Raw genomic sequence first — 71,767 nt, forward strand, 5'->3', positions numbered from 1 at the left:
CGAAAATAAATCGGTATTCCCTTCTTTTTCTTCACTGATTTGAAGCTCACTTCGATTCCTCTTCTTCTTGTCTCACAAAATCCCTCGTGATCGCACGTTGTGCTTGGATTGCGAAGGTATGAATTCAATGATGAAGATTCATGATGAATCTCTGAGAATTCATGTTAATTTGAACTGATTTTGCACAATGATTGCTGAATTACACCTTGTATTGTTGAAATTGCTATGAATCTTGATGAATTTTGAAGTTCTGGAATCGGTTAGGGTTTACGTGTTCTTCATGTTCTTGGAAATTTCTGGAGTTAGTTAGGATTTTGATTCTGGAGAGAAGAGAGAGAATAAGGGAAACGTGTTTATTGAGTTGGCACTTTGTGATTGCTTCTGTTACTGCATTGATGAATTGGCTCCTTTTATAGGCTGCCAAGTGGCCTCGGTGGCCAATGAAAACTTGCCACCTGTTCTGGACTTGTAACTAATTCGAACTGGACTGAAAATTTGCTTTAAGGACCTTTGTGCAATTTCTGGACTTTGAGGGACCATCCTGCAAAATTGTTAAGAAATCTGGACTAAAGTGTAATTGACCAAAAGATTTAAAAAGTTTGACTTAAAAAACGAATAAAGAAAAGGACCTAAAAAGAAAATAAGGTGACTTAAGGGATTGAAATGCAATATTGGACACTTTGGACTTAGAAAAAAAAAACTAAAAATAAAATTGAAAATAAAAAATGATAATTTGACTGAACGTAAAGTGGAACGATTAAAATTGACAAAACGGACTAAAACGAACCAATGGCTTAAATGAGGTACTTTAAAGTACCTCTCTGCCGAAATTTCGTGTGAAATGACCAAAATGCCCCTGGGGCTCAAAACGACTAAAAAAGACTCAGATGCAGTTAAAAAAATGGATTTTTGACAGAGATTGAATCACAGACTCATACAAGCAAAATTAAAAGACTCAGAGACAGTTTTTTTTTTTTTTTTTTTTTAGGATTTAAACAGTGACTTGACACTTGAAATGACTAAAATGCCCCTAGGGGCTAAACTGACTAAAAATGACTCAACTGATGTTTTCTGAAATGTATTTTGACATGAGGTTGAAACAAGGACTTATACAAACCAATTTAAAAGACTTAAACAATTTTCAAAGATTAAAATGAGTTGAATGCAGGAAATGACTAAAATACCCTTCTATGTGATTTTGCAAATAACATTGAAATAAAATGCAGAGAAAGATGCAATTGATCAAAGGCATATCAAATAAATTGATTAGTATTTTTAGGTCCAAAATTAGGGTATAACACACACTCTCACCGGACTCAAACTAACACAACGGAGTTCTGCATCTCCGACCATACAATGCTTCGAAAGGTGCCATTCCAATGCCAGAATGGTAACTGTTGTTGTACGTGAACTCTATCAGCGGTAGATGACTATCCCAAGTTCAACCTTGCTCAAGTACACAAACTCTCAATAAATCCTCCAGCGACTGAATTGTTCTTTCTGACTGCCCATCTGTTTGCGGATGGTATGTTGAACTCAACTTCTTTTCTCTCAATACTTGCAAGACAATCTTCAAATGCTCAGCATGTTCTTCTTCGGACTTTGAATATATCAAAATATCATCTATAAATACAACCACAAAACGATCCAAATAGTCATGAAAGATACGATTCATGTACTCCATGAACACTCCTAGTGCGTTAGAAACTCCGAAAGGCATTACGGAATATTCATAGTGTCCGTATCGTGTTCTAAAGGCCGTTTTCTGAATATCTTCGTCTTTCACTTTAATCTGGTGATAACCTGACCTCAGATCAATCTTGCTAAATACACGTGCACCTACTAGCTGATCCATCAAATCATCAATTCTTGGAAGGGGGTATCTATTCTTTATCGTTACTTTATTCAGCTGACGATAGTCAATGCACAATCTCATGCTCCCATCTTTCTTCTTAACTAGCAACACCGGCGCTCCCCAAGGTGACACACTTGGCCTTATAAACTTCTTATCAAGTAAATCTTTTAACTGTTTCTTTAACTCTGCTAACTCCGAAGCAGATATACGATAAGGCGTCATAGACACCGGCTTCGTTCCTGAAACAAGATCAATCGTAAATTCAACTTCTCTCTCTGGCGGCACGTCAGGAATTTCATCAGGAAATACTTCTGGAAATTCACATACAACTTGCAACTTATCAATCTTCGCCTGGTTCTCAATGGACAAGGATGCCATCAAGGAAAACAATTGACTTCCGTCATGCATCAGCTCCTTCAACTGCTTAGTAGTCACGAATTCGGTCTCTGCTTCTTCTTCTGGAGAAGAAAACCGCACCGTCTTGTTGAAACAATTTATGTGGGCGTAAGTGTACTCCAACCAGTTCATGCCAAGAATCACGTCCATTCCTCTCAACGGCAAACAAATTAGATCTACCGCAAAATCTCTACCATACATAGACAGAGGACAACTCAAACACACTCGAGAGGTAGTTACCGAACCATTAGATGGGGTTTCGACAACCATCTCTCCATTCATTGGTGACACATCAAGACTCAATCTCAAGGCACAATCAGCAGCAATAAAACAATGTGTAGCACCAGTATCTATGATAGCAATTAAAGGAATACTATTAATGAAACAAGTACCTCTGATCAAACGGTCCTCACTAGCAGTCTGAGTACCAGCTAAAGCAAAAACCTTACCCCTAGTCGGGGCCTTTTTTGGTTCTGTACACTGAGCAATAACATGTCCCTTTCCACCGCAATTAAAACAAATAATGTCGTCATGCTTGCATTCTGAAATTGTATGCCCTTTGACGCCACAACAGAAACACCGCTTTACTTCATTCTTGCCACAAGCATTACTCTTGTGACCTTTTTCTCCACATTTGAAGCAAACAATCTCAGCAGGAGTCTCATTCTTCTTAGGCCTTCTCTCATCATTCACCCTTCGCTTGCCCTTATCAGCCGGAGCACTATAAGGTTTCCCACAATTTTGTTGTTGCTTGCTTCTCTTCTCATTCATAATCTTATAGTGAGCCTTTGAATCATCTTCATAGATCCTACAGCTACTCACCAATGTAGAAAAATTACGGATCCTCTGATAACCAATAGCCTTCTTGATCTCGGGGCGCAGACCATTCTCAAACTTGATGCATTTAGAAAACTCAGCATTCTCAGCAGTGTAGTGTGGATAGAATTTAGTTAACTCCACGAACTTGGCAGCATACTCAGTCACAGACATATCACCCTGCTTCAGCTCTAAAAACTCAATCTCTTTCTTCCCGCGAACATCTTCCGGAAAGTATCTGTTTAGGAACTCTCTCTTAAAAATAGCCCATGTAACCACAACACCATCTTGCTCCAAATCAGGTAGGAGACTCACCCACCAATCATCAGCTTCCTCTTCCAGCATATGCGTACCAAAACGCACCTTCTGATCCTCCGTACACTCCATAACACGGAAAACTCTCTCAATCTCCTTGAGCCACGTCTGAGCTCCGTCAGGGTCGTACCTTCCTTTGAAAGTCGGGGGATGATTCCTCAAGAATGTCTCTAACATCCTCACTCCCGCATTAGCACCAGCATTCTGATTAGGCTGTTGCCCCACAGCTTGCAAAGCAGCAACAATCACAACATCATTTCTTCCAGCCATTCTAGTCCTCTTATAACAGATGAAATTATTAGCTTCCAGGTCTCCTCTTCTTCTCTGCACAACACATAACAATTAGAACAACAAAATGATGATATTCCAACTGTTAAACGACACAACTCGACTCAACTAATTGGCCGGACGAACCGACCTGCTCTGATACCAATTGTAACACCCCGTTTTCCTAACTTAAAAATTTCATAAAAATTATCAGAGTTTATCATCGTGAACGGAGCATCACATTCAACAATACAACATTTCCAAACAATCATAGTAATAGAAAATACTATTTATTTAAGCAACCTGTCTTTATAAAATTCAATAATCAAATGCAGCGAATTTAGTTTACATCATCTCATAAAATCCTTGGCACTAAAAGGCCACAACTTAACATCTTAAAATAGTCTTCATAAATTAGTCCAACATTATTAAAAGAAATACGTAACAAGGAAAACAAAGCATCAGACAATCCCCATCCTGTTACGTATCAGAGCATCCTAGACGACACAACGGAGATCACTCACAACTGCACTACTCTTGGTTACCTGCAAGTTACCCATACGAAGAGCAACATTTTCAAGCAGAAGGGGTGAGATTTCACAATCATTAATAGCAAATAATAATTCATAAAGAATAATCAACAACACATAATTACATTAATATCTTCACTTAACATCATTTAATAAAGCTAAAGCGACCAACAACATCATAAACATCAACAACATATTTATATTCATCATTTACTTCATTTATTAATGTCAGGACAGCAATAGCATTAACAAAACAGCAACAACATCTCAGCAATCATCATTTATATTATATTATGACGACTCTACAATGCAACAATGACTCTTCTTCTTAACAACAACATCTTAGACAACTTCAACATGCATGTGGTACCACCAGGGCATTAAGCCCCCATCTTTAAGGTCATATTTGGACCTGTCGGGCATTAAGCCCCCGTCTCTAAGGTCATAAAGGACCTGTCAGGCATTAAGCCCCCATCTCTGACTATGCAACGACACAACCCTAATGCAACAACTTCATCTTCAATGTTAATTCATTAACAATTATTCACAAGGACTCATTACATCAAAACAGCATTACTGGAACATCATATTTAACAGCATCATCATTAATATAAACATCAGGAACTAACTCATCAAGGAAACAGGAGAAAGGACAACATTTCGCAAACAGCAGGTCTATACTGCACTAACTCGCAGTGGCGAGCTATACTACTCGCAATGGCGAGCTCGGGGGTTTACTCGCAATGGCGAGCAAGGTCACTCGCAGTGGCGAGTTCAGGGACTACTCACAATGGCGAGCAAGGTCACTCGCAGTGGCGAGCGGGGAGTTCACTCGCAGTGGCAAGCAAGATCACTCGAAGTTGCGAGCGATGACAAAACAGGGTTCTGTCGCAGCTCTGCTCTCTCACTCAGCACCTAAAATTCTACTACTCAAGCTCCTAAATCATCAGGAATCAACATCTAAACGTTTTCTATGATTAATTAACATCTTCCTACATCAAATTACACAACGTTCACTTAAAATCTTCCAATTTTAATGATTTTAACCCTAATTCCCAAATCCCTAAAACTACCTCAATTGATTAAACTTCATGAATCAAAACTTGATAATAATGAGAGTTAGTCTCACCCTTACCTTAATTTGTTTTTCTGAAATCCAACAGCCGCGTTCTTCGTTCCTAGGGTTCTCTCTGAGTTCTCCTCTTTTCTCTTCTTTTCTCCAAAAACGCGTTATGTTATTCTTTCCCTCTTACTGACTTTTAACTCTTTCCCTAATTGCTCTTCTCCTTAAAAACTACTCTCCTCCCTAATTAGTATTTATTTCTAATAATAATATTCCTCCCCCACTTAATAATAATAATTCATATAATATCAACTAAATATATATAAAAAAATCATATAATATTCCACTAAAATGCAATAAATCAATTAATTAATAGATAATAAAAAGTGGGCGTTACACTAGCCACCCATAACTCACAACTGGGATGCCATGCACCTGACCTTGCACTTACATGTGCCTGGTGCATGGTACTAAGCGGCTAGCGCATGTGCCTTGCGGCCAAATGTGCTATTTTGTGACTTTTTGTGGAAGAAAGCCCTCGTTTTTAGCCCAAAATCAGGTGGAAACTTTCCCTATAAGTACCGCTTTCCTCATTCATTATTTCTAGTTCAGAACGAAGCAGTTCAAAAGGAAGTCGGGCACTATGAGCTTCTAGGAGGAGTTTCTCTCTTATCTCTCCAAGTTTTTCTAGAGTATGTTTTAGTTCTTTTGTAGTTTATTTTTAGTTACCAAGGGTAATTAAATCTTTTTAGGCTAGGGTTCTAAGATGAACCTCTATTTTATTTTATTTGCTGGATAATTATTTAATTTAAATTTGTTTATTTAGTTATTTTCTGTTCTCAATTTTGTTTTACTATAACGCGTAAGATTTGTCTCCCCTGGAGCGCAACCCTGATTTAGGCACTTAGGTAGTGACAGAGCCTAATATTGATATTTATATGTGTCTAACCAGTAAGTAATTAATTAGTAACTAGCAAAAGAAACTGAAAGTGAGTGGACCCTCATAGTAAGTACTTAGGAGGTAACATAATTAATATTGAGTAAAATTTGCTGAAACCAGGATGTAACTAGTTAGTAATTAAGGAAACAAGTGACTTCAAGACTTAAATCAACCCAGTAACTTCACTCTCCTCACACCTTGGTAAGGTATATGCCGACAGGGCTTCCCGTTTGTAGAACTATCGAGAGGGAGAGTGTGCTATGTACACCTAAGATTCGTAGAAGGGAAAACCTTTAGGACACTGTCCACCATACCTTTGGAAATTTAGGAACGCCAACTTAAGTCTACGCTTCAATTACCCCTTAGGAAGTAAGACCCCACACGTAAGGATCACTGTGTGACCAGCAAATGCAACTCAACAAGCGGAGGGATAGACCAAAATCAACCGAGATAGTAAGACCCTGCATGTAAGGATCACCGTATGACCAGCAGGTCAACTTGACAAACTGATTAGCTTACCATGTCCCGGCGAATGCATCACTTAATAGTCTACTTAAAATAACTGAACATGACTTGACTGATAATTAATTCCAATAAATGAATAAGGGGATTCAAATAATCCTAACCGCTACTAATATTCTGCAACCAAACAAGGAACTTTGTTCTGTTGCAAACAGATTAACTTTGCAAACTCTAAACCCATATCTCTTTTCTTATTATTAGTTTCCAAATAAGTAACGCGAATTTTTTGGATGAAACAATAATCCATGTGGATATGATACTATACTTATCACTTTATTACTTGGTAAACGATTTGATACACTTGCCTATTCCGACCATCAATACCTAATTTAAATTCATAGTATTTGTTAAATTTCTTCTTTATAAAATTTTCAAATTTTACTTCATTATCATTGTCATAATCTTCAGGTGAGTGCTACCCAATTCCTCACTCAAACATCATTCCTCCAACCCCTTCCCAAGTCCACTAACTTCACTTATGTCAACCACCAGTCAAAGGTTCAATGCTAATCAGAACGAGGTTAGTTGAGGGGATGTCAGCGCTATTATTTCCTTCAAAGTATTCCATTCAATCAACTATAGATACATGTGTTCGAAAAGTCCACGAGAATCAAAATTTTGATATTCTAACAAAAACGGGGTCTATTACAATGATACAAAAAAAAAAACTCCACGAAAGTATAAAAAATCATATACGAGTAAGTTCTTTTATCTATTTTTTCCTATTATACTACACAACATCAATATTTTAGATTGAAGGCATGCTCGATGTCTAACGCACATCAATGAACAACTTCGACGTGACTCCGATGTACCATCAATATATTTCAGATTGAAAGTGTGCTCTATCGTGTCAGAGTTAGACATTGATGGACAGAATTGGCAAGTGCAACAAATCGCAACAAGTAGTAAAGTAGTAAGTTGTATCGTTCTCCACATGGATTTTTGTTTAACTCAATAATTAGCAAAACTTATTTTAAAACGGAAAATAATAAAAGATGATTCGAAGATAGGTTTAGTTCTCCACTTGAACAAATATTAACATATCTAATTGAACTTTTAATACCTTGTTATCATCAAAAACCTAAGAGGCATTGTTAAACTCATTTTGTTCCAACACCTTAATCAATAGGTTTAGTTGCTCATGGCAACAAACATTATAACAAAACAAAAGAAAAACATACCCTAGCAAGAATAAGAGGAGGAGAAATTCCGTCTTGAATCTCCGATGCTCGACCCTTGCTATGAACCGTCAATGTTTCTGAATGAATAAAACAATGTGCAAGGGCATCTATTTATAACATTAGGTTACTTAGGGGTTAAGATAATAAAATTGGGTTTTATCCGCCGATCCAACTTGAAAATCAAGTAAAAAGTGGGTTTTTACCTGGTACTTGGCGCATGGCCCATGGCGGGGGCGCGGGGCCCATGGCAGGGGGCGCATGGTGCCTTGGGCAGCAATGAATTGCTTCCCCAGGCTTTCTTAGGCGCATGGTGCAGGGCGTCTGAGGCAACTCCTCAGGTGCGATTTCATGCGTTTTCTTCTCGTTTTCGATCGTTCTTTCGTTTGAAAACTCCTAGGAACTTGAAATGAATTTTCTTCACTTTGTATTGTCTTCAACAATCTTCTAAGAACCTTTGATCTTCAATTCTTCATCTTGATCCTTCACATGGTGTCTTGATTTGATGATTTACGCGATTCCTCGCTACAAAAATCTCAAAACACTTATGGAGTTGCATGATCTAGGATAAAACTGAATTACAACAACTCGTGTGAAAACAATACCATATGTTCTCAAACCATTAACAACTCCTCTATCTCTCATCTTATTTGTCTTCAAATGCAAAGAAAAAGTAATAAAAACATATCCAAAATGTCATATGATGCTCTAGTATCAGGCATTAATGCGTGTCAGACACTTGACACACCTTCAATCTCAAATGTCGACTATGTAGTGCAAGAAAGAAAACTTAGCCAAAGAGCTTACGCGAATCTGATTTATGGTTCTTTCTTAAAGTTTTCTTAGTATCGTTATTGCTAACGCATACCTTGTTATAATATCACAATTGTAATTATTCAATGGATGTTTTGAACCCATAAATGTTAAATTGAATACCTATATCTCTATGGTTGGCTGGATGACACCCTTTGAAGAAAGAAAACCAATGACATCTCCCTAGTTAACTTCTTTCTCAATGACAATTCTTTCTAAATGTATATTCCTTTGACGTAGTCTTAACTCCATACCATTTTTCATTTATTATTATTTGATGCCTTCCATAGGTAAAACGCCAATAGCAAAGTCATATTATAAAACCCTTAGCTACATATTCTTCACTGTCATCAAAACAAACTTCATTTATCAAGTCATCACTGATATCAACTCTTTCTTCACCATTAACATCAACACCAAGACCTATATCAATAAATGCGTAGATATTCATTTTCTTAAATATACGAGCAACATTTTGTCTGTCATATACATGATCAATATGTAAACAACATCACACCCCATCTCTCCACAACATAAGTGTAGCAGAAAGGGAACAAACCTCAATTTTTGTCCCCACAAAATCTCTAAAAAACTTTTGCATGATGCAAACTATTCTAACTATACACTATACGTGTTTAACATCGAAGTCGAAGATAAAATTTCATTTTGATATCCGACTATATGTACATTTTGTATCATGTTGGATATCCGAGAATCACACTGATCTAAATATACATCGTGAGTCAGCGTGATTCTACCGTATCCACCGTAATATTAATTAAGGAGATACATATCAAAATCAAAATATTAACAAATGTTGTGGTCTTATTTAGATAAAATGGAAAATGGAGGTGACTTAATAGCTATAAATTTGGTGAAATTGGGGGTTTTGTTTTTTGTTTGACTGAAAAGCAGAGAAGGGGAAGAACAACTCAAATCTCAATTCCTTCAAAGTTTTCAACTTTCAATCAATTTCTCCAATCTCATTCTCTCACAATGCCTCTTCTTCCTTCTTTCCACAAGCTCATTCTTCCAACAACCCTTCAATCTAAGCAATTGGTAACAAAACTCTCTCTCTCTCTCTCTCTCTCTCTCTCTCTCTCTCTCTCTCTCTCTCTTCTTCCATGTTTTTTGTTTCTGTTTTCAATTAATTGTGTTTTGATTCGATTTTTCTGATCTTATGACCCTAATTCCCCTTTTCATAAAGTTTGGATTTTTGTTGGTTTTTCTGTAAACCCATGATTTTGATCATCAAGTTTGGATTTTTTGTTAAGATTCTCGATAAAGTGTAGTGTTTTTATCTTTGTTGTAAACCCATGATTTTTTTATTCTGTTTATTTTTTATTTCTATGCTTAAATTCACTGAAAATTGTTGAAATTTGATTCAGTGTTGCTTAGGTTTTATGATTTTTCAGAAGTTGTATTTGGTTTGCTGAGTTGATTTATTAGCCCTAGAATTTGACTCTTTTGATCATAACATAACTCATGGCATTGAAATTGAATTTGCTATCATATTGATTTCACTCATTGAAGTTTATTTTTTGTTTGGAATTGATTGTGTTTTTTATTGAATTTTGATGTTGCTGAGTTGATTATTAGCCCTAAAATTGAAATTGAAAAGGTTTTTATGATTATCCACAAGTTGTATCTGAATTGCTGAGTTGATTATTAGCCATAAAATTGAAGAGTTCAGGTATGCTCCATTTAACCAATGCTCCATTTAGTCCATTTAGGTCATGGATGCGAGACATGTGGCAAAAAAACATTAAGGGCTGAGATTAAAAACAAATATTTTATTTAATAAAAAAATAATAATGACCATCGTCCTCATGTTTCCCTCTTCCTCCTCTGTTCCGACTCATGACCTCCCCACTCATCATCATCTTGCCGCCGCCGTAAGATACCAATCCATCGCTGTTGCTACTGTATTATGTCTTTTGAAAAATTGTGTGCTGTTTTAAAAAAAAAGGAGAGGTTTGTGTGATGTTTCTTTCATAAGCATCTTGATTTTGCAAATCTGCACAAAAGTGATATGAATTAAAATATAGGATTGGTTATAAGAATAACTATGATTCCAATTGAGATTTTATTATATTAAATTTTAGGTTTTGGATATGGCTGATTGCATACAGAATAAGAAAAGGAAATTGAAATTAGGATATTAATACCTTGACACATAACAGTAGCAGCCACCATGAATGGTTAGTGACAGAGGTGCAAGATCGTGATTAGCAAGAGGGGCAGCCGTTGGAACAGAGGAGGAAGAGGGAACGTGAGGAAGATGATGATTTTTGTTTTTTATTAAATAAAATATTATTTGTTTTTAATGTTAAATCCCAGCCCTTGGATGATTTTTTGCCACATGTCTTGCATCCATGACCTAAATGGACTAAATGGAGCATTGGCTAAATGGAGCATACCTGAACTCAAAATTGAACTGGGTTGGTTAGTTTATGTCTTTATTTTCATGGTATATTCGTACATTAGATATAACTGTTGCAATTTTTCTTGGCTCTATCTTTACTATTTGAACAAGCTAAGCTTATCTAAAATTGAATTTGCTATCATATTGATTTCTTGATAGAATTTATTGTCTTGGGTGTTTTGCTGTAAAATCATTAATATATGACACAGTGAACGGATTTTTATGCTGCCTATGAAATTCTACTTGGATTTTATTTCATGTATTTGCTATGAACACTTGAAGGCATAGATTAACTTATTTAGTGTAGTTATAGATTCTTGCACTGATTAAGTATGATGAATTTTAGATTGCAGTTGCTTGTAGTGTTCTGGAAATTCATTTTTTAAACGAATCTCCATATTCATAACGGTAGTTAATATCACATCACATATCACTAATTGAAATCGAACAATTTAAAGAAGTTCTGTGATTCAGATCTCACACCTAGTTTATTTTTAGCCAAATGAGATGGTATTTGACTTTGAAAATCGCAAAAAGTGTGTGCTTGTGTGTTAATTTCGGGCCGAGTACATGGCCCGATTAAAGTTAACGCACCTGGGGTAAGAGGAGCCGCAAATCCTCAAATTCCTACATCTGCAAATGAAAAAGCTCTTCTCACTGGAAAACCTTTGAACGTGTAACAGAGAACCCTTTCTGCCTGCCCTGTGATCGGATCCTTTCTTCCCATGACTGGATCCTTCTGCCTTGCTCTAGGAACTTACCTGTGTTGTGCGCTGTTCTTATGCTTGTTGCCTTGCGGCCAGAAATCCTTGGCCGTAATGTTGTGCACAATTCTGCTGCTGTTATGCTTCAGTTTGTTTCAATATAATATCTATTTGTCTGAAACCCCCTATTTGGGTGCACATGGTTTATTTGTGATTTAGCGTGTGTTGTGCAATTCTTTGCTTTTTGGGAGTGAACAATTGGGGACCATACTTAGGCCAAACCAATTATTTATTTAATAGAGATACTTTCTTATCCTTATTAATTTAAGTTTAAATAAGCATTGTAAGTTTGATTTAAATGATCTCTTTATGAGTTATGTAAATCTTATGTTCGTGTTACGACTCTAAGCTTATGTTTATTTTTTTTTTTTCCTCTTTTTGATTCTGGCTCATTCATATCTCAATTTTAAAATCTTTTATTATGAGCATTTACTAACATTTGGATGCTCAATATTATTTTCAATTGCAGAGGATTCCGGATAATTTTCTGAGGAAACACGGGGACCAACTTTCGACTGTCGCAACTGTCACTATTCCTGGCGGCACCGTCTGGCGTCTAGGATTGAAAAAGGTTGGCAACCGTATTTGTTTTGTGGATGGCTGGCAAGATTTTATTCAACGCTACTCAATTGGCATTGGATACTTACTACTATTCACATACGAAGGAAGGTCAAATTTCATCGTTTATATCTTCCGTACTACTGAGTTAAACTATGATTCAACAATGAGAAGCCGGACTGAAGAGCCTTTCTATGAAGACTATAATTATGTTTTTGAAGGCATTGAAGATATCGACTCCTTTGATTTCCTGGATTCGGCACCTTCAAACCCTACTGGTGCATTGCAAAGCAAGGATTCTGCTGGATGTATGGATCAACTGATACCAGCGGAGAATCATAGCCAACAAAGACAAGAAAATAAGGATACCAAGAAAACTTCAAGAAAGAAGCGGAAATCGCGGAAATCAGATCTGAGTAAGCTTTTTCAGCAAAGTTTTCTTTTTACTATACTATGTAGCATTGGCATTTCAGATTGAAGGCATGCCCGGTGTCTGACACACATCAATGTCCAACTCAGACGCGACACTGACACGTGTGGTTATATTCAAATATTTCACGTTTTCAAATTACGGCTGGTACCAACGTCTCAGTGTCGTGTCTGTCTGTCTGTCTGTCAGTGCTTCATAGCTATTGTCTAGTAATCTAAAAAATTAATTGTCATCAATATAATTTGTGGAACTGCAGGTGCACAGGAAGCCTCCACTGAAAATGATGAGGAGGCAGAGCGCAATAGAGATACCAAGAAAACTTCAAGAAAGAAGCGGAAATCAGATCCGAGTAAGCTTTTTCAGCGAAGTTTTCTTTTTACTATACTATGTAGCATTGGCATTTCAGATTGAAGGCATGCCCGGTGTCTGACACACATCAATGTCCAACTCAGATGCGACACTAACACGTGTGGTTATATTCAAATATTTCACGTTTTCAAACTACGGCTGGTACCAATGTCTCAGTGTCGTGTCTGTCTGTCTGTTAGTGCTTCATAGCTATTGTTTAGTAATCTAAAAAATTAGAGCAGTGCTAGCGTCAGGCGCTACAACACTCTCCAATAACCACTCTCTCTTTGAGTGGACCAAGTCATCCACATTTTAAACTATTTTTTTTGGCTACCGGTTATTTACTTACACAGTGATATATCTTATTTAATTTTTTATTTCTTTATTCTTTCTTTCACGTTCTCTTTCTCTCTCTTTGGCACCTCCTCTGTCATTTGAAAGGTCTTCTTCCCCATCTAACCACAACCAACAACTTTCTTAATTATACAGAGAAAGAATGGAGCCTTTAATTTTCCAAAAGCCTCCATTAAGCTTCAACATCACAAACTTGTCAAATGGGTTGTTCAAAGAACCTGCGTTAATTGGGATTCATCTGGAATCGACCAAATCAAATAAATAGAGCACACAAAGTATCCATTTTTCAGTAATCAAATTTGGATTTGGACTTTGAAAATTGCTGAAAATTAAAAGCAAACTTGCTGTGATATAGGTTTTTTATGGCAGATGAGATAATTAAAGATGGAGAGAAATAATTCATAAAATTAAAGAACCAATTTTTTTATCAGAAGCAATGTGTTTGTTTTGTTGAGATTCGATTGTGGTGTTTGAGATTAATGTTCTTTTGGCCTCATTAGTTTCATCATGAGAGATGGCGTGTTTTTTTTTTGTTTTTTTTGTTTTCTTTTTGAAGTTTGAATAAAAATATGGTTAGTGTTGGTAAACCAGTATAGCCGGTTATCAGGTTTTTAGTTTTAAAAAAGTGATGATGTGGACCAATAATTGAAAGAGTGTTTGAGAGAGAGTGATAGAGAGGTTGTTGATAGCATTGCTCAAAAAATTAATTGTCATCAATATAATTTGTGGAACTGCAGGTGCACAGGAAGCCTCCACTGAAAATGATGAGGAGGCAGAGCGCAATCTAGTTACCAAGAAAACTTCAAGAAAGAAGGGAAAATCGCGGAAATCAGATCTGAGTAAGCTTTTTTAGCAAAGTTTTCTTTTTACTATACTATGTAGCATTGACATTTCAGATTGAAGGCATGCCCGGTGTCTGACACACATCAATGTTCATCTCAGACGCGACACTAACACGTGCGGTTATATTCAAATATTTCACGTTTTCAAATTATGGCTGGTATCAATGTCTCAGTGCGGTGTCTGTCTGTCAGTGCTTCATAGCTATTGTCTAGTAATCTAAAAAATTAATTGTCATCAGAATAATTTGTGGAACTGCAGGTGCACAGCGCAATCGATCTTATGAAAGTGCGTCTGCAAGAGTAAGAAGCAACATGTCAAATGTAGCCTATGAACGTGCGTCTGCAAGAGTAAGACACAATGTGTCAGATGAAGAAAGAGAAAGGGCAATGAATGAGGCAAAAGCATTTGTACCAACTAATCCTTACTGTCTTGTTAGTCTGCGAGCCTCCTATTTATATAGGGGATGCATAATGGTGAGATATTGAATTCAATTTTTTGATATTTTTCTTTGGTCTTCTTTGACATGTTGTGTTGCGTACTAAGCTCGTGTTTCTGTTTACCAGTATTTGCCTACCAGATTTGGAGCAAATTTGAAGGGTGTTTCAGGTTTTATTCCGCTTCAGACATCCGATGGTGAGAAACAGTGGCGTGTTCGCTGCCTTGATGACAAAGGCCGGAAAAAGTTAAGCCAAGGATGGTACGAATTTACACAAGAGAACGGTTTAGGGGAAGGGGATATCTGTGTTTTTGAGCTGCTTAATACCAGAGATGTAGTGTTGCAAGTTACTTTGTTTCGTCTAAAAGAGGATGAACCCTCACTTGCAGCACCGCGTTAGCTCAACCTAAAAATTAGCTGGGAGAGTTAACTCCTGATAGACAATTACAAAACTGTGTTGATTAGTTCTTACTTCTGAGTGATCCTGGTATTCTCTAGTTTATTCAGTTTGGAACTTTGATACTTTCTATGGCCATACCGGGTACGCGTACGGTACTCGTGGTACTCCATTTTTGCTATTTATTCTATGGTGAGTGAAAATTGTAGCTTTCTCTTATATGTTCATATGATAATGTAGTATTATATGTGCATGAGTTTTTTGTTGTTATAACCAACTTTAATTTTCAACTTTTTAAACTTTTATCGTGATGTTTTTGATGTAAATAGAAGAATTTAGCCCTATCATGTTATATTATATAACAAAACTCGTGATTGATTTTATTGACGTACCCGTATCTTAATTTTTAAAAAATTGCCGTAATCTCGTACCTGTACCCATACCTATGCAACATAGCTTGGATTGTAAATAGACTGTGCTATCTACTCAATCATAAACTGAGTTGAAACGCATGTCCTAGTGCCGTATCTTGGGATTAACTCTTTTTTTTTTTTTTTGGTTTTGAAGTTTTTAGCTTCATCCGCATGAATATAGTGATTCAGTTATTGTGTGTTGTTTATGTGACTGCTGATGATGAGTTTTTATACGTTTTCCTTTGACTTTTATCTATTTTTGATGTTGTTTGGATTTATGGTATGATGTGGATACAAAGCAACATTGATGATATCTTTTATTCATTGTTTTTCATATATCATATCTATAATACCATTCTTAAAAAAAGGTCCAGTTTATGTGATATTGTAGTCACAGACAAGAAACTTTTCATTTTGGGATCCAAGTGCAGGATTTAAAAAAATAATGTACATCTGGATTTCATTGGACTTCTTTGTATGATTGATGTTGTGACAAGTATGCATCTGGATTGTACAGATTTGTAGTTTTTCTCGGACTCATATTCAGACTGATGTTGGGTTATGAGCGCGTCTTAAGTTTTTTGAATGTGCATGTGAAGTTTGTTATCTTCATGAAGGTTGTCTATTATAAGCTGTGCAACTTCCATGAAATTTGTGTGCAAGAGTTTTAGTTTCGAGCAGTTGTACTTTATTCTAGTGTTAATAAATTGTTGTGAATGTCATATATATATATATATATATATATATATATATATATATATATATATATATATATATATATATATATATATATATGATTAAGTTGAATATGTACTGGATGAATTGGCTGGTACTAGATAGATGAAAATCAAATAAAATATAGGTAAGTTGCTCTTTTGTCTGAATTACATATGTTATACTGTTATGCTGTCTGGATATTCTGGCAGTTACATATATATGAAATGAAGAATGGTTTAATGTGGAAATGTAAACACGTTAAATTGTATTAGGTTCATTAATTGAATAAAAAATGTAAGTAGTTAAGGGCAAATGACACAAGTTGCATATATATATATATATATATATATATATATATAGGAAATGAATGTCAATATCTTGTGCAAGTTTTTTTTTTGACAAAAGTTTCTTGTGCATGTTGGTTGTCTGATCATTGTGATTTAATGTTTTTAGTTTCACTACCTAAATTAGGTTGTAGTAGCTAACCAAAAGATACTTCTTGTTATTTATATTTATCTTGTAAAGACACACGAAATTATAAGGGTTTGGTCTAGTGGTGATAAATCACACTTTAGATCTGGAGGTTCCTAGTTTGGGATGTGCCGGTGCTTAAATTAGTTTGTGAGTGCTCTTTGAGCTCTCATGTTTTTTCACTCCAAAGTTTTTTCATAAAAAAATCTAACAGAAGGACTAAATATTATTTAGTCATGTGTAACTATCATTTTAGGTGTTGTCTAGCCTACTCCAGTGGTTACATATGACCATTCAGGGGTTATCTCAAAAACCGGCTATAGTGACTTTCTCTTGGTTTTGTATACACAAGAGAAAAAGAAAATACATTTGAGTCTAAATAAAATATTAGTTAAATATATTACTTTTTTTTTTATTTTACTGTTTGTAAAACTATTTCTTAAATCCTTACAAATATCTCACTTTCTTTTTAGTCATTGGATTTAGACTTAGTACAATTTGTTTAGGTCGAAATTTGTTCCCTACAATATATAGAGTATTTCATTTTAGGGTGCTCCATTCTTGACATGATACAAATTATGAAAACTAAAACCTTGATGGTGAATTGATTTCCAGTTGTCTTTTGTAACTTACATGGAATTTGTTACTTTTGGGATAAATGGATTTGATTGAGCAAAATATCAATTATCAAATTCAAGTGTTATGATGCTATTTTTTTATTTTTATTTTTTAATTTACAAAGTGTAGAAGTTGCTAATGCTAGTTCATTTTTGTGTTCATGCAGAAGACACATCTTTTGGATATCGAAACAGATATTGACTATATACTCCTGAGTGAGATTCATTGGCTTCGGAGAGAGGAAACCATCACACAAGGATTTTGGTGGAAGATTTAAGGGTTAAGCCTAATTTTCACCGGAATATTGTTTGCCAACTCAGATTGATTTTTTCATCCAAATTAGGAATATGAGACACTATGTTTAACTGGATGCAACGTCGACCAGTTTTTACACACTATTCTTGATGAAATTAATTAATATAGGTATCATATTTGTACTGTAGTGTTCATAAATTTTCTGTGTTACTAAATGGTTATTGACTTCTGTTGCTTTAAACTGCATTTGATTAGTATTTTGTCATTATGTTATCTTCTATATTTTTATGAATCAGCCAAAATTACTGGTTAACTTTTAATCAGCTTCCCACTATTTGTTTCACATGAAATAACTACCTGCTTATTTGGCTTGTAACTAGGTATTATTTTCATTTTTGGCTTGAGCTCTTAAATGCTTGAATGTTATGATTCTGGCTTGTTTTTTCAAAATACTTTTTTCCCTAATAAAATCTTGCATTAAAATTTCATTACCTGTTCTATTTATCTTCTTTGTTTTTTATTGCATCCAAAAAAGACGAGATTGCATTTTTCTGTTTTGTCACAAGTTGCAGTTGATGGGAGTAAAGTCAAGCTCAAAATGTCTTTACATGAATTAAAAATTACGTCTTTAGTCATGTGGATGTACCCTCACAGACAAAGTAGAAAACCAAAATAATTGACAATGGCTTATCCTAATGCTTCATATTGTCTACTTGTGCTTGCAGATCCTCTGGATTGGTGGCACTTTTAAGAGTCAAGACTCCTTGGGTGTTTATTGGTGGCGGTGTAATTGATCATAAGCCTTAAAGAGTTCAGACTCCTCGGGTGTTTATTGGTGGCGGTGTAATTGATCACAAGCCTTTACAAACCGTAGGTAAATCTGATGGAACAAGTAGGAGCTCGCGGAGCAAGTGATGCGAAGAATCTACTCTTTGGTCAGTTATAATTTTTTGTATAGTTTGTATTGGATCATTTGACCTGGATTATTGGATATCCATGCACTTTTGGAATTTAAGATTTCAATTTTCAATCTTAGAATTTGGACTGAATGTTATAGCCCATGCACTGACTGTTGTTCCCACTTATAATTATTCAATGTGGGATTCAACATTCCCACTCATGCCTAGAATTAGATTTCTGTATATTCGGTTTGCAGGACTCGACATCTGTATATAGCACAACGGCTCTTGGGTAGGCTCGGATACCATCTTTGAACTGGGCTTACGGTCTAACTCACCCCACTAAATCAGCTTGTTAGACAATGACTGGTTTATAAGGACTACCTAGGTCATGTCCCTAGCTGATGCGAGTCTCTTAAGTGTGGACTGGTGCAGGTGGAATAACAAGGATATAAACATCCCCTCACTTCCAGGACTAGACATATGGAGCGTAGACAAATGCAAGTAAAATAACAAAGATCTTGGTACATAAACAGATCTTAGTTAGGCTTAAATAACATTTTAGGTTTTGGGTCAAGATTTGGTGCCAATCTATTTTTTTGGTTTCTCATTTCAGTCCATTGATCAAAAATCCTCCGCTTATACTCCTTTTGCCTCCCTAGTGACCCATCTCTTATAAGGTTTAATATAAGGGTTCATTGTTATGGTGGGATGTGAGTTATTGGAAGGTGATTAATGTCCGGGAGTGCTCCACCTGTTTGCCGACGATTCCGTAAACTCGTCAAGACTTCTTCCTGAGTGAGACTTAGAAATGTGGAGGAGACCCACACTTGAGGGGGGAAACTGTTGTATAAATAAGTGTGAATTAGTTGTTGAAGTTCCGCATTGTTTGCCAATGGGTTAAATGAAGACAGTTTTTGATCAAGATCTGGTGTCAGCCCATTTTTGTGCTCTCTCACTTCAGCCCATTAATTAGAGTTCATCTTGCTCTTTCAGCCACCCATCTCTTAAAAGGATTTGAGCATAAATTAACCCCATTAGTTAGCTCTTGGGGTTGGGTTGCACCCACTTATAACCACTGTTCAAGCCATATCATTGTTTAATGTGTGACTCTCAACATTCTATTTCTTGATCTTTCTTCTAAGACGAATGCTTACACCCCGTTTATCTTTGACCCATTTGCCAAGACACCGTTTTTTTAGTGGGTAAAACCAAGGTTTCACCCGTGCAACTGTTGGGACTAATCTCTTGAGGTGATTGAGACCCATTTTAAGTGGTTGACCTCTGCTAACATATGTTTTTCCACACGCACTGACCAAATATCAAACACCTAACAAATGGTTATGAGAATCAAGCTTCTCCATTGTGCCACACCATGTTGGGTAGACGCATCAAGGTTTTGGTAATTATGCAATCTAGTTTTTTTTTTTTTGAAACGGCAAATTTTATTCTTCGTCGAGAGGTGAAAGAAACACCACACTCGTGGAACTGAAACATATAAAAAACAAAATCCCACAAAGGGTACAATTACAGCCCCTAAAAATCATGAGGCCGAGGTATACAACCAAGGCACACCAAGGTAGCGCCAACAAAAGAATACCCCTGCCTCACAATCGGAAATTATGCAATCTAGTTAATAGGGATAAAATGAATAAGACCCTATTATCCTATAAACTTCAATGCTTGATGTGCAAATTTAATAGCACCGAACTTTTTTTGTAGTACAGAACTCACTAGAGGCTTAGGAAGACCGAGAAAAACCAAGAGAAACTATTAAGAACTTGAGACTAATGTGTTGATTATTATCTATTTTATTAGCATTGATATAGTTTTCTCATTTATCTATTTTTCCTTTATCAAGATATTCTCTTTTGCATATAAACTTGCTCAAAGCTCCTTGTGAAATATAAGATGATTATTCTAAACTATTCAACTTAATGAATTGTATAGAAATATGGTATAGGATAGAGCATTATGGCGTCGTTTAGTCATTTAATTTTTTTTTCCGCAAGATTTAGTCTTTTTATATTATCAAATGTTAGCGTTGATGACCTTTTTTTTTTTTTTCCAGATTCTGTCACCCTTCATTAAAAAGAAGACTATGTGGCTGTTATGTTGCATGTGTCCATTATATTGACATATTTTTGGCAAGATTAAACATTTTATTTTTTATTTTTAATCAATATTGAATTTTTTTCGACAATATTTAACTTTATTTTTTATCAAAACTTGATTGACATTTTTTTTGGCAATATTAAACCTTTTTTTTATCAGAACTTAAAAGAAAGTTAAACAAGATCAAACTGATTCTTCTTCAACTGCGGTTGTTCTTAATTTATCCTTTATCTCACTATTCACTATCCATACTCATTCATCTTCATCATGCATTTGGTATTCTTCCTAAACAACCATACTTGAATAAAAAGGATCTCATTTTCTAACAACAGAATCAATCAGTTTTCAAAATCCAAACAGCCCAAGTTGAGTGTTGGACTCGTGAGCTTTAATTTAGGTCAAGTTGAGTGTTTTGTTTGACTCAAGCTGCTTTCATGTTTTTTTTTTCTCTCACTCATTGAAGTTTGTTTTTCTGGTTGTGTTTAATGTTTTTGATTGGATTTTGTTGATGTTTTGATGGTTGCATGAAAAGGGTTTTGCTAATTTTATTATATTTTTTCACTCTCGCTTATAAAACCTGACGCCTCTTTTCATAAAGTTTGGATTTTTTTTTTTGTATGATTTTGATCACAGTTTGAATTTTCCGTTAAGATTCTTGATAAAGGGTATTTTTTTTTTTTTTTTTAAGTTACTTGATAAAGGGTAGTGTGTTTTTACTCAGTTTAGTTCTGATTTTATACCTGAATTCCTAGAAAATGTTGAAATTTGATTCAGTGTTGTTTAGGTTTTACGTTTCTTTGAAAGTTGTATCTGGGTTGCTGAGTTGATTATTAGCGCTTGAGTTGAATTGGGTTGGTTTGTTTATGTTCATTTTTCTAGTTGAAGCATAACATGCTCTATATTAGACTCTGGATCATAACAAAACTTGTGGCATTGAAATTGAATTTGCTATCATATTGATTTCTTGATAGAATTTATGCTCGAGTGTTTTGGTCTCTGTCAATTGATGAACTAATTGGTATTTTACATTAGAATTGATATGTCTCTTGTCACTTGTTTTAATTGAAGGAAAAGGCACAGTGAACGGGTTTTTATGCTTCCTATCTGTCCAAATTTGTTTTGATACTATACCTATGAATTGATATTTCTTGTATTTTTTACTAAGAAGACGTGAGGGCGTTGAATAAATTATTTTATGTGAACCAAAGCTATTTACTTGAAACAATCATATTATGAATTTCTGTAAGTGTATAATATTCTTTAGTGTAGTTACATACTCTTTAGATTGAAATTGGTGGTAGCAATCTGGAAATTAGTCAGTTTTGAACAAATCTCGATTTTCAGCTTGGTAGTTAATATCACATCACATATCAGTCATAATTGAACAATTTAAAGATTTTTTCTCTTTTCTGAGCTCTGTAATTCAGATCTCACACCTAATCACTTTTTTGGTCAAATCAGATGGTTTTTGCCTTTGAAAATCACAAAAAGTGAGTGCTCATGTGTTAATTTTGGGCCGAGTACATGGCCCGATTGAAGATAACGCACCTGGGGTTTAAAAGGAGCCGCAACTCCTCGAACTTCCTAGATCTGCAAATGAAAACCTCTTCTGAACTGGTGACCGAGATCCCTTTTTGCCTTGTGACTGGATCCTTCTGCCTTGCACCAGGATCCTGCCTGTGCTGTGCGCTGTACTCTGCTCGTTGGCTTGCAACCAGAAGTCCAGAACCCTAATGTTATGCGCAGTTGTGCTGCTATTATTCTTCACTTTGTTTCTATAGAATATCTATTTGTGATTTAGTGCGTTTTTGCATTTCTTTACTCGTTGGGAGTGCACCATTGGGACCCACGCTAGGTCAAACCAATTTTTTTTCGTCGAGGGAAAGGTCGAACCAATTTATTTTTTTGAAAGTAATAATTAAGTAAAAAAATGGATGTAATACTGTCTTATGCTTATGATTTTAGGTATAAATAAGCATTTTAAGTGTGATTTAAATGCTATCTTTATGAATTATGTTGAATCTTGCATTCCTGTTACGATTCCATGCTTGTGATTTTATTTCTCTTTTCAATTCTGACTCAAATCTCAATTTTAAAATCTCCAGTCTTTCATTTCAAGCATTTACTTATATTTTGATGCTCAATAGTATTTTCAATTGCAGAGGATACCAGATGATTTTCTGAGGAAATATGGGGCCCAGCTTTCGACTATCACAACCCTCACTGTTCCTGATGGCACCGTTTGGCGTCTAAGATTGAAAAAGGTGGACAACCGAATTTGTTTTGTTGATGGCTGGCAAGATTTTGTTCAACATTACTCCATTGGCATTGGATAATTTCTAGTATTCACATATGAAGGAAAGGGAATTTAAATTTCATTGTTCATATCTTTAATATGAGTTAAACTATCAATCAGCCATGAGAAGCCGTACCGAAGGACCTTGCCATTGAAGATATCCACTTCTTTAATTACTGGATTTATCACCTTCAGTTTTTTTTTGAAAGGCGTTACCTTCAAATCTTACTCCTGGTGCATTGCAAGACCAGGTTTTTACTGGATCTATGGATCAACTGACACCAGTGAAGAATCATATCCAACTCAGACGCGAAAACTTCAAGAAAGAAGTGAAAATCATCTCAGAGTAAGCTCTTTTAGCTAAGTTTTCTTTCTATAGTACTATGATGCGCCAACATATCAGATTGATAGCCTGCCTAGTGGCTGTCTGACACACATCAATGTCCAATATTGGAGATATAGATTAGTGCCATATTAGTTCTAGTAGATAGTAGTATTTTTTTTTTTTTTTTGAGTGAGTTCTAGTAGATAGTAGTATAAAGAGCTTGTAACCACCCCCATTAGTGGGTAACTATCTCATTTGTAATAATATTTATTCTCGTCAATACAATAGTTTAATAGCTTATCTCTCATTCCTTCCATGGATGCCATGTCTCATAACATCAAACTCAGATGCTATCAAATATTTCTCCTTTTCAAATTATGACCGGTATCAACATCTCAGTGTCGTGTCTGTGTGGGTCAGTGCTTCATAGCTGTTGTCTAGTAATCTAAAAAATTAGTTTTGTCATCAATATAATTTATGGAACTGTGAGCACAGGAAGCCTCTGCTGAAAATGACGAGGCAGAGTGCAATCGATTCTATGAAAGTGCGTCTGCAAGAAAAAGAAAAGTGACAAGTGAAGAAAGAGAAAGGGCAATGAATGAGGCAAAATCATTTGAACCAACGAATCCTTTCTGTCTAGTTGTCCTCCTACCCTCCTATTTTTTGATATTTTTCCTTAGTCTTCTTCGACATGTTGTGTACTTAGCTCGTGTTTATGTTTTCCAGTATTTGCCTTCTAGCTTAGCAGAAGCAAATTTGAATGGTGTTTCCATTCTACTTGATTTGATGATAAGTTTATTGAGTGGATGGTTCCGTGAACATAAATGACTAGACTGTAGAGTGCATGATTGGAAACTTGAAGAGAGTATTGGTGTATTGAGGAGGAACTATTTTTTTGAACAAAATGTTGTTTCTTTTTCAGTTTGATGCCTTTTGTGTTGATCCCTTTTCTTTTGTTATAATTTCTTTCCCTATCAAAGTTTGTGAGTTGGTCTTGATTATGAGCAGATTTATATTCCAATCTAAGCGATGTTTTATCTTTTTTTTCAATTTCCAGAAGTTAGATGTGGCATTTATCATCCAGAAGTTAGATGTGGCATTTATCATTTTAATTATTTAATACTTATAGGGATTGAAATGACAGTAAGTATATTGAGAGATTGATATGACAGTATTAGCGGAACATTTCAATGTGAGAGATTATTTAGATTAACGGAATGCATAGTCGTGGACTATTTTGAAATTTCGATACAATCCAGAATTATTGTAACTAATCGTTAGATATTCAAGAACCAAAATGACTGTTACCCCTTTTTTGCACTCTTGAGTAAAGTACTCGTATTTGCTGGGTGATATGCACTTCGAACATATTTTTCAAGGTTCCACAAAACTTGTAAAATTGTTTGAGATACAAAATGTGCCAAACCACAAAAAATGTTACTCATGGTGTTTTCTTTGTGGTGTGTTTTATATATTCCCATTGGCATGTGAAATCTTTTCCAATAGTGATATCAGAGGTATGCAAAGATCATATCTAAGTTTGAGATTTCATTATTTAATTGTAAAATAAATTTTGCAAATTTGACAAAAATACTATTTGAGACCTCTTGCTGCAATCTAGTCTTTGGAGAAGATGTAGGTAAAATGAATACAAGTGATTGGACTTGGATCTAAAGAAAGGCTTAGGAGCACTATTCTATTAGATATTGCTTCCAGGATGAAGCACAATGTCACAACACTAAGGGTATGTTTGGATGGAGGATTTGAGAGGGAGGACTTAATTGAATTAAAATGTTTTTGAAATGTTATATGATCATTTATCATATTGTTCATTCAGTTTTTTGAAATATCAAAATATTAGGACTGAGCACGGTTCGGGTTCGGTCGGATTCGGTTCTTAATTCGACCATCCAAAGAAAACCGTAGAGTGTATTCTCAAGCCCATCTCCGACCGTGTGTGCCAACGGATTGGTCGGAAGACGAGTTCGGCGGGTCGGTTAACTCGGTTATTGCTGTCAACTTCACAGACGGAGATGGAGAGTAGAAAGGATGCAATTATGGATGAGATGGGGTTCAATATGGTAACTTTTCAAAAGGCGGTGCTGGAAAAAGATGCAGAACACTGTTTGGACTTTTGGAGGAAGAAGAAACAATTGAAAGAGAGAGAAGAGAACTAATGTTACCTTATTTTATATTTTATATATGTATGTTTAATTGTTTTTTCTTTATTAAAATTCATTGATGGGACGAGATAACATTGAAAGAAGGAGAAAGTACATAAAAAAGTGGGATAAGGTATCTTGCAGCAAAGCACATGCACTTGTCAGATACTAACTTTAACTAAAATATATTTTCATGCCTAGCCTTGTAACTGTATCGGGCGGGTGCGGCCAATGTTGGGTTTGATTTTGATGAACCGAGCCCGACCGTACTAACCCAATGCTAACTGAATTTTATCATTTTTGAACCCGAGACCCGTTCCAATCCGACCCGTGAATCCGCGGGTGACTCGCCCATTGCGGGTGGTGGGCGGGTTTGGATTCATTGCTCACCCCTACAAAATATAGACTTAGCATTCCAAATTTCTTCCTTTAAATTCTCCATCCAAACATACCTTAGTGGTATGTTTGGTTCGCGAGAATGAGGAAGGAAAGATTGGTTGTGGATGGAAAGCATGGAAACCAACAATCTTTCCACAGTTTGGTTCAAGGGAACAATAAGCAAGGAAAGAAAGTAAGGTGGGACCCACGCCGAAAATCCTTTCCACACTAACCAGGACGGAAAGATTGGAAAACAACACATATTTGTTTGAAAAGTCTAAAATGCCCCCAACTCATATTGTTTTTTATATACTTTTTACTATTCATTTTTTTAGATATAGCTATTACTCCTTTGTTGTCTCTCTATTTTTATTTTTTTCAACTTACTGTTTCATTTTTACTCACACCTAGCCACGGTTTCTTTTTTGGTAGTGTTAGTTTCTTTTTCCTTTGAAAGAGTAGACACATGTTTATGCTAGGGGTATTTATGTCTAGGGGTATTTATGTCAATTAATAAATATATATCTTTCTTTCCTTCAACTTTCTATTCCACTTTCTTTTATACTAAACAACCAAAACAACCCTCTCACATTCTATTCTTTTTCTTTCCACATATAATCTTTCCTTACTCTTTCTTTCCTTTCACTTTCTTTAATCATCCAAACAGACCCTAATAGATAAAGTACATGTGCTCCCATTTTTTATATTCAGCGTGTGTGATTTTCCTCAATATCAGTACCATTTTTTTCATTTGATAATGTGTTACTGTTTATCCAACCTTCATAATATGTGGAAGGGAAAATATCATGATGCAATGTAACCAATTAAATGTAATTATGTTGCATTATTCAAGTTTTATTATATGCTAAAGAGATGTTTTCATGTGATCTTTATTGCATTTGCTGAAAGAATATGTTATGGTACTTTCATGTCGTTTGTGTGGTCGTTATTACCCAGTGAAAGTTAAGGTTTCTTAGCTATGATTTTCCAAAGTTTCTTAGCTATGTGGAGAGCACCGTATTGGATGTTGTTAAGGAGAAAATAGTGAAGGCATGGACATACCGTGTTTTGCATCTTGGCTGCAGAACCACCAATAGAGTTGAAGGGGCTCACGGTAGAGTAAAAAAAATATTTAAACAATAGTTTGGGTGATTTGGGTACTTGTTGGGAGAAAATACATGATATGTTGGTGATCCAGTTAACTGTGATACAAACATCATTTGAGATGAGTTGTATTATATTGGAAAATAGATACAAAAACGTCATTTTATACTATGGGTTGAGGGGTTGTGTGTCTAGAGCTGCTTTGAGCTTTATTTTTGTGGAAGAAAAACGTTCCAAGGAAACGTTGTGCATGTACAACGAAAGTTATGGTTGTGTGATAAGGACATCTTATGGACTACCTTGTGCATGCATCATTGCTATAAAAAGTTATCACAACAAGTCTATTCGATTGGATGAGATACACCATCATTGACAAAGGTTATGTATGGGTGAAGAAAGTAATGAAGATGATCTTTCTGTTGTGGAGATGTGGAATGGTATCCAGACACATCTCAAGAAAGTCCCTTATCAAATGAAACTGGAAATCAAAGACTTTTTGCGTCAGTTGGCATTTCCAGAAGCCACAATGTTGTCTCCACCTCCAAGAAAGGTATCAACCAAGGGAGCCAAGAAAAAAATTGGAAAAAATTAGGTCTAAAGCAAATGAGGCATCGACTAATCGAATCCCTTCTTCGTGAGAATGTGTTGATTCCCAATTTCCGGATAGTTCGATCGTCACCAACAATGTCATCATTTCCTAAAAGAAAGGGTGCTCGTATTGGCAAAACATCATGTTCCCCACTTCCAACCCCTACTCGGTTTCCAAAGCTTATTCTGCTTCCAAAGCCAAATCCGGTTCCAAAGCCTATTCCAGTTCCAACGTCTAATAATGTTTTGAGCCCTATTGATTATATTCCAAAATTCATGGTTCCATTTATTGAAAAGATCATGGATGTTAAAGGCGAGAGAATTGTGGTTTTTAGGCTATAGCTGAGTTCTTGGTTTTGACCGAAGAAAGTCATATCATGGTTCGTAGACATCTTATTCAAGAAGTGAAATATCATAGAAATGATTATGTGCGGGTATTTGAGAGTCAGGATCGTTTTAACTGCATCTTAAATAACTTGCATCCCCCCAAAAATAGTGGTTGTATTGCACTTGTAGATAAGTGGTTGACGTTTTTGGACATGAGTCACATCATTGCAACTTATTACAATATACTTGAAGTGGAGTTGACAAATCACAAAATCGGAACTTCAGAATCTTTTTTCCCACTTAGAGGGGTGCCGCAACTTAAGCAAAAACCCTCCATCATGTGCCTTGGCTTAATTCCCAATCATTTTGTTCTTGTTTTTTTGAAAGATGGTTGTCCACTAACTTCATCATCTACGAAGTGGAACATACACAAGAGTGAAGAAGCATCAACTTGGAAATTTGAGTATTTGAATCAACAAACTAGGTTTCGAGACCTCATAACATTGAAAAAGGAGAGAAACCGCCCCCATAAAAAAAGGAGTCAAATGAATCCAATCCAATTTTATGTAACACTCCAGAAAAAACAAAGGAAGAATTTCAAGTTGTTGCGGAAGATGAAAATGATTCAATTTCACGTAATGCGACATGACTGGTTTTTTGTTGGTGCTCATCCTTTTTTTTTGGTGGATATTACACCGACATATTTTTTGTGTTCGATATTGTAACGTCAATTTTTTGTGGTCAATATATAACTAACATTATATAAATTATATAAATATATGACTTTTATGTGGTGGAACTAGTGCAATACTTTTTTGATTGATTATTAGTTTTTTCGGCTTGCTTTGTGTGAGTGAAATCATACAGGGTTTGAGTTTCTATTTATATAAAAAGGATAATAAATTGATTTTCTACATTTGAGACGAATTTGAGTATGCGTTCAGGATAAGTACTTTTATCCCTATTACTGGTCCCGTACCCTCAAATTATAAAATATCGTTGATAATCTATATGCATTAACGTAATAATAAAAGCGAAAAGAAAAATATTTGAGTATCTGTGTTTCCGCTAGTTAAAATAAAGAATTTAATTAACATATTTGGTGTACAATTATTTCACAGATACATTTAATGATATTTGTTACAAATATAAAAATTTAAGTTGATATATTTATTAAGGGTTAAATATGTTTTTGTTCCCTATAAATATACAAACTTTTCGTTTTAGTCCCTCTAAAATTTTCTTTCAACTTTTAGTCCCTATAAATTTTTCAATCACCACTTTTGGTCCCTATTTTTAAGTTTATTTTTGTATTTTCTAATAAAATTGTGCAGAAATGTATAGAATATTGTACAAATCTTTCAAAAAAATAAAATTAGAATTTTTTAACAAAACTTAAATTAAATATGAATTTTTAACCGTCAAAATATAAAAATTTATATTAAATTCATATTTTGTTAAAAAATTCTAATTTTTTTGGGAGATATTTTAAAAATATTATTAATTTTTTTACAAAATTTTATTCAAAAATATGAATTCTACATATGAGTTTACTTTAAAAAAGGGATCAAAAGTAAAGATGGAGTCCCCGTGAGCATAGCTCAGTTGGCAGGGACATGCATAATTATATGCAGGGGCTGGGGTTCGAACCTTAGACACCCCACTTATTCACCTTAAAAAAAAAGTGAATTCTAGCCAATTCACCTTAAAAAAAAAAAGTGAATTCTAGCCACTAAGCTATTTGACCAAAAAAAAAAGTAAAGATGGAAAAAATTTTAGGAACTAAAAGTTGAAGAAATTTTTTAGAGAGACTAAGTCGAAAAGTTGACATATTTATAGGGACAAAAAACATATTTAACCCATTTATTAATTAACGTGAATAAAATAATTAGATATCAACAAATAATATTAATAGCTTCACTTAAAATAAAATAAAATATGGTTTTGTACAAAAATAAAAAATAAAAAAATATGGTGGACCCCACAAAAAAATATGGTGGACCCATCAAAATAAAAATATGGTGGACTCGAGGTGACTCAACCGAGTGATAGACTCATGAACTTAAAATTAGGTCAAGTTGAGATTGTGTTTTTTTTTTTGTTTGTTTAATTTAAGGTTTAAGTTTTTTTGTTTGACTAAAAAGCTGAATAGGGTTTGAGGAGAAGGTGAAGAAGAACCCAACAATTTAGATCTGAGTAATTCTTCCAAAGTTTTCAACTTTCAATCAAAGCCTTCCAAGATTATGCTTTGAATCTCTTCAATTTCTCTCACAATGCCTCCTCGTCCTTCTTTTCACAAGCTCATTCTCCCTTCATCCCTTCAAACTAGACAATTGGTAACGAGTTTTCTCTTTTTACTCATTCATTTTTTTTTTTGAATTGGGTTTTTGTTTCATGTTTTTGATTGGATTTTATTGATGTTATGATTGTTGTAAGAAAAGGGTTTTTAGGGTTTTGGTTGATTTTTTAGGGTATGTGGCACTTCAACTTATAAACCCTGATACCCCTTTTTTATAAAGTTTGGATTTTTTTAGGTTTTGTTTTAAACCCATGATTTTGATCACTGAGTTTGGATTTTCTGTTATGATTCTTGATGAAGGGTAGTGTTTTTTGTTTGATCAGTCATTGAAAAGTGTTGAAATTTGTTTGATTCAGTGTTGTTTAGGTTTTGTGATTTTTCTGGAAAGTGTTGAAATTTTGATAACCCTGGTTGCTGAGTTGATTTTAGCCCTAAAATTGAATTGGTTGGTTAGTTTGTTTGTGTCTTGTGCATTCTTTGAACGAGAAGTTCTTGTGGTGTTGAAATTGAATTTGCTATCATATCGATTACTTGATAAAATTTATGCTCCTCGATGTTTTCCTTAAAATCATTAATATATGTGGTTCAGTGTATTAGAAAGAATTGATCTTATTTTATTTTTTATTGAGAACTAGAAGTGTCACTTGTTTTAAGTGAAAGAGAAGAACATATAACAGAGTGAAAAGATTTTTATGCTTCATATTTCTCCAAATGTATTTTAATTGAGACTATCATATTGGAAATTTATCTATGTGTAGAAATTCTTTAGTGTAGTTACAAATTCTTGCACTTATTAAGTATGACCTTTGGATTGTTATTGCCAGTAGCAATTTGGAAATGTGTCATTTTTTAATGAATCTCCATTTTCAGCATGGTAGTTAATATCACATATTGAATTATTGAAATCATACAATTTTAAAATGTTTTGTGATCACTGCGATTCAGATCTCAAACCTAATCGCAGATGGTTTTTGCCTGTGTGGTCGTGTGTGTTAATTTCAGGCCGAGTATACGACCCGGTTAAAAACAACGCACCTTTGAATGAGTGACTGAAAATCCTCGAACTTCCTACATCTGCAAATGTAAAACCTCTTCTCACCAGAAAAGGAGCACCAAATCCTTGAACTTCTTTTGATCTTTTTAATTTTGATAAAAAAGGAGCTGCAAATCCTCAAATTTCCTAGATATGCAAATGAAAAACCTCTTCTATTAAGTATGGAAAGTTGGATTGCTATTGCTGGTAGCCGTTTGGAAATGAGTAGTTTTTTTTTTTTTTAATGAATCTCCGTTTTTAGCATGGTAGTTAATATCACACATTGAATCATTTAATTCATACAGTTTTAAGATGTTTTGTGATCTCTGCGAGATATCGCACCTAATCACTGATGGTTTTTGCCGAGTACATGACCTGTTAAAAAAAACGCACCTTTGAACGTGTGACCGAGAATCCTCAAACTTCCTTGGTCTTTGCTCGTTGGTAGTGCACCATTGGGCCCATACTTAGGTCGAACCAATTTATTTAATAGTAATAATCAAATAAAAATGCAAAAACGATCCAACAAAAATACTTTTATGCTTATGAATTTAAGTTTACATAAGGATTTTATGTGTTATTTAAATGCTCTCTTTGTGAATTATGTACTATCTGTGTTATGATTCCATGTTTATGATTTCATTGTCTTTTTGATTCCGAGTCAAATCTCGAGTTTAAAATCTTCAGTCATTTATTATGAGCATTACTAATATTTGGATGATCAATGTTATTTTCAATTGCAGAGGATTCCAGATAATTTTCTTAGGAAATATGGGGCCCAGCTTTCGACTATTGCAACCCTCACTGTTCCTGATGGCACTGTCTGGCGTCTAGGATTGAAAAAGGTTGACAACCGAATTTGGTTTGTCGATGGCTGGCAAGATTTTGTTCAACGTTACTCCATTGGCATTGGATACTTTCTAGTATTCACTTATGAAGGAAATTCAAATTTCATTGTTCATATCTTTAATATGAGTACTGCTGAGTTAAACTATCAATCAGCCATGAGAAGCCGTACTGAAGGGCCTTGCTATGCAAATTATCATCCTATTTTTGAAGACATTGAAGATATCGACTCCTTTGAATTCCTGGATTCATCACCTTCAAACCTTACTCCTGGTGCATTGCAAGACAAGGTTTTTAGTGGATCTTTGGATCAACTAACACCAGCGAAGAATCATACTCCATCATTGCAGAATTTGTTTAATGGGGGGTCTAAACTCAACCACGTTAACTGGGGAGATATCGGTGGTACTCTTTCTTCAAAGAGTGCCATTCAGTCAACCAGAGATATAGGTGTTCAGTTCAATGCTAATGAGTTTAAAAAGTCCACTGAAGGATTGAAATTGCGCTATCCTAATGAGGAAGGGGTTAATAATACTGATACGAAGAAAACTTCAAGAAAGAAGCGGAAATCAGATCCAAGTAAGCTCTTTTAGATAAGTTTTTTTTCTCTTTCTATTGTACTACGTAGCACTGACATTTTAGATCAAAGGCGTGCCCAAGTGTCTGACATACATGATTGTCCAACTCCGCCGCTACACTGACATGTCACCTTTTGAAATTATGACCGGTGTTGTCATCTCTGTGTCGTGTCTTCCTGTGTCAGTGTTTCATGGCTATTATCTAGTAACATAAAAAATTAATTTTGTCATCAATTTAATCTGTGTAACTGTAGGTGCACAGGAAGCCACTGCTGAAAATGATGAGGAGGCAGAGCGCTATCGATTCTATGAAAGTGCGTCAGCAAGAAAAAGAACTGTAACAGCAGAAGAAAGAGAAAGGGCAATTAATGAGTCAAAGACTTTTGAACCAACCAATCCATTCTGTCGAGTTGTCCTGCGGCCCTCTTATTTATATAGGGGATGTATAATGGTGAGATATTGAATTCAATTTTTTTGATATTTATCTTTAGTCTTCTTCGACATTTCGTGTTGCGTACTCAGCTCGTGTTTCTGTTTTCCAGTATTTGCCTTCCTGCTTTGCAGAAAAGAATTTGAACGGTGTTTCAGGATTCATTAAGCTTCAGATCTCCGATGGGAGACAGTGGCCTGTTCGGTGCCTTTATAAAGGAGGCCGGGCAAAGTTAAGCCAAGGATGGTATGAGTTTACATTAGAGAACAATTTAGGGGAAGGCGATATCTGTGTTTTCGAGCTGCTTAGAACCAGAGAGGTAGTACTGCAAGTTACTTTGTTTCGTGTAAAAGAGGACGAGTCAGGGTTATTCAACCCTTCTTCACAGCCAAGCCAAAATGTGAGCCATGCAAAAATGTTGAACCCTCACTTGCAGCACCGTGTCAGCTCAACCAAATCAGCTAAAAATTAGCAGGGAGAGATAACTCCAGATAGACAAATTACAAAACTGTGTTAGCTCTTACTTCTGAGTGATCCTGGTACTCTGGTTTATTCAGTTTGGAACTTTGATACTTTCTATGTCCATAGGCGTTTGAACTTAGTTATGGTAGTTTTGAATCTTTTAATATGGATATTTTGTTTTGACTTGGATTGTATATAGACTGTGCAATCTATTCAATCATAAACTGAGTCAAAACGCTTGTCCTAGTGCCGTATCTTGGGATTAACTTCTTGTTTTTTGTTTTGGTTTTGGTTTTGGTTTTGAAGTTTGCAGCTTCGTCTGCATGAATATAATGACTCAGTTACGGTGTGTTTTTTATGTGATTGCTGATGACGAGTTTTTATACATTTTCCTTTGAAATATATCCATTTATGACACTGTTTGTTTGATATTGCGCTATGATATGGATATAATAGATGATCATTGGTTTCATATATCCTATCTGTAATACAATTCTTGAAAAAGGTTCAATATGTGATATCTTCTTGTCACAGACAAGAAACTTCATTTTGGGATCCAAGTGCAGGATGATGGGGGTTTTCACACTGCAAGAATGTTTTTGGAAATGGAACATTCTCTTCTGATACAAAAAGTTGTCGCAATTTACGTTTTCCGAATAAAACTTATTTTATATTATAATGCAAATATAGGGAATACAAGAAAAGTTTCGTGACTTGTATTTTTTGGCATGAAATATTTTATTATAAATAACGATGTTCTTCTGGATTTCAATGCACTTGTTTGTATGATTGATAGTTTGTGCTGTAACAAATATGATAAAGGTTGTATGCTTGTAACCTTCATGAAGGTTGTCTATTACAAGCTGAGCAGTTTCTATGGAATTTGTGTGGAAGGTTGTCTATTACAAGCTGAGCAGTTTCTATGGAATTTGTGTGGAAGAGTTTCAGCTTCGAGCAGTTGTACTTTTTATTCTAACACTCTACATATGAACAGTCGAATAAAATTGTTATGAATGTCAAACTCTTGTCCATGTTGGTGGCCTGATTATTGAGGTTTAATTTTAGTTAAACTACTTAGTTAGCCAAAAGATGGATGTAATTTATATTTAGGTTTAAATATGTCATTGGTCCCTGCACTTTCACCAAATTTTGGCATTGGTCCCTCGACACTTTTTTTCGTTTGACATTAGTCCCTGCATGTGGACCAATCATTCCATGCCATGTGGCACACTGAAAGACAATAAAATATTCCAACTTTTTAATTATTATTTCTTTTATTATTTTTTGACCCAAGTCCATGTACTTACAACATTTTTTGATATTAGTCCCTGCACTTTAGTATCGTTGAGTATTCATCAACAAAATCACTTTGATGAATTCTTCATCAACAACATTGATTTCGGTTAGATCGTATTCATTACTTAGACTGATGATAGTGGAATTAGGTGGCTTTAGAGAGATCGACCTTTTCTATTTTTGCACCCATGATATCACGAAGTTTCTTTGAGATTCAAAGTGCATGAACCAAAATGTAGTAGAAGCTTAGTGGTGAACTGCAGGTACGTGAGTTGAACGATTTTTGAGGCGATTGAGCGGTGTGGATCAAAGAGTTTAGATTGGAGGCAATGGAGGAGGGATTGAAGAGACGAGAGAGCGGATTAGAGGGTTGAGAGAGTGTGATCAGTGTGGTGAAGAGAGGGGAAACATCAAAGGGAGAGGGAGTGGGTGAGTGGTGGTGAAACGGAATGAGATGGAGAGGGAGAGGGGATGGAGATAGGAAGTAGAGGTCATTTTTGTCATTTCACAATTGTTTGGGCTCATTAAGGATAAAATGGTCCGTTCAAGTCTTTTTTGTTGAGTCATCACTGTGATTACATGGTCACTTTGTGCCACACTAGTGCCACATCACCAATCATAGACTACATTAGTAAGCAAACGAGTTTAGGACTAAAACTCAAATGATTAGTAATTGCAGGGCAATCTTGGAAGGATTGACAGGTACAAAGACGAAAACTCAAGTGAACCCTATTTGCATAGGCTAAACATATATTTATGCCAAAAAAATATCTTAATGTGAATTATATTTGAAGCTACCCCTAACCATATTCAAGTGGTTAAGTTGTTCCTTTAACTCTAATAATGTCTTCGATGGCTCTAAATACATTTCAAACGGCTTCTGTATATATTAAAATTTAACAATGGTGCATACAAGAGTATACACGATGTACATGAGAGATAACGAGATGAGAGAAATTGTAAGAATATATGAAAATTTGTGAGCGAACGGGGAACCAATCACATCTATTTATGATGGATGCTCTAATTTTTAATTCATTTGAACAAAAAAATTTGAAAACGAAAAATAAATAAAATAAAGGATCTACCTCGCAACTCAGTCTTTACAAGAATCATTTACATATTCTTTTTAGTGTTAACCGTATGGTTCTCAAGGATAATTTGGTGTTCGGTCAAGAGATAAGTAAAGTCCGACCAATAATTGTTCTGCATAGGAATAAAACTCAGGTTCTTTTTAAACATTTTATTTTTGCTATAACTCTTTAACCACTTAAACCTAAAATCACTTACATACGTAAGCATGATAAAAAAAATTAAAGAGTAAATACACATTTTGGTTCCTCGCGATATCTTCATACTTAATTAAGCCCCTAATAAAAAATAATATCAAATTAATCCCGAATACTTTTATACGAGGACAAACTAATCCCTATATTATAATAAGTCAACATTAAAAAATTGGCTAATTCTTCTGCATAAAAATGTCAAAGATTGATTTAATTAATTATTTTTGTCAAAAACTAAATTGATTGAAACAAAATTATGAATGGTCAAACTAAGTCTTTAGTTAAAACTAAAAAGGTCGACCCAAATAAAAATTTGTGGAAAAATTTAACGTGGGGAATAGAAGAAGAATGAAATTTTTTAAGGCACGTTGTTTGTCCATCCTATTTAATTTGTCGTGCGTCTTATGCGGTTTAGATTATAGAATTCGAACGTAAAAAAACTCTCATAAAACCCTCCAAAACACGATATACATTTCAAATTTTTTTAATTTCAACATTGTGTGCAAGATATTCGGGTGAGAAAAATAATTGTCTAATTTGAATTTGAACTACTTGGGCTTGAACGAGAAAGAATACAAGAAACGAATTTGGTGGTCCTCACGACAATATCCTATGTAACCGAAACGCGTAAAATCACAATTGGTTCTCTGCCATGAACTACACTTAGGTGCAGCAAAGCCAGTTGTAATTAACTGCAGCTGGAGCCAGCAATAGTTAGCCTGGGAAAAATGTATTTTCAATATGTTTTTAGGAAAAAAACACGTGTGTGAAAAGCAATTCTCAAAAAATAATTGTCTATTTTGAATTTGAACTAGTTGGGCTTGGGTTTGGTGGTCCTCACATATCCTATGTAACCCTAGATGCTCTCTATAAATACAACCTCATATACCATTCACAATGGTTATCACCGTGTGCTTGTCTCTCACTTTTGATTGTTGTCTTTCATTTGTTTTTACCTTTGTTGATAGCTTTTGAACCCATTGAATGTTTTGAGCCATGAAGTGGACGGACGAGAGAATTTGTTTGAGATAGATCTATGCCACTTCTTTATTCTTCTCGACTGTGTATTTGTGGTTCAAGAAATTCACTGGTTCATAATTTTTTCTTACAGTAGCTATGATGATAAATGTGTATCCCAGCTCATTATGAGACTTTTTTGTAAGGTCCGGGAATTGAAATTTTTCCACACATAAATCTGAGCTTTTCTTCACTTTTGAGTTGTTTTAAACTTTGATTTGTAACCTCTTTTTTTTTTTTTCTACTTATCATGAGTTTTTTTTTTGTTATTGAGACAAATATAAAAAATAGAGATCCAATTTTGGATTTCGAATGAAACTGATTTTGTTGATAGGGATTGAGATTTTTTTTTTTGTTCCAGATCTGGATTATTAGGAAGAATGATGAAGATGAGTATAAATAGTTAACCGTGAAAGATGAGAATGAGTTTGAAGATGATAAAAATCTGTTTTTTTTTTTTTTTAATCAAAAGTGTGTATTTTTTTTTTGGGATAAAAAAGGACCTCATCCGGCAGCACCTCATCCTTCTTATTTTTCTTCCCTTTCTCACTTTATTCTCTGGAGATGAAAATAAATGGACTTGGGATAGAAGTGGTTGTCGAACTATGGGTTGGATGATATACAAATTAAACATTCTTTAGAGAAAATGTCTAGTGTTTACGTTAATTGGAGTGAATCCATGAAAAATTATTTCCCCATTAAATCCAAGAAAAATTTGCAACTACATGACACAGAGAGAGAGAGAGAGAGAGAGAGAGAGAACAGTCAAAGGAAGAAGGAAACCGGAAACGTGTAACTACAAACAAGAGTATCACGTGCAAGTTTTGATGAATGATCTAATCTCAACCTTTAATTTAATCCAACGGCTGATATTAATCTCTCATTTTAAAAGTCCTCTCACACACACACACACAGAGATATATATATATATATATATATATATATATATATATATATATATATATATATATATATATATATATATATATATATATATATATGCTATAACACACCCACTAGTTTTTATGTGGGAGTGTTTTAGCAAACTACACCTTAAGGTGTATTTAACTACTTTTTAGTTATAACTTGCTAAAACACATATTCTAAAAAATAAGTGGGTGTATCCTAGCAAATGCCTATAAGAGTTGCTAACATACACCCACTTATTTTTTAGAATGTGTGTTTTAGCAACATTCACCTTAAGGTGTATTTAACAACTTTTTAGTTATATTTGCTAAAACACACCTTAATAAAAACTAGTGGGTGTATCCTAACAAACCCCTATATATATATATATATATATATATATATATGAGTGTGTGTGAGTTTTTTTTTTTTTTTTCTTTTTTAAAGTGGAAGAATATTTTGAGTATACTCTCAATTTTAATAGTTGAATTTAATTGGATTTTGTCTCTCTTATATGCACAAAAATATCCTAGTTAAAACAGCGCTGGGTCGAAAAATTAAATTTTAGTACCCAAGTTTCTAATTTGTTATTTTTGTATTCAGCACAAATTTGTGCTTGAGAGATTTTAATTTATTTTAATATATACTTTTTGAAAGAATTGAAAGGTCAAAATATCTATAAAAAAGTGTTTTAAAAAAAGTTAGCATTTTAATTATTTGATTTGAGTCGACGAGTTGAACCTAACGAGTCGAGCCGAGTTGTTCGTGAACTTTAAACGAGCCAAACTCAAACTTAACAAAAAGCTTGTATCGAACTCGAGTCGAGTTTCGAGCCGAACCAATTCTTATCGAGTCGAGTCGAGCTTAAACAGGTTCGACTCGACTCATATGTCCTTTATCCTGATTTATCCAAAAAAAAAAAAAAACTAGACTCTAAAAAAAAAATTAGAGATATATATTACTATGCTATAAAACCACGGCATAAAAACAACAAAACCAATATAAGTTATTAGCTTTATTTTCTTACCAATTCAATTACATTCATGTTAAAAGAACAACTAAAATTAGCAAATTGAAAATAGTAAACATGTTTCAATATTCAAAGTGAGAAAACAAAATAATGTTTTTTTTAGGGAAAAACAAAATAATGTTTTAATCTAGTTTAGTATAATAAAAAATCAAATAAATAACTTAAGTAATATAATATAAGAGAAACAAAGAGGCTGACAAAATTACACTAAAAAGTGAAGTTTCTAATTATCATCTAAATCACTCAAACTATCAACAATTTTAAAGATGCAACTTTAATATCGTAACACACGTAATAATCATACACCAAGAAACTAATCATAACCACAAGGGCTGTTAAATATATAAAAAGGAAAAGGAACTGCTATGTGGTAATCGAAAGAAGAAGAAAAATGAAAAGTAATAATAATAATAATAATAATAATAATAATAATAATAATAATAATAACTCCCATCAATAAATGAACCACTCATAATGAAAAGAAATTGCAATTAGAAAAGGAATCGCTAGGGCGCTTAGGGCTTTTAAAAAAAATGCTATGCTTTAGTATTGTATACAAATTTTGGAAGCAACATTTTTTAAACATAAACGGAATCGATGTTGTTGATGAAGTGAGTATCCATCGAAGTCTCACATCATGCAGTGAGAAAAATAAAGAGGTAGAGAGGATGTTGTTGATGAAGTGAGTATCCATTGAAGTCTCACATCATGCAGTGAGAAAAATAAAGAGGTAGGGAGTTATTATATATATATAGTAATATAGAGTTAGTATGATTTTTCTTCAAAACAACATCTCTATATTTCAAGGAGTTGTGGTGGTGTAGGAAAATCAACCATTGAGGTAGTCCTGTGTCATGATAGGGTTTGCAATTTTTCTATGCAAAGTTATAATTGTGAGTTTTTCAATTTTGTCTTTGTAAAAATTGCAATTTGAAATTGTTGAGAGTTGAGAGGATTTACAATTTTGTCCTTGCAAAAATTGTATGAGAAAGTTTGTAATTTTCTCCTTGTAAAAATTGCAAATAGAGTTATAAAATACTTTGTTGAGAATTTAGATGTAGCTATGAAGTGTCGAACCACAATCAGTTTGTGAGTTATATTTGTTCCCATGTTTGTGGCTGTATTTTCTTTTGTGGATTTTCCAACAAGCTAATAGATGCAGATGTGGCTGGTGATCCTAATTGAAGAAAATCTACTTCTTGTTACAATATTGTGTTGCTTTATCAACTACTGAGGTTGAGTATATTTCAACCACTGAAGCATATAAAGAAAGCTTGTGGATGAAGAAATAAAGTTGTGGCTGAAGAAATTCTTACTAGAGTTGGGTGTTAAGCGACAGAAGTTTGTGGTGTTTGGCGACAATAAAAGTGCAATCAATCTCGACTAGAATCTAACATTTCATTCTTGGTCAAAGCACATTGAAGTGTGGTGTCATTGGATACGTGATCTATAAGAGAAGAAATTGTTTTCTCTTGAGAAGATCCATACTGATGAGAAAGGTTCATATATGATCAGTGGCGTTGCCAGGACCCTGGAGCAGGGGTTCAGACTTTTAAATTTTAATTAATAATTATAATAATATATATTAAAAAAATATTGCATTCAAAAGTTTACATACATACTTTACAATTGTCCTTTATACGATTTTATTTTTTGAAATCGTTGTATAATTGGTTTAGTATCAATGTTGTCGAACACATCTCTCTAAATATAAGTCACGAGACAATTGTTTAGCTATTATCAAATAGTATATAAGCTAATTTTTTTTTTTGAATTATTAAGCTATAAATATATTAATTGTGCAAGTAACTTACATGATCATCACTTTATCTCAGTGGTAAGATTTCACAACTTCCCCAATGACTTCATTTTTGGGATCATATGAATACTTTTGAATATTTTCAAATTATAATGAGTAAAATATTAATAATAATTAATTTAAATATCAAAGAAACTAAGTGTGTGTTTGGTTGTGCGGTGGAAAGAATTAAATTTGATAGAATTAATTTTGGTCAAAAGTAATTCTAACTAGAAGTGATTTGTGTTTGTATATATTTATGTAAAAGTAAGTTGAACTATAAATTTGTGTGTGAAAATCAATTCTAAAATCATAAGCTACAAATCATAGTTTCAAGTAGAATCAATTTTTGAGACATAATTAATTCTATTCGACAACAACCAAACATAAAAGTCAATTCTACATCTTCAAAATCAATTATAATCCCTCCAAAGTGGAACCAAATGTACATTAAAATAACACTTATCCAAAAAAAAAAAAGTGCACATGAAATAATTTTAAATTAAAGGAAATGACAAAAGATAAAGGAAATTACATAAAGTAGACTTTAAGAAATTGAAAAAGGTAAATGTAGGGTTAGAAGATGTGGTTGTAGGCTTGTAAATAGCACTGCACATACAGTGTGGTTGTAGCAGTAGCGCTACACAGAGTCAAAAGATACAAAGTTTAGCGCTGACAGTGTTTGATTGGATGCAGAGTGCAACATTATATAATCAGGGGGTTCATGATGCAGTTTTTAATGATGACGAACACTTTGCTTGTGACAAAGATGATCAACTATGGAAAGAAGGCCGACATGGTCCGTTAAGGGTGGCACTTTGGTGATATTAATGTCACTGTGCTATTGCATCTGGACCACACATTACCATTGTCATTGTATCTGGACCACACAACACATCTAATGTCACTCAATGTGTGGCCCAGATTTAATGTCACCGTGACATTAATGTCACACAAGTATTTCCCGTTAAGCAGCTCCTTCCTACTAGAGTCGTAAGAGGGAGATTTGTTGGATAAGTCAATTCTAAGTGAGTCCACACCAATTATAAGTGGGAGATTTGTTGGCCCATGTCAACGTGCGTGTGGCAAAGAAATTTTAAATCCCTAATTGAAAGACAACACAATATGTACCAAAAAAAAAAAAAAAGACAACACAATAGCAGTAAGGGTCTGTTTGAATTAACTTATTTTTGAGATTATGCAAAATAATCATCGTGAGCTTAATTCAGTTGGTAGGGATATTGCATATTATATGCAGGGGTCGGGGTTCGAACCTCGGACACTCCACTAAACTACTTGACAGAAAAAAAAGACTATTATAACAATATCTCACATTTAAGTTTGTTTTGGTAAATATTTTCGTATCAAAAACAATATATTTCAAAACTTAGTTTAGGCCATGACCCACAAAACCCACAAGATGGATCCGTCTCTAGCTGTGCCCGTTTGGTTCAGCTTTGAATATAATTGATTATGAGAGAATTGATTCTGATAGAATTGATTCTGACAGAATTGATTCTGAGAGAATTGATTTATGTTTGGATACAATTATGTAGAATTGATTAAACAAAATGATTTATGTTTGGATGCAATTATGTAGAATTGCTTTTGAATGTATAATTACTAAAATAGACATAGCTAAAGGAGAATTGATAAAGAATGAGAATTGATAAAGGGCAATAAAGTAAAATAACATGTTGTAATAATAAAATATACAAACCTATACACGTTGTTCAAGGAGAATTGATTCTAGAAAAGCTAGAAGCTAGGATTTGTAGCTTCATGGAGAATTGCTTTTGGAGGATAAAAGCAATTCTGAAAAGCTGAACCAAACACGTTGTTTTTGGCTAGAATTGCTTTTGGCACTGTAGAGAATTGATTTTGGGCTAGAATTGCTTCTCAGAAGCCAAACCAAACAGGCTAGTCTCTCTCTAGCTTTTGTGGAGTGAATAGTCAATATTACTCTTTTGAATTTATAACTTTCGTCAAAACTTTTTTTTGAATTTTGCGAAATTTCAAAAACTCTCTAAAATTGTCAAATGTTAGTCAATTATCCTATCCGTCTGTTTTGGCCGTTAAACCATATGACATGACAGTTAACTGCACACGTGATACCTTCACATGGACGGAGGTTATGTCACGTCACGGGAGACACGTGATACCTTCACATGGACGGAGGTTATGTCACGTCACGGGAGATAATTGACTATTTTTTTGTTTTTTTGTTTTTTTTTCTTGTTTAAAATTTGTGATTATAAAAATAGGCAAATACCCCCTCAATTTTAACATTTATGTGCAAATATCCCCTCAAATTTAAAACTTACGCATCAAATATCCCCTCAAATTTAAAACTTATGTGTCAAATACCCCTCATTTTTTCTCTCTACTACTACTACTAATTCTCTACTTCCCATCATTTCATATAACTGGACAAATAATAGATACAAGGATACAACTTTGCCAAATAATATCAAAAGTGAAGTCCATGCATCACAACTTTGTAGGTGTTGTGGTGTACATGTGTCGGACACCAGACACACATTTAATTATAAGTGTACGGTACTACATAAATACTCACTAATGTATTAAGGGTAAATGTTCGTACCCTCTTTGATGTTTGGTAGTTAGCTATGAAATAATTGATTTATTATATTACAAATTCTACCTAAGGACTTGCAATTCTTGCCCTTAGTTAAACCGTATTTGGAACGTATAGAGCAAAGAAAAGCATACAAAAAATTACTAACATAATTAAGCTTAGGAGGCTGTATTCCCTGCAATATATTGCTAGACGTCCATGTTTATTTTTCGTTTTCGATGCTCCTGGCTTGCATGGATTCTTGCAACCTCATTGCTCTTCTGATTTCAACAAATTTTTAAGCTAGAGCAAGATTGAAATTAAGTGTATATTGTGTTAAGTAGACTTTGTAAGGTGGAAGAGTCATGAAATATCTCAATGTTTATATGTAAGCAGCATACTACCTGAGGTGGAGGTTGTGCAGATAATGGCTACTCGTGCCTCTGGAAAGAGAATATAATCAGTAATTGTAGGAGTATGAGTAGTGAAAAAAATTTGAGGGGTATTTGACACATAAGTTTTAAATTTAAGGGATGTATTTGCTATATAAGTTTTAAATTTGAGGGGGATATTTACACACATAAGATTTTGTCTGCGAGTTTGGAAGGGAAGAGAGGGGAGATGTTTGAAAAAAAAATGAAGGAGCAAGTGAGAGAGGAATGTTTTGGGAGGTTCATTTTTCTTCATAATGCAAAATCCTCCTCATTTGAGGGAACTCAAAAATTGTATTGGAGGAGGGTTTTGAGGGGTTTACATGAATTCTTCAAATTTAATCTATTTAGTTATAATATTCTTAAAATTAAAAATATATTAATCATAAACATTAATTTATCATTTTTTTTAAAATTACTCTTTCAAAAAATGTGAAAGATGTTACCATTTCCTCCTATATTTCCAACCCTTCAAAACCTTTCATTTCTCTACCTCCATACTCCCAAACAAAGCCTAAGTGTTAAAATTGAGGGGAGTATTTGTCTATTTTTATAATCACACAGATTTTAAACTAAAAAAAAAAGTCATTTACCCCTGTGACATGGCATAACCTTCCGTCTATGTGGAGGTGCCATGTGTATAGTTAACTGTCACGTCATAGGTAATTGATCAACGTTTGACAATTTCAATAGGTTTTTGAAATTTAGCAAAATTCAGGAAATTTTTAACGAATATTATCATTTCAGAGGGATAATTGACTAACTCAAATGTTATTCTATTGATTGTTTTTCACAATCTGATGGTTGTTGTTCCCTAGTATTTACCAGGAAGACTACTGTGTACCCATTATTTTACATTACATAGTAGAAAGTTTAACCGGACTAAATTCTATGATTTTCAAATGAGTTAAAATTGTGTGTATGTTTATTTTTTGTTATTGCTAATTGTGCTGTGAAATCGGATTTGATCCGGTTGTTTATTAAATTGCACATGTGTGTGTGAGAAAAATATTCCGTATTAAAGAGGTGCACATGATGTTCCACACAGAGAAACCAATCCTTGAATGAATGATGCAAATGATATAGATACCAATAATAACTCTACCACACCAAAACTTGTACGTTGGGAGTCCAGTTATTTAATACTGATAACAAACTCGTGTTATCCGTGAGCCAATTATGCCCTAGTATTTTGTTGGTTTGATTCTAGAATTCACTTTGAAGAATATTTTCTTATATATATATATATATATATATATATATATATATATATATATATATATATATATATATATATATATATATATATATATATATATATATATATATATATATATGAGTCAGGATCCGTTGACACCAGGTGTCAACGGATTCGTTAACACCAAATCATATCCGTCCTTTTTTTTAATCCAACGGCTGACAACAGATCACACCATAACTAGAATGGGGCGTCTCCTACACTCTCCTCGTGTTTGAGGTTTTGATTTTTGGTTGATAGTATCAATTCTCTGTACTTTCTCGCGGCCATTCAAAACATCAGTCTTATAACTTCCATTGCAACAAAATCTTAAAACTTTGTAGGAATAATAATCCATATTTTTCCTCCATTATAATATTCATTTGTCGTAATATGCTTGATTCTAAACATTAAGATTAGAAAGGGGAAGTTGATCATATAAAATAAAATTAGGGAAGCAATCAATAGAGAATATTGATAATAACAAGGAAAATTGACAATCATGTTAACTAAAAATTGAAGTTTGGTAAAGCTTTAAAATTGTGAGAAACATAATTACAAGTTAATTCCTTTTAATACACAGGCGTGAGTTCAGGAAGAAGAAAATGATGTGATTTCATTTATCCCCTAAAGAGTGTGCACGTGAAGAACTAAAGCAAATAAATATGAGCCATTAAGATGAAAAAAAGGACGGATAGGATTTGGTGTCAACGGATCTCGACTATATATATATATATATATATATGGGTTTTGTTACAAGCCACCCTTTGGTGGTGTCTTTTAACAAGTCATACCTTAAGGTGTGATTTTCACTTTTTAGTTATAACTTTGCTAAAAGACACCTTCATAAAAGTAAGTTGGTGTCTTTTCGCAAATGCTCATAGAGTAACTTGATAAAAGACACCTTCATAAAAGGTGTCTTCTATCATAACCCTATATATATATATATATATATCCTTGTCTTTGTTTGTAGCACATGCGGTTTCAATTATTAAAAAGAAAATTTAATGGTGGAGATGACATTGTACCTCATTCGGTGGAAACATAACGAGAGAGGATCTAATCTATGTCCGAAACGTGTCATGGATGATAGTCCCACCGATCTAGATCTAGGGTTATAAAGATGAGTTTAAAACATTCTATTTGAGCACAAGCGAACAAAAAAATAATAATTGTGCATTGATGAGTTTAGATGGTTAATGAACTTACTAATGAGAATCGTTCGGAAGAATCTAATTTTGACTTTTGGTTAAAATAATTCTTGGTCAGTGTATACTTACCTTTCGGTTGAATTTCAAAATACTAGGATTCCTTTATCTTTGAAACCGAATGATTAACACAAAAAAAAAATACTAGTACATTAATGAGTTCAATTAGTTAATGAACTTTTCTAAGACGAATTGTTGGTAAGACTTTACTACCCAAATACTAGGATCACTTTCTCCTTAGAACCAAAAGATAAACAAAAAAAAAATGATATATATTTTTGTGTGTTCAAACTGTATGATATATATTTTTGCAACATAATCAAATAAGCTGCAAGAATGAATGACGAGCTTGCGATCCTCCAGAAGAATGAATAAACTGAACAAGATGATCCAGTAAGGAATCATGATCAACTGATGATATACCAATCCAAGACCTAACCATGCTCCACAAAGGGGCGAAAACGGGGCAAGAAAGGAACAAGTGATGCGCGGTTTCCAATCCACCACAACCAGTCACACAAAATTGAGAGTCATGAGAAATAATGTTACACGAGACCAAATTGTCCTTAGTCAGTAACCTGTTACGAATAAGCCTCCAAGCCAAAACAGAGACCTTCAAGGGAACCAGTTTATGCAAAATGAAGTCTGAAGTAGCTTCCACACCATGAGAGTCCTGACTAGTGAGAAAATTATACGCATCCCTTACCGAGTAACCATCACAAAGGTCATGTCTCCACGACCACTGATCTGAAATGTTAGACTGTAAAGAAATATCATAAAGTAAACTCCTGCACTCCCCTAACAACTTCTTTCACACCCATAACTAACGGCGCCACTGCTAGGCCACCCCACCTTCCTCCCACCCGAACTCACACATAACCGCAACCGAACCCAACTTATTATTAGACAAGTCAAATAGACGCTTATACTTCACACACAGAGGAACACCACCTAACCATGAATCCGTTTAAAGAAAAGTATCAACCCCATCACCAACCCTCCTCTCAATACTCTCCTCAAACCACCATCCTACATCTACACCTACACCATCATGAATTTTCGCAACCTCCCTCCACCACAAAGAACCACTTCGGCCCCCAACCGCCAACCTCCCTACCTCCTCACCATATCAAGCAACCAACACCCTATACCACAAACTACCTTTATCTTCTAACAATCTCCAACACCATTTACCTATCAAAGCATTGTTAAACTCCCTCATCTGCCTAACCCCATATCCTCCAAACTTCTTTCCTAAACAAACATTTTTTCAACTGATCTAAGAAATTTTCCTATTGTCCTCACACTCCCAAAAAAAAATTATTCAATAAAGATTCAACTGAAGAGATTGTACCTGACGGAGCCTTGAAGAAGGAAAAAGCATAGACAGACAGAGAAGTTAGGACAGACATAAGAAGTATCAAACGACCACCAAAAGAAAGAAATAGTCTATTTCGAATGCGAGTCAGAACCGGATCCCAAAACAACAAACGCCGAGGGTCACCACCAATCAGAAGACCTAAATACATAAAAGACACCTTACTCACAAAACAACCCAAAACAGAAGCCACCTCAACCAACCAAGAATCAACAATATATACCCCCACCAACATACTTTTATTAAAATTCAACTTCAACCCAGACACAGCCTCAAAAAGAACAAGTACAACCCGCAAATTAAAGCCCAAACATTTGCCCAGCTTTTGACACCCAAAAGTAACGTATCATCGGCAAACTGAAGATGGGAAATAACTGTAGAATTCGCAGAACCAATGCTATATCTAGTAAAAATATTAGACTGAACCATATCACTCATCATCACATTCAAACCCTCTGCTGGCAACAAAAAGAGAAAAGGAGAAAGAGTATCACCTTGTCTTATGTCCCTCTCCAACGGAAGTTCATCTGTAGGACTGCCATTGACTAAAATAGATGTTGCAGTAGTGCAAACACATTCTTTGATCCACTTCCGCCACAAAGTCGGAAAGGACATTTTTCTCATGACTGCATCTAAATACACCCAATCGACCGAGTCATAAGCTTTTTCAAATCAACTTTAAATAATAAAAGCTCCTTCTTAAATTTATAGCCTCATCCACCACCACCACATCATTCGCAATTAAAATTCCATCGAGAATTTGTCAATCTTTGACAAACGCTGTCTGAGGCTCACAAATAACACTACCTACAACCAACTTAACTAAATGAAGATGATCCTTACTCTCTGCTCCCACGATTATTATCCTAACAGTGTGTGGAATACAACAAATGATACGTATACTTCAGTACTAGGTCGATGGTAGAGTTATTATGAATGGTCCTAAAAATAATTAAAACCGAATGAGATTGATTGTATTGTATAAATTATACAATATATAGTGCACATATTCATATTAAATAGTTGGCCACCTTAGGTGTACGTAGATCATATATTGCACATGCTAGTAATGATCACTCATTGCATGTAATTCTGATCACTTTCAAAGCATCTCTTATGTTTTGTGGTGTATTTGTTTAATTGTTTTTAATAAATTGAATTTTGAATTTTCAAAAATACAAAAGTATTAAATACAATCACAATAATTAAATCAATTTACTACTATATATAGAGCAGAAGCAATGTATGAAAGCACCAAAACACAAACAATATTTCTACTCATTAAGCATTAAGCAAACCATGAAACCTATTTTATCTCTCACCCTTTCCTTCTTCATCTTTGCTTTTATCACCAATCTTTCATCAAACAATGCTGCTGAGCCAGTATTGGACATAAATGGTATCTCCCTTATCCCTGGTAACCAATACTACATTTTTCCAGCAAGTGATGCTAACCCTAAAAGTGGAGGACTAAGACTAAACAAAGTTGATGAACTAGATTGTCCAGTAACTGTGATACAAAATGATGCTATCACAGGTTTACCGGTTACGTTCACCTTGCCAGAAGATAGCTCAGCAAGTGAAATCTTGACAAATACCACTGTTGATGTTGAGTTCATTAAGACACCTAATTGTGCTCAAAATGGATATGGAGGAAAATGGAATATATTTTACGGGGCTACTTGGAGTTCGATTCAAAAAAATAATAATGATTTTATTTTAAAATATTATGTTGGTATTGGTGGTCCTAACAACTATCATCTTAGGACAGACAGAATTGATGGCACATTGAGTATTCATGAATATGGATCTCCATATATTTATAAGTTTGTATTTTGTGATATCGATGATACTGATGATTGTCAGGGTATTGGCCGGACTGAATTCAATTCAACCGAAGGTGGATCTCGTTTACTTTTGACCGAATCAGATCCTTATCAGGTTGTATTTGTTGATGCTGCTTTCTTAAAATCTGGAAAATTGATGTCTGTTGCAGGTAACCTGAAAATGATCCTTTAAAATACTGTGTTTTTTCTTCTACAATATTTCACTACAACATATTTGTGACTTAGTAACATTTGAAAAATGTTACTTAATTTAAATAGTAACATTTTCTTAATTAGTTTAGTAACATTACTAAGAGCGATGGTCCTTTTTGACCAATACTGAACGCACATATACTAAGGGCTACTTTCTTGATGGATGGACAACATAAATAGAACAAAGTGAAATTTAATGAATCTTGCTAATGTATTCCCTTATGAAATTTTGACTTTAAGAGAGAGAGAGAAATAATGTTTTTTAGTTGAAAAATAAAAGAGTGTTTTGATATTTTAGATGCTTGTACTTGAGCTAAAAATGTGTCCCATGGTTTAATGAGAGACAAGAAATATATGAACTTTAATTTTGTTTAGTCTTGCTTTTCTTCAAATTCAACTGCCCCCTTGATTAGTCTTTGGAAAAAAATTACCTGTCAAATTCTAAGTTAATTTACAATACTATAACGACACGTTAATGTGTTTTTTCTATCACATTATTTACTATTTATTACTCTCTTTTCTTTCAATTTATTTTCTCTTATCACCAATGAAGGGAAATCTTATAAAATCATTTACAATTGATTTTTTCTACATTACCCTCTCTTGTTTAGGAGGTATTTACCCCTTCAAGATATCAACCAATCAAAATGTAATATACAAATGTAACATTAAATGTCAAATAAATGAGTCAATTTTTTCTATAAAAAAAAAGAATTTTAATAAGGTAACTTTTAATTTTTATTTAATTATATTTAGGTATACAATCTTAATTAATTTACACTATAGGGCTTGTAACAATTAAAATTTCACATCAAATTCAACCCATCATGGCTGTGTTTGGTAACACGAATAAGCTAGCTTATAGCTTGTTAGACTAGCTTATAAGTTTGTTTTTATTTAATAAGATGTGTTGGGTAAAAAGCTTTTTCCACTAGCTTATAACGTTTTTTGAGAAGCTATTTGAAGTAGCTTTTGAGCTTATAGCTGGTAGTTTTTTTTATATTTTCTTCTAATTTTAACCCTATTAATTTAATTTAATTATTTTTTAATAAAACAACTGTGTACGTTTTCTCCTTTGAAAAAAATCTACCATGCTTTATTTTATTTTTTAACTAGTAATAGACCCGTGGGGTTACGCACGGGTCACGTAACATTGTGGTAATCATACAAAAAATAATTACTTTGCTAGTACTATCAAATGTTTTTTTTTTCATATATTATATATTAAAAAAATGTTAAATATTTGAATCGTGTATGTTGTGGATTTTATTTTCTTATGTACACGAAAACAAATTTTTATATACACATATAAGAAAGTCAATAAAATAAATTTTTTAAAACTCATGATTATTTTCAAAATATCAACATCAATGTAGTGTTTCTATTAAATAACTTTTTATTTTATATGCAAAACACCGTTCAATGTTTTCACCGTACCCGTTGTAGATTTTATGTGATTTATCTGCAGAAATAATTTTTTATGTTAATATATGAGAAAGTTGATATGATAAAATCGTAGAAACTCATTAATATTGTCAAAATATAAACATTAATATAGTGTTTATATTGAATAACTTTTTATTTTATATGCAAAACACCGTTCAATATTTGCACCGCTCCCGTTGCAGATTTTATGTGTTTATATATGCATAAATAAATTTTTATGTACATATACGAGAAAATCGATATGATAAAATTTTGAAAACTCGTGACTATTTTCAAAATATCAACATTGATGTAATGTTTCTATTAAATAACTTTTTATTTTATATTTAAAACACCGATAAATATTTGCACCGCACTCGTTGAAGATTTTGTATACTTATATATGCAGAAGAATTTTTTTTTTAACAATATGTAATAGTCTTTATGATAAAATTTAGAAAACTCGTGACTATTTTTAAAATATCAACATCACTGTATTGTTTCTCCAAAACACCGTTAAATATTTACACCACACTCATTGTAGACTTTATGTGTTTATATCTCCAAAATCAAATTTTATGTATACCGATATGAGAAAGTTGATATGCTTAAATTTTGAAAACTAATGATTATTTTAAAAAAATTAACATTATTGTATCGTTTCTATTAATTTTTTAAATATGCAAATTATTAAGATTAAGAGATTAAAATAGATGAGAACAAAATGATAATATAGAGAAATAGTTAGGCTTGGAAGTGATAAATCTGAAAAATGAAGATACATAGAGAATTAGTTAGGCTAAAAAGATAAACAAAAATATATATAATAATTTTTTCAAAATGAACAAATTTGTATTTTATTTTGTAAAATGACGATTAAACCCATAAAATTAAGAAGATTATGACGATAATTATGAAATTTTACTCGAGTAAGATTTTCTAATTTTCTTATTATAGTATTAGTAGTTGTAGATTAGTAGTAAAAGTAGATATTTAAATTTTTTTGTGTGGAATTGAAAAAATAGTTGTCTGTAATTATCATGATAATATATTGGCTTTTAAGAAGGACAATTATGAAATTTTGTTGGATTTTGATTTTGATATATTTTTTTAATAAATATATTGTTTTTTAATAATTTTTTTATATATTGTTAGTAGATTAAAAAAAACAAATAATATTTAAAATTTTAAAGTATTCCAAAGACTTATTAATTTTGAAACAAAAACACAAATATTGGTGGAAATTTGTTATATCAACTTATCCGTGGAAGTACAAATTAGGAACAATATTTTTTGTAGAGAAAAAATTGACTACACCTTTTTGTTTTTAATTAAAAAACAAATAATGTTTTAAAAGTATTCCAAAAACTTATTAATTTTGCATCCTAAAAAATAAATATTTATGGGAAGAATTTGATGTGAAATTTAATTGTTACAAGCCCTATAGTGTAAATTAATTAAGATTGTGTACCTAAATATAATTAAATAAAAATTAAAAGTTACCTTATTAAAATTGATTTTTTTGATAGAAAAATTGACTCATTTATTTGACATTTAATGTTACATTTGTATATTACATTTTGATTGGTTGATATCTTGAAAGGGTAAAATACCCCCTAAACAAGAGAGGGTAATCTAGGCCTCACCTTTACAATTTCATTTTTTTATACAAAATTAACTATATTTCTTATTATAAATAAAAGTTTCAAAGTGACATTTAATAAAAAACACTAAACAGTAATTTCCGATCTTTTTATTTGTTGTTGTAATTACTTTCTTAAGTCTTAATTAATAAAATTGTGTTACAGATCAAAAGGGACTAAAATTTGGTACAACAAAGGTGGCTCAAATTTCCACTACTGAGCCAAAAGGACCCAAGAGAGTTATTAAGAGACCCAGCAAATCCATGGCTTAAATCTGTCTCAAGATGCATCTACATAATTAGAGGATTATATTTCAATGTGATTTCTCTAATTGTGTTGGTGTTTGGTGGTCCTGGAAACTATCATGGTTTACAAATAATTAGTGCCACATTTTATATTCATAAATAAATATGGATCTCCATATATGTAAGTTTGGATTTCATGATTATATTGAATGGATATTGGTGTACTTGCGAGTACTTCTGCTTATTCGGTTTGTATTTGTTTAAATGTTCTTGTAATACTAATGATTAATGAATAAGTGGAGTTTTTGTATTCCTTTCTATTAATAATTGCACTTGTTTCTTTTAATAATTTAATCTTATCAAATATTTGTTCGACCGTCCCCGTGAACTTAACTCAGTTGGTAATAACAATCCTTAATATATGCAAGCTCCGAAGGTCGAACCCCGAACACCACCAAATAAAAAATATTTGTTCGATCACGTATTTCATATAATTTCATGCCTTTTTTTTGTTGGAATAACTGTTTAGTCTTTTTTGTCAATTTTTTTTTGTTTAGTCTTAATTAATGAAAGATCATTGCTAAACACAACGAAGAAAATTATAACGAAAGCATCGCGATAAAGAAACTAACCAATTAAAAAGTGCATCTGGCAGAATTCACGGAAAGTCTTAGTAATAACGGAAGTCAACAAAAAAGTGGATGGGTGGAAAAAAAGTTGCAATGCTGTCGTGAAGTTTGGATTCGCTATATATAGCATTTTTCTTAATAAAAATTGTGAGTCATGTTCAAATGTGCATCGATTCTCCATATAATTAAGCTATTTTTCTTTGCGTCCAAAATATTAAGCTAAATAGTTTTTTTTGTTGTCTATAGATAAATCTATAAAGATTACATAAAACTCACACATACAATTGGACGGTCTCAAATTCAAACTCATGTGTAAGTAATTGCTAATCATTTTAAATTAAATCTTTCTGCTATTAAATTTCATTTCATTTTAAAATTTTTCAAAATGAAATTTAATTGAAAATGAGATTTAAAAGCAGAGATGTTTCATGAAAATTAAATTAAATCTAAGAGAGGTTTAATAAAAATTATCAAACTCCATTAGCAATTGTAACAAAAAAAATTCCATTCTAATGGTTTTAAACAGTTTCTCTACTTTTAATTTTTTTTTACAGTTCCCAAAACACCCTTTAGTAAAAGTAATTCTAAATTCCATTGTTTTTCAAAAAATCAATATTAATACTTAAATAATAACATTTAGTGGGTCACAATTCCTTTAGATATCTCAACCATTCATTAGCTTTCATTTAAATTCAATAGTTTCTATTGACTTTGCACTAAGAAAATAAAAATTGGAAGTCTCGCACCATGCTTACCTATACATATCTCACACCGAAGACAACACCAAAATGTGGCCACTCAACGCTTCATAATGGAAAATTGGGCTATGGTGAAGGGGCTCTAGGCCCACTAAAACTTCAAATTCTCACTTTTCTCTGCAAGTGGAAAATTGGAATCGCAACGCACTCTCACTTCTCACTTCTATGCCCATCTCCTCTCATCGCTGCCCTCTATCGCAGCCATCTCCGCCCATCGTCATCTCCCATCGCTGTCTATTTCCTCGATCAGTTTCTCTTCCCAGTTCTCTTCTCCCTCATTTGTGTATTTTAGGGTTCTATGTCAATTTTAGGGTTTATGATTAATTCATGCTAAATTCGATCTGATTCTTCTAATTAGGTCATCAGAAACAAATGGGATTCTTATCTTGACTTTCTTAAAGCTGATTACACTGAAGGGTCATATAACATCAGAATGTAATGGCATTGAATCTTATTTGATATGAAATGTTTTTAATGTTCTTTTTCTGTAAGTTTCCAAACATTTAAACAAATAACATAACCATAAAAGAGAGAGAGAGAGAATAGAAATAGAACACTAAAAATATTTCAGATCAAATAAGATTCAATGTCATTTCATTTCAATGTTATATGACATGATCCAAATAAACTTACAACAACAAAGACATAACCATCCATGTTGATCATAAACTTTATCACTTATCACAAAACAAATATGGTTATGCTCTTTCAATACTCTATGACAACATTATTATCATAATCATACTCATGATAATCTTAATCTATCATCATAATCTGATAAATTAAAAGCTCTCTTTTTTTCACCACACGGATTATCTTGAATATAAGATAACAAGTTTAATTTACAAAAAAGAAACTAAACCTTAGTAGCACAACCACCAACCATAAAAACATGACTTTAAGAAACAAAAACAAAACTAGCAGATCTGAAACAAGCTAAGAGTTCAATTTTTTAAATCTTGAACTCTTAGCTTGTTTCAGATCTGCTAGTTTTGTTGTTGTTTCTTAAAGTCCTGTTTTTATGAATTGAACTCTTTGAATACTACTTATGTAGGTCATGTAGGTGTTAAATATTTGAATACTACTAATGTTGATTCTTTTAAAAATTTAATGCAGATCTGCTAATTTTTTAATGTGTATATGAATTAGTGTACTAACCCTTAAGTGTAATCAACTTGAAGAAAGTCAAAAGAAGAATCCTATTTGTTTACGATGACCTAATTAGAAGAAAAAGATCGAATTTAGCATGAATTAATCATAAACCCTAAAATTGGCATAGACCCCTAAATACACAAATGAGGAAGAAGAGAACTGGGAAGAGAAACTGACTGAGGAGATAGACAATGATGAGAGAAGATGAGGGGTGGAGAAGGTGGCGATAGACGACGGCGATGGGAGGAGATGGGCATAGAAGTGAGAAGTGTGAGTGCGCGACGATATTTCTTTTAATATGAGCAATATTTGTTAAGAAATCTAAAGAGAAAATTGTATCTCAAAAATGATGCATTCAAGACTTGAAAACTGTTGAAACTGACTTTTTCTACATAAAATCTGTCATTTATTTCGTTTTTATACTTCTTAACAAGTGCCCTAAAAGGACCTTAATCTTTGTTGTTGTATGAAGTTATAAAACATAAAAAATAAAAGGCTAAAATATACAAATGATCTTTGCAAATAACCCTAACTGATTGCATGACATTTGTGACTCATTTTTTTAATTAAAAACAAAAAAAAATTATAAAAAAGTTGCTTCTTGAGTTTGGCATGAACATGAACATGTTGATGAGGAAAACACGCACCATCCTCACCTACTGCAAATCCAACGCCTAACTTCTTCTCGTCTTCCATTCATTGGAACCCTAAACTCACCAACCTCTATTCAAGCTGCTTTAACTCCACCATTGCTCATCACCCTATTCACGATCAAATAGTAGATTTTCCATGTCAAATTCTTCCCTCAAATGAGTTTTTTTTTACTAAATTATTCTCATCTCTCTTAATCTCACTAATTTTCATATAAATTAAAAAAATAACAGATACAATATATCTATGTTGATACGTAAATATAAGCACATAAAATTTGCAACAAAAGCGATACAAATATTTAACGGTGTTTTGTATATAAACTAAAAAATATTTAATAAAAATACTACATTGCTATTTATATTCAAAAAATAATCACGAGTTTTCAAAATTTTATGATATCGATTTTCTTATACTGATACATAAAATTTTTCTTTTGTAGATATAAACACGTAAAAATTTCTTTAGTAGATATAAACACGTAAAGAAAATTTGATGTCTACAATCTAAAGTAATAGTGCCAAAATCGAAATAATCGTTCAGAGGACATCGTTACTTTTCCATTACCTGTTTAGAGTCAAGTTCAAAATCAACACCATCCAACTAAAAATCACGGACCCAATCCGGGATGGATTAAGAAATTTTAATAAATGGAGTCACTGTCATATCATAAAAAATACAAATTGTTATATTTATCAATGTAAATAATTACGACATGTTTTTATACAAAGAAATGTATATTAAGCTTTCTTTGTCCAGTCTCATGCCTCTATTAATGCTCCTTGAATTAAAGAAATGTTGTGACAACCTCCCATCCTTAACTAGATAAAATGTAGTACCGATGGTTCTCCTAAAGGTTGTGCAAGCCCTGCAATCTGTGGTGGGATTTTTAGGGATAAAGATGTTAACGATTTAGGTAGCTTTGCGATCCATCTGCATATCACTACTGCCTCTCAAGTTGTGCTCTGTGGGAAGATGAATGCTATTGAGATAACTTATAAGAAGAATTGTAGTAGGCTCTAGATAGATGCCGATTCTCAACTTGTAATTATGACTTCCCAAAATTCTAGTATTGTTCCTTGACAATCAAGGAATAGATGGATGAACCGTATGAAGTTAACAAAAAAGCATACATTTTTTACATTTCTTATATCTTCCGTGGGAGCAACTAGTGTGTTGACAAGATTGTTTCTATTGATCTTCGGTAGAACAGTCATGGATTCTACTCTTTTGTCTATTTTAGATTCTTTAACTTGTAATAGATTAGACATATTTTAATGAGGCCAGATATTGTGTTTTGATCTAGTCTTTCCAAATGTCTTTGAATCTTTCTTTTTATTTTAATAATATTTCTTGGATGTTTCGGTTAACGACATAGTTCAAATATCTTGACTTATTACTTTTGCTTACTCTTTTCTACTGAAAAAACCTTTGTTGATGATTAGTCTCCATCTAAGTACTTAATTAACTGTCTTTTGTCTTTAGTGTAGTCATTTCTTAATTACATTTTTACATCCACATAAAACTTAATAGTAGATGTAAATCAAATTCTTATTTTCTTTTTTATAAAATAAAAAAAAAATAGATGCTAAAAAAGGCAAGTAACAAAAGGTTCATGAAATGAGTATACAACTTAGTTGCCACTTGGCAATGAAGATGATTAGGTTCCAATCCAACATAGCTTTGATGGCCAGCATCCAAGTAAAGTTGTAAGCCACGTATTATCAAACAATCTATCACATTCTCTTCTTATATCAACCAACCATACTCATCTCACCTTATCCTTTTCTCCCTTTTAATCCAAATATACAAAACTCCCTTACCATAAACTCAACACACATTTCAAGAAACTAAGGTTCATTCATATTTCATAACACTAGCTTCATTTAATATCATATTGTTTTTCCTTACCTTATAGCATATATCATTTTTCTAAACTTTTTCTCATATTTCACAGATAATAATTAAAATGGCTACAGCCTCAGCAACAACTCCATCTACAATCACTGTTGTAGGAAGCTCAGTTATTGGTACCAAATCAAGGAGTACTAAGAAGGGTAACAATGTGAAGTTTATCACAGGATTGAACTCTTTCAATGGATTGAAAGCACAGAACAGCACTGTGACATCACTAGGAGTTTCTATGAGCACTGAACAAGCTTTTGCAAAAGTGATGAGTTCATTGAAATATCCATCAAATGGAGGAGGAAGAAGAGGAGGTGCAGGTTCATCAAGATGTAATGCTGCAGGTGAGATTTTTCAGATTGCAGCTATTATGAATGGACTTACTCTTGTTGGTGTTGCTGTTGGATTTGTTCTTCTTCGAATTGAAGCTGCTGTTGAAGAAGCTGAGTAAGAATTTTTCATATATATGTGTAATAATGTAATGTAAGTTTATATCAGGAAACAAGAAAATACAATTTGTATGTTATGTTTGATTCTTGATGTGATGATGTAGAACTCAGTTGTTCTTGGAGGTATTTGAAATAGTAGTACCACTTGAATTTTTATTTTGAGACAGAATTGTATACATTAATGCTGTCTGGTTTTTTACTTGAAAATTGGATGGGAATTTGGATAACTATGTCTAATAGTATATTAACTGGTTTGAAGAAAAAAATGGATTTAATGTTTTTGGAAGATTTGAAGAATAGTGTATTCATATGTAGCCTCAATAAGAAATTTGTTTGAATTGATATTGTAGTTAGAGAGTTTCTTTTCCCACCTGATTCAGATTATATAATCCGAAATGTTCTAGGGTGCACGACAAGAAAAGAAAATCTCTTGTTATAATTATTATGAAGTGACCGAGTTTTATTTGTATCTATGTTGCAAATTACAAATAGTACTGAAAATTGAAAGGTAATTTGTTCAAACAAAAAAGTGTATCATTCAATGATTGTTTAGGGAACAATAATTCCCTAACTCAGTAACTCAAATTTGAGTGTAAGAGATGATAGGGAATCGTTTAGGGTTTTGATTTTGGCAGAGTTTAGCATCATGAACAAATGAATTTTATCATTCATCTTGCTTGGTGAAGTTGTCTATTCATAGAGAAACATACACCAATTGATGTGAAGAAAGAGTTGCATTCTTTTCCAAGTTGATTCAAATGAAAAGATGTACTAATTTGGGAAAAAATACCTTTAATCATGTAAGGACACGTCATATTGATTTGAATCTCAAATTCATTAAGAGACACCTTTTGAAGTGCTATGTTTGATTCCATTTATTTTGTAATTTCTCAAAATGGGACATACAGAAGCAGTAGTGATAACACTTGATTTTGAGATCAATATTTCGTCTAATTGAAATATGCCAGTTTTAGGGTATTTCTAAAGTAAACAACAAGATCTGGAGCTAGGATGCTTCTACATTAGAGTGGACCTGTGCGCGAGGCGCATGGGAGTCTGGGGAGGGTAGGTGTACACAGCCTTAGTCCCCAAGCGGATAGCCCGTTTACTGGATTTGGATATGTGACCTCAAATTCACAAGACAAAAACCTTATACCGTTAGGCCTAACATCATCCTCTAGCACGCTTCTTACATTGAAAGAAGTTATTCACTCACCCTGCCTGTTATTCACACGCTTCTTACATTGGTCTGCTTAAAAGCTTCATTGATCATTGTGGAGTCTGCAATTTTAATGTGATTTCTGAAGTCTCACATATTCAGTAAACTAGCATGTGAATGTTACAATTTTTAGATGTTTTTAGGCAGACAAGACTTGAAAATATCAAAGTTACACAAAATATCCTACTAAATTACATATTCATCAACCCACCTTTACTCGAAAAATGGTGTCACAAGTAATTGCTGCTACAGGCAATTCTATACGCTTTTAGCCTACATTACCATGCGGAGATTCTTTTAGGACAAATGCAGGAATCCGTATTATAAACCTCTTGTTTATTGATCTGAGGTGGATCTCGAGAGTTGGTCGGAAGTGTGGAGGATAGAAACTTGAAGTCTCTGATTGGGGTGGCATACATGTATTCGTACACACTCCAACACTCTTAAGTCAACAATAATATGAGGTGAGTGAGAGATATGATGAATCGTGCACACCTTGCTTCCGGTGGAAGAAACTCCTAATATGATTGAACTGCCAAGGTAAAATGGTGGGAAAATCTGTTGAGGACGTAGGAATGGATATCACCGTGATATCTGAATCAATGTTTAGTTGAGATCATGCTGTCGTTGATCTTCAGTGACGTCTTGCTCATGGAGTTCGGTCTGTACTGCAGAAATCTAGTTCGGATGGGTCATGGGCTAGTCCGGAACATTTATAATCCAACATCAATGAAAGGAAACTGAAATAGAAAGAATAGGGCTGTAGCGAAACTGTTTTGGTAAGTAGTTGTAATCATAGCTGCTTACAAATTCCAATGAAGCAAACATTGCAGCAATTAGTGTACAATTTCATTATGATGCCTTCTAAAGGACACTAATATCCTTCAAAGAAATTCTAGAAATTTTCATGAAAATAACAAGGATGGAAAAGGATATTGAATAAATTAGCTCAAAGTGATTCTTAAGGATGATTGATTACTACCATTCATACAGTTTAAGATAAAACTCCTTAAGGCTCAAAGAGAGTTTAAGGTATTTACAGAAGTCCTTACATCGGCAACGAGAGTTGAGTCCGCAATCTTGTAGGTAAATCAACTCTTTACCAACTGAGCCAACCTTTATTGACTTTTCTTTTACGGCAATCGACAACACATATCGTTAAAGAAAATGTATAATCAAAATTAATGTCTGACAAAGCTCCCACCTCAGTGGAGGCCTAAAGGGAAACCTATGTGAACCAAAAGCAACAAAATCACAAAAAATATGTTTTTTTTTATCCCTCTAGAAAAATGAGTTGTTGAATTTGGTTTTGAAGTTGTTTGTAGTTTGTTTCTAGTCTCAAATTGCTAAGTTTTCCGGAATATTAAACGTATAAATATGTTTGAATACCCTCATCTTTTAAGCTAACTTTTGGGATGAGATCCAAAACCATTTTAGATGAGCAATTCAATTTTTTGGCTCCAAAAGCTAGTGGCTACACAGTGACAAATAAGAAGGGTGGCAACATAGTGACAAATAAGTTAGTGGCTACATAGTGTATTAAATGGACTAGTATTATAATTAAGACCATTGTGTTGTCCTGTATCATGAGAATATGTAACCTAACTTGTTAGGGACTATTGCAACTAGTCGAATGAACACAAATGTTGTTTGATCTCATGACTCTGCCCAAAGATTAAAGACGTTTCATTGTAATGTTTTAACGTAATATATTACAAACGAACGATACTTGGCAACATTTAATTGTCAAATTTCAGATAACTGAAGTTTCTTGTTTTGAGAATTCTATGTTAAGACAAGAAAAATTGATCTTGTGTTGAATGATCTTTGAGTATAGGATCTTCGTCAGCATCCTTCTTCTAATACGAAGAAAATTGGTATCTCTACAAAGATGCTACAACGTTCAAGTCAAAAACATTGTGAAGATTTATCGGATAATTTAAGATAAAATGTGTGTGTAACTTGACCAATGCCACTAAGTTGGTATTTATAATGAGTTTAGGATTTTGGTCCTTGAACCTTTACCTCGACAATTAAAGTTTGTGTTAAGGTTCATTAAAATTTTAAATATTAATAGAACTCAAGAATTGTGTGGTTATACAAGACGTAAAAAAATGTGATTGAAATATAAGTTGAAAAATATTTGATCATTTTGAAATTTTGTGATTTTTTAAATAAAATTTTGACAGTAATTTGATTTTTTTTTCGAAGAGGCTAGTAATATGATTTATAATACTGTTATTTTTTTATTGTTACATAATTTTGAGTTCTGGGAGGGAAGTTGGCTTGAAGAGAATTTAAGGAGGGTGGTGGGTGATGGAATTGATAATTATTTTTGGTTTGATCCTTTGGATCTTCTTTGGCACAAAGACATTCTTTTGGGACATGTTTATTCAAGACTCTCAGCTCTGTGTGAGTGGGTGTGGTGCTTCAAAATCGGCTGGTAACTTGTTTTGAACTGTAATTTCTTCAGCAACATTTGGCAGCATGTTCGACATTGGATTGGTTTCTCTTCGATTGATCCTTCAAGTATTTCAAATTATTTTATGCAGTTTGGCTTTTTAACAGGCTGTTCAAAAGTTCAACGATCTTTTATGTATGTTATTTGGTTTACATGCGTTTGTGTAATTTGGAAAGAGAGGAATAATAGAATATTGAAAAAGTCAAGTTACTTTCTCATTGGTGGTTGAAAACAAAATATGTTAATTTAACATTCAGTTATCATAGTTGGTGGCTAAGCCCTTTCTCTTGTTTGGACATTGATTAACAACACTCTTTTCTCTTTCTCTTTGTTGGGTCGTTTGTGTTCTTGTATAAGACTTTATTGTTTCCCTTTAGTACATCTTATGTTATGAAGAACACTTTATATTATTACTAAAATTCATTTTGGCTTGTTAAAAAAAAAACTGTTAACAAAAAAAACTTTATATTATTAATAAAATTCATTTTAGCTTGTTAAAAAAAAAAACTGTTTGTATAAATAAATATTTTTTTATTATCTTTTTTATGAAAATTCTATAGAGAAATTTCCTTTGTGGAATATGCACCACTCATGCAAAAGGTAATAAGCAACAAATAGAAAAATAAATAAATAAGTAAGCAGCCAATAAATTATTGGAAGGAATATCCTATTGGCGTATTCCTTCCATGTGGCACCCATGAATCCAAGAGGATCCAAAACATCCACATCCCAACTGAATATTCTCATTATTCCTAGTCTCTATATGAACAACAATATAGCTCTATTACAACCATCAATCAAAACAAAGAGAAAGCTCAATAGAACTATTTTATTTATTCTTTTCTCATTTTTTAAGTGTGACTAAAATACTTGATTGGGTGAGAAAAATGTCAGCCATGGCAGAGGTATGGATTGGTAAATTAGCAAAGCTCAAAGAAAAAGTTTTGACCAAAAAGACGAAAGATGGTTTAGAAGAAGAGAAAGAAGTGGGAATTCAATCTCAAAAGGAGATCATAGCTGTTCAGAGAGACAATGCAACCATTTCAGAGTCAACAATATGTTTGCTTATGGATAGATTTGTGCCTTGCTAATATATGCTTAATTATTAGGTGCTCAAATATCTTGTTAATTAATTCAATGATTTGGTTCCTAGACAAGAAAATTTATAATAAAATGTTATATATTATTGTTAATAAAATGATTTAAACTTTAGTGTTAATATTATTGTAGTTGCTGTTAGTCATTCGTCGAAGTTATAATGTAAATAGTTGTTTAATTGCTCTTTTTGTTGCTAGATATGTATAAAAATTGGATGATTTGATTACAATTATTAAAGCAATAGGAACTTCATTGACATGGTTTTGTAGGAAATTAAATACCTTTTAGTTTCCATTGAACCCCAAAAAAGATTTGTGAAGTAATTTCACTCTCATAGCATAAATTTTTTGCAATTTGTTTATTAGACATTGTTATGTAGTGTAAGACTAAGCTTTTATTCAACTGAAAAACTGAACACCAAATTCTTGTTGCCACGGTAGAATAACTTGTTTTATCATATAAGAATAATAGCAAAGTAATCAAACCCAGCTGTCATAGACTGAAAAGCAGTCAAAATCTTCAGCGAAATAAACCAGAAAACCCATCCAATAACTTGGATATTGTAGAGGAACACCTTTTTTTTTTTTTTTTTTTTTTTTTTTTTTTTTTAAACGTTGTAGAGGAACACCTTGAAACGACAAAAAACTATAAAAGATCAAAACTCAACCATATATTTCAAGCATGGTCACATAATTAGCTTGATACCAAGGAAACCGCAAATTAGTTCCGCTAGACGTGAGGTGAATATTTTATGTTGTATTAGAGTCGTATATTGTTTAAACGTTTATAAGGTTGGGTGTATATAAATGTGTTCGGACATTCTCATTCTTTGAGTATATTTTAGGGATGAGATGAGATGGATCTAGAATCACGCTAGACATACATGTGAATATTATCGTTGTATCGAAGTTTCACATTAGGTCATTCCTTATGCATTATTTTTTTTGTGGCAAAATCATTAAAAATCTTTTTATAATCAAGTTCTTTACATATTCATTTCAATATAAATTAAATCAATGCAATACTATTTAATTTATCTTATGAATTTGAGTGTTACAAATTTCAATTAAAGAAATAAAAATACAATTAATATATCATTAACTTTAAATTTTAAATGTGAACAATAGATAATCATAATTCATACACAATTGATGCTTACTCACTCAAGTGTATGAAATATGATTTTAGAGACATGCATTTCAATCACCAAAAACACCACTAAAAACACCACTAAAACAAGTACCATACCATTATATTTTGTAAAGAATCCATTCTCATTCTTCATGTATTAAACATGACTTTTGAATTCATACACAATTGATTGTCACTCATTCTCAAATATCAAAGATAACTCTTATAATCATGCATGTTAATCACCAAAACCACCACAAACTACATGCATGCCAACTACCATACCAGTGTATCTTTTAAAGAATTCATTCTTCTTCATTCTTCATGTATTAAACATAATTTTTAAAATCATACATGCCATATGAGAATAAATATTATAAATATGTTAAAACAACATGGTGATTGTAAATTCTAACATGTATTATATTTGTATTATGTATCTATAGGGTGACACCATCAATTTACATGGTGATTGTAAATTCTAACATGTATTATATTTGTATTATGTAAATTCTAACATGTATCTATAAAATGTCATTATTTTTTGAACAAATTATAAATTTCATCAATTATGACTTTGAACTTAGCGGGTAACACCATCAACATTAACTATTTCATGTTCACCAATAGGGTGTGGAGGAAATTAGGAAATGGGAGTAATACTAGCTTTTGGAAGGAAAGATGGGTAGGAGAAGCACATCTCTATTTGTCATTCCCTAGACTTTTTTCTCTATCGAATGAAAAGGAAGCTAGGGTGGGGGATGTGGTTGTGTTCCAAAGAGGGGGGAGTGTGTGGAATACAACATGGAGGAGGCACCCGTTTATGTGGGAGTATGATCTAATACATAACTTGATGGCTATGTTGGAGGAGGTTGTTTTTTGTGGTGAGGAGGATAAGTGGGTATGGATTCCGGAGGAGGATGTTTTATTTTCGGTCAAATCCGCTTATTCCGTTTTGGAAAATATCTTCCTCTTGGAAGATGATGTGGGAGATTTTAATGAGGGGTTTTTTTTTCCTCGCTTTGGAAGAGTCCGGCTCCTTATAAAGTAGTGGCGTTCTCTTGGTCTTTATTACTTGATCACATTCCTATAGGGGATAATCTAGCCATTCGCCATATCCTTGACCCGGGTGCGTCTTTACTTTGTGTTTAATATGGGAGGAAAGTTGAGACATCTACTAATCTCTTCTTGCATTGCGATGTCTCCTCTTTAATTTGGTGTGGAATCCTAAATTAGCTTGGGATTAATTTTATTACTCTTCATAACTTGTTTGTGCAATTTGAATGTTGGAATAATTAGGTGGTTTCTAAAAGACAAAGGAAAGGTTTTTCGTTGATTTGGCATGCCACAATTCGGTTGATTTGGAAGGAAAGAAATGCATGAATTTTCAACAACAAAGAGAAGGAAGTGGAGGAGTTAGTGGACGAGATTAAAGCGGTTTCTTGGGTTTGGATGTTGAATAGATTAAAGATAACATCGTTCCTCTTTTATGAGCGGACTTGGAACCCTAGAGAGTGCCTAAATAGAAGATGAAAGGTGCTGTCTTTTTTGGATTTGCTATTGTGGTTTGTGTGGCTTGGTTCCCTCTGCTGCTAGTGCAGGTTGTTTTCTTAAATGGTTAGGCTATAGGAAGGGTCTTTGTATAGATTTATTTTTTGGTCTGTTAGCCTCTTCCTGTGGCCGTTTTTTTTTGCTGTACTAGCCCTGAATTGCTGCTGGTTTTTCGAACAGCAGGCAAGGGATTTTTTGTATGTTTATGTGAAGCTATTTAGCAGTTCTGATGCGTGATGTTTCAATATATAAGCCGATTTTTAAAAAAATACATAGTAAGCATATCACTTTGTCAAAACTGACATTAAATTACTTAACACACTAAATTATATGCTATATTAACTCAAAACAATCATGTTAAGTTTTTGTCTTAACTTCACATTGTGATACTCTAAAATTTAAGCTCTAAACAAAACTGTGAAATCATATTTAATCAAAAGTCACATCAAAACAAATTGTTTAAAAAGAATATAAACTAAGTTAATTAGAATACAACCCAGAATAAAATAGGAGTCGCTTGTAAAGTTTCAAGCAAGGAGTGAGGAACAATATCAGTTATATGTAATCTTAATTAGTTGGAAGTAAAAATAGTGGAAAGAGAAAATACGAGTGGAGGATTGACATATAAGTAGAGAAAAAAAAGAGACAAACACACAAAAAGTTCATGCAAACACTACTACATAAATGAGTTTTCACATCGGTTGAAATCAACTTCTCACATCGGGTTCCACCCGATGTACCTAAAGGTGATGTGGTATGTCAACATCTTTTCACATCGGATTCGTACCAAATGTGATAAGTTTTTTGCCACTTCGACATGTCCCACAACCGATGTGAAATCCCCCTTTTATCCAACTATGAACATGTATTTCACTTCATTGGATACAAATCTCAGATGTGAAATATATATTTCACATCTGCTTTATTCTCAACCGATGTGAAATATTTATTTTTAGACAAAAAATTAAAAATAATTCTTTTTCCCTCCTTAATTGGAATAATCCGTAGTATATAAATATAAATAGATTACATTTGTAACATTAAAGTACAACTCATTTGAAACAAATCCTAGAAATATCACTCATATTCTATGAAGCACTAACACCTGACACTAGACATTGTCACCGATACGACGCTAGTGATAAAATGATTTAACTAAATGTAAACTCAACGCGTTTCAGACATGGGGACACACACTCAGATACCTAATCGTATAGGTGTTCATGCTTCAAAGCTCATATTAAAATCTACATGTCATTAATCCTATAAATCTGATAGACAGAAACACATCCTAGGGCTCTATAGATGAATGTCGCATAAACACAACTATAGGCTACCAAATAGCAGCAGCAAATACCATAAAAAAATTTTTAGAAAACAGTGCGGTAAGTTTAAAATCTAGAAATCATCCATGTATTGTTTAATTTGCATCTTTTAACTTGAATTGAAAATGAAGATTCAACATCTCAAGGCATAAAATCAAAAAAGGGTGACATAATCTTACCAAAACTCCCGCCGAATCTGAGTTCTTGTGAACCTTAGGACATTGCATGCTGAGATTGCAAGAGAAGAATAAAGAAGATGATTACTATGGCTCTAAGATTGCAAATCTGAGGGTTTGTAAGATTGTGATCTTTAATTGTTTGCACGCTTGCGAGGGTTGACTCGTTTGTGAAATTACGATGGTTGAGTCATTTGTGGCTCTGAGGGTTGAATCGTTTGTGGCTTTAAGATCAAGATGACGATTTCGCTGAGATTTCCATGGGTTGTCTTGAATCGCCGGTTGGTTCGCTGAAGCAAATTGAAGATGAAAAAAGTGAAGAGGAAAAAAACAAAAGAACAAATAAATCTTTGATCTAAGAAGAGTACCAGAGAATCAGAACCTGTCGACATGAGAGACAAAGAAGAAACAATATGTTTTACAGCAAGGCTCAGTTCGGGGGGTGAATGTTTTTCGGCTCAGATTGGTGGTGGTGAGACTTAAGTCAAAAGGTAGGGAAAAGATATGGAAAGAAAAAGCTATGGTCGTCGGCATGAGAGACAGAGAATTAGAAGCTTATGTCTTCTGACTCAGATCGACGACAAAAAAAAGGTTTTTGTGAGATAAATGGCTTTTCCGGCAAAAGGCTTTTGTGTGAGAACATAGGGTTTGTGTGAGAGAGAGAATGATATGTTTTCTCGCACAGATGTGAAAACTAATTCAACCAAATAACAATATTGGCACCATGTTCTTTTTACCCCTCACCTATTATATCCACCGAGGTGTAAGCTCTTTACCATTTATTTTTCCCCTCACATTTTTTATCCACCGATGTGAAAACCCTATGTAAAATTCACAATAATTTTGAAATTACCACTGTGTTCAATTTCACATAGGTATATGCTTGACTGAGGTCAAAGCCCTGTTGTGAAATGTATATTTTCTAGTAGTGAAATAACTAAAGCATAATGTAAGTTGTCAATTTAGGAAGCTTCATGACAAATAAAACCATACAGTTGTAATAAGGACTATTTCTAATCATATAAATTAAGTCCAAAATTGTGGAAGCTTTAACAAATATCCACTAATAATAACAAAAAAAATAATTTTTGTAGCGATGATAAATATATAATAAAGTAGAACATTAATCAATGTACAAATAAAAAAAATCTAATGAAAATATAAAAAATGATGAAGCTAAAATCTAACCAAGCAAGCAGAATGATTATGTGACAAAAATGATGCTCCAATGTCAAATTAGTACACATACATTTTTAATCACAAAAAAAAAAAAAACATAAATATGTTTAAAGCAAGAACTATTGACTTCAATAGAGAAAAAAAAGCAATTTTAGCACATATATATTGTGTGGATATGTAATTATGTGTAAGACTTTTTTATTCTCATAGTACATATATATTGATTGAACCTAACTATTTTCGAAATGTTTCATCCTTTTTAAATACTTTACAATGACAATAAAAAACAATTATGTTAGGAAAAAAAAAATCAACATTCAAAACAATTTTTAGTTTAAAATTATTTTTGAAGTAAGAACAAATTGCTATCACGAAACAACAGGTTCTTATTTTTAACTTTTAATTATATGATAAGAGCTTTTCTTCTAAAAGGAGCAATTGAATTTTTGGGTTCCAAAAGTAAATGGCTGCATGGTGACCAATAATAATAAAGGAAGAAGGGTGGAAGGTGGGTGATACTACGTAACACACGAATTGTACGCTTGGAATGAAAGCATGCAACTTAACTTTGTGGCTCTCTCACAATGTTTCATTGTTTTATTTTATGGGATGGGATAGACGGTAGATATAATTTTAACCGTTGTATATAATTTTTGTCTTTTTAATTTTAACCGTTGGATATAATTTTGCCACATGTCACACATCCATATAGGTAAATGGAACAAAGGTAAATGGAACATACCCAAACTCGACGGAAGAATAGGCTTGCCCTTCTTGACTTGTTGGGCAACTAGCCAGATAACACTCAACTATTGTTTGTGATTTTCCTATTGTTTGTGAAAGTGATTTATTGAATTTATTTTAGTATTTGAACACAATATAGGTTTAGTGATGTTAAAGGTGTCATCCGCTACCCGTTCATATTATACAAGAAGGTGTTAAAGGTGTTGGGAGGGGAGTGTTCCTCCACTCCCCGTTCATGTTACAAGAAGATTTTCTCCTCCATCCACATTATGCGACCCATGACAATAAATAATAATTGTAAATTCTATGTTATTTTTCGGATCAATGTCAACCTATTTAAGTTTTTTTTATTTGGTTTGGAAAAAACAGGAATCAGAACATTCTTGTAGTTTTATGCATTAAATAAAAATTCTTGTAGTCTTGTGTAATTAAAAATTATGCTACCATTTTTTATTAAAAGAAATAATCAGTAATGACAAAAGGATCAAACAATATCGTGTTTTTTTTTTTATAAATATTTGTACACTTTTGTTTTTGAACAAGCAAAAATGAATTATATTACCGTAGACATCGTAATTGTTGCAGCACAAGGTGTGTCAGAACAATCACGGAAAGATCAAAATCCCGATAAGATTACAAAATTTTCAGTCGATGACCATACAGCGGGCTCGACCACCAATTATGAGTACCAAAACTAAATACAACATTACTAGCTTTTAATTACCACAAAGAAGATGATTTTACTTTATCTAACATATGTGGTAAAGAACTTTGTCTGTTTCTAAATAGCATGTCATTCCGTTCATTCCACAAAACCTGAACACACGAAAGCCAAATCAAGTGGAAAAAAGATCGTCGCGATCTTGAGCCACCTGCGTAATGAATAAATAAAAATGGTCTGAAATAGTATGAAAATCGACCCCTTCAACACCGAGCCATGCCCGCACCAATGGCCACAAGGCACCAAAAATTGGGCAAGACAAAACATATGATTCACATCTTCAACGTGCCCACAACCAGTGACACACAACCGCGCCTCCACAGGAATAATTCCACAGTTTGCCAAATATTTTTTTTTTAAGACTCTATGGAGAAATTTTCTGTCACCACTCATGCAAAAGGTAATAAGCAACAAATAGAAAAATAAATAAACAAGTAAGCAGCCAATAAATCATTGGAACGAATATCCTATAGGTGTATTCCTTCCATGTGGCATCCATGAATCGAAGAGTATCCAAAACATCCATATCCCTTTTACAAATAAGCATACACTCTTTCTCCCATGTGAATATTCTCATTATTCCTAGTCTCTATATAAACCACAATATAGCTCCATTACAGCTATCACTCAAAACAAAGAGAAAGCTTAGTAGAAAGAAGAAAAAAAAAGTGGAACTATTTTTTTTTTTTTGCTGATTTTTTAAGAGTGACTAAAATACTTGATTAAGTGAGAAAAATGTCAGCCATGGTAGAGGTATGGATTGGGAAACTAGGCAAACTCAAAGAAAAAGTTCTGACCAAGAAAGCCAAAGATGGTTTAGAAGAAGAGAAAGAAGTGGGAATTCAATCTCAAAAGGAGATGATAGCTGTTCAAAGAGACACTGCAACTATTTCAGAGTCAACAATATGTTTGCTTATGGATAGATTTGTGCCTTGTTAATATATGTTTAATTATTAGGTATTCATATATTTTGTTAATTCAATGATTTGGTTCCCAGACAAGAAAATTTGTAATAAAATGTTATATATACGCACTTTAGTGTTAAAAATATTGTAGTTGTTGTTTCTCCCCAAAAAAAATTGTAGTTGTGGTTAGTAATTCGTCGTAGTTATTAGTGTTAATAATATTGGAGTAATTAGTTTTTTCATGGGCTAGAATGTATAAAATTCGATGGTTTGATTAAAATTATCAATGCAATAAACCCTATTTAGTTGAACCGTAAAAAACCTCGTTTAGTTGAGATATATATTTTTTTTTTGGATATTCTACAATTGAAATATTTTACCATTAAGTTGAAATTATTTGTACAATATTCACAATGGTTATGCTTTTGGTAAAAGCTAGCTTAAAGGGTGAGATTTCCTAATCACGTTTATGTATCTAACATTCAAGAATCTGAATGCCCTGATACTCCAACAAATCTTCAATACCTAACTCTCACGTCTAGTGTACATCCTAAGTCTACTTCTCATACGTTAATCCTTAACACTACCTGGAAACTGCTTACTAGGTGACATTTTTAAGTACCAATG

The 71,767-nt window shown here is 33.3% G+C and overlaps 7 protein-coding genes, 1 non-coding gene and 1 pseudogene across 14 annotated transcripts; 7 read left to right on the top strand and 2 right to left on the bottom strand.

Annotated features, from left to right (window-relative positions):
* Window positions 1-384: 384 nt before the first annotated feature.
* On the bottom strand, window positions 385-3,652 carry LOC146953460 (uncharacterized). Its single transcript, XM_085741504.1, has 2 exons — window positions 2,004-3,652; window positions 385-541 (listed from the first exon to the last, which is right to left on the bottom strand). The coding sequence occupies exons 1-2, from the start codon at window positions 3,650-3,652 to the stop codon at window positions 385-387; spliced, it is 1,806 nt and encodes a 601-aa protein (XP_085597630.1).
* A 5,944-nt stretch (window positions 3,653-9,596) lies between these two features.
* Window positions 9,597-23,669, top strand: LOC146953461 (B3 domain-containing transcription factor VRN1-like). 7 transcript variants are annotated; one of them, XM_085710012.1, is made up of 9 exons: window positions 9,597-9,757; window positions 12,357-12,861; window positions 13,132-13,224; window positions 14,315-14,416; window positions 14,679-14,893; window positions 14,984-15,445; window positions 17,639-17,895; window positions 18,453-18,662; window positions 22,904-23,669. In XM_085710012.1, the coding sequence occupies exons 1-6, from the start codon at window positions 9,695-9,697 to the stop codon at window positions 15,254-15,256; spliced, it is 1,251 nt and encodes a 416-aa protein (XP_085566138.1). In that variant the 5' UTR covers window positions 9,597-9,694; the 3' UTR covers window positions 15,257-15,445; window positions 17,639-17,895; window positions 18,453-18,662; window positions 22,904-23,669. The 7 variants fall into 7 exon arrangements, with proteins under 7 accessions (XP_085566138.1, XP_085566152.1, XP_085566159.1 ...); XM_085710026.1 differs by having other exon boundaries at window positions 14,984-15,117; XM_085710033.1 differs by having other exon boundaries at window positions 14,984-15,117; window positions 17,642-17,895.
* Window positions 22,672-24,190, top strand: LOC146953462 (B3 domain-containing transcription factor VRN1-like). Its single transcript, XM_085741510.1, has 4 exons — window positions 22,672-22,677; window positions 22,904-23,005; window positions 23,247-23,366; window positions 23,858-24,190. The coding sequence occupies exons 1-4, from the start codon at window positions 22,672-22,674 to the stop codon at window positions 24,188-24,190; spliced, it is 561 nt and encodes a 186-aa protein (XP_085597636.1).
* Window positions 24,191-27,391: 3,201 nt separating this feature from the next.
* Window positions 27,392-28,570, top strand: LOC146953463 (uncharacterized; annotated as a pseudogene).
* Window positions 28,571-30,016: 1,446 nt separating this feature from the next.
* Window positions 30,017-33,927, top strand: LOC146953464 (B3 domain-containing transcription factor VRN1-like). Its single transcript, XM_085710004.1, has 4 exons — window positions 30,017-30,257; window positions 31,997-32,678; window positions 32,932-33,128; window positions 33,220-33,927. Exons 1-4 carry the CDS (start codon window positions 30,195-30,197, stop codon window positions 33,577-33,579), a joined length of 1,302 nt encoding a protein of 433 aa, XP_085566130.1. The 5' UTR covers window positions 30,017-30,194; the 3' UTR covers window positions 33,580-33,927.
* A 3,330-nt stretch (window positions 33,928-37,257) lies between these two features.
* LOC146953465 (small nucleolar RNA snoR69Y) lies at window positions 37,258-37,357 on the top strand. Its single transcript, XR_015025096.1, has one exon. It is a non-coding gene; the product is annotated as a small nucleolar RNA snoR69Y (small nucleolar RNA).
* Window positions 37,358-46,675: 9,318 nt separating this feature from the next.
* LOC146953466 (uncharacterized) lies at window positions 46,676-48,349 on the bottom strand. The gene is made up of 4 exons (XM_085741513.1): window positions 47,995-48,349; window positions 47,711-47,875; window positions 47,518-47,610; window positions 46,676-47,103 (listed from the first exon to the last, which is right to left on the bottom strand). Exons 1-4 carry the CDS (start codon window positions 48,347-48,349, stop codon window positions 46,676-46,678), a joined length of 1,041 nt encoding a protein of 346 aa, XP_085597639.1.
* A 638-nt stretch (window positions 48,350-48,987) lies between these two features.
* LOC146953467 (kunitz-type trypsin inhibitor-like 1 protein) lies at window positions 48,988-53,410 on the top strand. Its single transcript, XM_085710099.1, has 2 exons — window positions 48,988-49,730; window positions 53,007-53,410. Exons 1-2 carry the CDS (start codon window positions 49,034-49,036, stop codon window positions 53,111-53,113), a joined length of 804 nt encoding a protein of 267 aa, XP_085566225.1. The 5' UTR covers window positions 48,988-49,033; the 3' UTR covers window positions 53,114-53,410.
* Window positions 53,411-58,056: 4,646 nt separating this feature from the next.
* On the top strand, window positions 58,057-58,804 carry LOC146953468 (cytochrome b6f complex subunit (petM)). Its single transcript, XM_085710109.1, has 2 exons — window positions 58,057-58,131; window positions 58,234-58,804. The coding sequence occupies exon 2, from the start codon at window positions 58,246-58,248 to the stop codon at window positions 58,630-58,632; it is 387 nt and encodes a 128-aa protein (XP_085566235.1). The 5' UTR covers window positions 58,057-58,131; window positions 58,234-58,245; the 3' UTR covers window positions 58,633-58,804.
* Window positions 58,805-71,767: the final 12,963 nt, after the last annotated feature.

This window comes from Medicago sativa, chromosome 1 (genome assembly GCF_051527215.1).
Source record: "Medicago sativa cultivar Bolivia chromosome 1, Bolivia_mono, whole genome shotgun sequence".
Classification (NCBI taxonomy): Eukaryota; Viridiplantae; Streptophyta; class Magnoliopsida; order Fabales; family Fabaceae; genus Medicago; species Medicago sativa.

Bases quoted from the DNA above. Each gene is read 5' to 3' on its own strand.
- LOC146953468 (XM_085710109.1), top strand. From the start codon at position 58,246: ATGGCTACAGCCTCAGCAACAACTCCATCTACAATCACTGTTGTAGGA.
- LOC146953466 (XM_085741513.1), bottom strand. From the start codon at position 48,349: ATGTCCTTTCCGACTTTGTGGCGGAAGTGGATCAAAGAATGTGTTTGC. The intron at 47,611-47,710 runs GTACAATCTCTT...ATGTTTGTTTAG, and splicing joins CTTCTTCAAGGCTCCGTCAG to GAAAGAAGTTTGGAGGATAT. The intron at 47,104-47,517 runs GTAGTTTGTGGT...CTAACATTTCAG, and splicing joins GAGATTGTTAGAAGATAAAG to ATCAGTGGTCGTGGAGACAT.
- LOC146953467 (XM_085710099.1), top strand. From the start codon at position 49,034: ATGAAACCTATTTTATCTCTCACCCTTTCCTTCTTCATCTTTGCTTTT. The intron at 49,731-53,006 runs GTAACCTGAAAA...ATTGTGTTACAG, and splicing joins AAAATTGATGTCTGTTGCAG to ATCAAAAGGGACTAAAATTT.
- LOC146953462 (XM_085741510.1), top strand. The intron at 23,006-23,246 runs GTGGACAACCGA...TTTTTTTGAAAG, and splicing joins GGCGTCTAAGATTGAAAAAG to GCGTTACCTTCAAATCTTAC. The intron at 23,367-23,857 runs GTGAAAATCATC...CTGTGAGCACAG, and splicing joins GCGAAAACTTCAAGAAAGAA to GAAGCCTCTGCTGAAAATGA.
- LOC146953460 (XM_085741504.1), bottom strand. From the start codon at position 3,652: ATGGCTGGAAGAAATGATGTTGTGATTGTTGCTGCTTTGCAAGCTGTG. The intron at 542-2,003 runs GTTTATAAGGCC...ACAATTTTGCAG, and splicing joins AAAGATTTACTTGATAAGAA to GATGGTCCCTCAAAGTCCAG.
- LOC146953464 (XM_085710004.1), top strand. From the start codon at position 30,195: ATGCCTCCTCGTCCTTCTTTTCACAAGCTCATTCTCCCTTCATCCCTT. The intron at 30,258-31,996 runs GTAACGAGTTTT...TTTCAATTGCAG, and splicing joins CCCTTCAAACTAGACAATTG to AGGATTCCAGATAATTTTCT. The intron at 32,679-32,931 runs GTAAGCTCTTTT...GTGTAACTGTAG, and splicing joins GAAGCGGAAATCAGATCCAA to GTGCACAGGAAGCCACTGCT.
- LOC146953461 (XM_085710012.1), top strand. From the start codon at position 9,695: ATGCCTCTTCTTCCTTCTTTCCACAAGCTCATTCTTCCAACAACCCTT. The intron at 9,758-12,356 runs GTAACAAAACTC...TTTCAATTGCAG, and splicing joins CCCTTCAATCTAAGCAATTG to AGGATTCCGGATAATTTTCT. The intron at 14,894-14,983 runs GTGAGATATTGA...TCTGTTTACCAG, and splicing joins TATATAGGGGATGCATAATG to TATTTGCCTACCAGATTTGG.